Source organism: Adiantum capillus-veneris, chromosome 19 (assembly GCF_014529385.1).
Source record: "Adiantum capillus-veneris isolate H3 chromosome 19, ASM1452938v2, whole genome shotgun sequence".
Classification (NCBI taxonomy): domain Eukaryota; kingdom Viridiplantae; phylum Streptophyta; class Polypodiopsida; order Polypodiales; family Pteridaceae; genus Adiantum; species Adiantum capillus-veneris.
This window is the reverse complement of record NC_140949.1, coordinates 9,954,572-10,026,420: the sequence shown is the minus strand read 5'-3', so window position 1 is coordinate 10,026,420 and position 71,849 is coordinate 9,954,572. Positions and strand designations below refer to the sequence as shown.

At 43.5% G+C, this 71,849-nt stretch overlaps 2 protein-coding genes and 3 pseudogenes across 3 annotated transcripts; 2 read left to right on the top strand and 3 right to left on the bottom strand.

The window, feature by feature from the left end:
- Window positions 1-27,765: 27,765 nt before the first annotated feature.
- LOC147433549 (uncharacterized) lies at window positions 27,766-30,363 on the bottom strand. Of its 2 annotated transcripts, XM_086490225.1 has the most exons (3): window positions 30,033-30,213; window positions 29,183-29,439; window positions 28,225-28,361 (listed from the first exon to the last, which is right to left on the bottom strand). In XM_086490225.1, the coding sequence occupies exons 1-3, from the start codon at window positions 30,211-30,213 to the stop codon at window positions 28,293-28,295; spliced, it is 507 nt and encodes a 168-aa protein (XP_086346351.1). In that variant the 3' UTR covers window positions 28,225-28,292. The 2 variants fall into 2 exon arrangements, with proteins under 2 accessions (XP_086346352.1, XP_086346351.1); XM_086490226.1 differs by lacking the exon at window positions 29,183-29,439 and having other exon boundaries at window positions 27,766-28,361; window positions 30,033-30,363.
- Window positions 30,364-30,369: 6 nt separating this feature from the next.
- LOC147433548 (uncharacterized) lies at window positions 30,370-34,810 on the bottom strand. The gene is made up of 11 exons (XM_086490227.1): window positions 34,151-34,810; window positions 33,701-33,784; window positions 33,588-33,635; window positions 32,691-32,729; window positions 32,568-32,643; window positions 32,382-32,484; window positions 32,117-32,284; window positions 31,310-31,341; window positions 31,089-31,165; window positions 30,882-30,981; window positions 30,370-30,689 (listed from the first exon to the last, which is right to left on the bottom strand). Exons 1-11 carry the CDS (start codon window positions 34,235-34,237, stop codon window positions 30,376-30,378), a joined length of 1,128 nt encoding a protein of 375 aa, XP_086346353.1. The 5' UTR covers window positions 34,238-34,810; the 3' UTR covers window positions 30,370-30,375.
- A 474-nt stretch (window positions 34,811-35,284) lies between these two features.
- Window positions 35,285-36,959, bottom strand: LOC147433547 (uncharacterized; annotated as a pseudogene).
- A 17,033-nt stretch (window positions 36,960-53,992) lies between these two features.
- On the top strand, window positions 53,993-69,196 carry LOC147433545 (uncharacterized; annotated as a pseudogene).
- On the top strand, window positions 55,383-56,180 carry LOC147433546 (uncharacterized; annotated as a pseudogene).
- Window positions 69,197-71,849: the final 2,653 nt, after the last annotated feature.

Sequence of the window (71,849 nt, the reverse complement as noted above, 5' to 3'; positions counted from 1 at the left end):
GGTACTTAGAGAGCCAGAGCTTTTACAACACGGAGCAAAATTGTTCAAATACAATATTTGTGGCTTTAAGAGATCTCTCTCTCATCCTCGCATAACTCAGCATAACTTCCTATATCTATATAGAGCTCTCCGTTTAAACACATATCCTCTGTTTCATTTTGTAGCTCCTCTGCATGCACCCCATATAGAGTAGTAGCATCTTGATGCTCGTCTGGCACCACCGCAGCGGCTTCTGATTGAGCATCTTCTCTGATCTCCTCCATTGATGTCGTTGTGATTGGCACATGGTAGCCTTCATATGTCCTTGCACTACGAGGGGCTACCTCTATGACGTACCACCAGTTTGATGTAGACTTTGTAGGATGAAATATTACCTGCCAGAGCCTGGGCGGAAGCTGTAAGTACGTCTGTGTACTTAATCAATCGGTCACCCTCAACGGCATTGGATGGGGGAGTTCCAGAAGAGGCATGGACAGGTAAACCGGTGAATTATGCATTTCTCAAAGTGTTTGGGTGTGAGGCTTTCATGCACATAGATAGAAGCCTAAGATCAAAGTTAGATGCAAAGTCCAAAAAGTGTTTCTTCATTGGCTATGGAGAAGGAGACTTTGGGTATCGCCTATGGAATCCTGAAGATGGTAAAATCTTAAGGAGTAGGGATGTAATTTTTAACGAACAAAATATGTACAAAGATTACTTGGAAAGAAAACAAACAAAAGAAACAAGTGATGAGTACATGGAGCTTGAGGACGGTGAAGACTCAAGGACTGCAAACGGTGACAATGTGCAACAACGTCAACCAAATGAGGAGCCTCAACCTATTCCCCGAAGATCTACAAGAGCAAGTAGACCTCCAGAAAGGTTTGTTCCTTCCTTCAACCATCTCTTGATCTCAGATTCTGGAGAGCCGGAATCATATGAAGAAGCTATGCAACATGAATCCAAAGAAGAATGGACGAAGAGCATGCAAGTGGAGATGGACTCACTACATCGCAACCAAACATGGGAGTTGGTTGAGTTGCCTAAAGGTAAGCGGGCACTTCAAAACAAATGGGTGTACAAGCTAAAGGAAGAAGAAGGTGGGAAGAAAAGGTACAAGTCTAGGCTTGTGGTAAAAGGTTTTTCTCAAAAGAAAGGTATTGACTTCAATGAAATATTTTCTCCTGTTGTAAAAATGAACTCAATTAGGCTTGTCTTAAGCCTTGTGGTTGCTCATGATCTAAATCTCGAGCAAATGGATGTAAATACGGCATTCCCTCACGGTGACTTAGAGGAGGAAATCTACATGCTTCAACCAAAGGGGTATGAAGTAAAAGGTAAGGAGAAAATGGTTTGCAGATTAAAGAAGAGCTTGTATGGTTTAAAGCAAGCATCAAGACAATGGTACTTGAATTTTGATCGATGGATGTTGGATCATGGATTCACAAGATGCAACTCGGATCACTGCGTCTACACGGAGAATTTGGGAGATGGGAAATTCATCATCCTAACGTTGTATGTTGATTGCAAGTGCTAACATGCAGGACATCAAAGACCTAAAAGAGGAGCTGTCCAAATCTTTTTCAATGAAAGATTTAGGTGCTGCAAAGAGGATACTTGGTATGAAAATATCAAGGGACAGGACAAAGAAGACAATAAAGCTATCTCAAGAAGATTACATCAAGAAGTTACTAGAAAGGTTTGCAATGCAAAATGCAAAACCAGTTTCTACACCTTTGGCTGGTCATTTTAAACTAACGAAGGATATGTGTCCAAAGACACAAGAGGAGATAGCCTATATGTCTAAAGTTCCATATGCTGCAGCGGTAGGTTCTCTAATGTATGCTATGGTCTGGACAAGGCCAAACATTTCACATGCAGTGGCAGTTGTGAGTAGGTTCATGGACAACCCAGGTAAAGAGCATTGGCAAGCTGTGGAGTGGATACTTAGGTATCTAAAAGGGACAACAACAAATGCTTTGTATTTTGGAGGAACTGATATTTTTCTAGAAGGGTATGCTGATGCAGATATGGTAGGTGACAAAGATACTCGAAGGAGCACTACTGGCTATGTGTTCACGGTTGGAGGCACAGCAGTAAGCTGGGCTTCAAAGCTGCAGAAAGTGGTTTCACTTTCTACCACGGAAGCAGAGTATGTAGCAATGACGGAGGCAAGCAAAGAAATTCTGTGGCTTCACGGATTCTTAGAAGAGCTTGGATTCAAACAAGACAATTGTGTCTTGTACAGTGATAGCCAAAGCGCTATCCATCTTGCGAAGAACTCGGCCTTTCATTCAAGGACAAAGCACATTGAGGTGAGATATCACTTCATACGCACTCTTTTGGAAGAGGGACAACTAAAGCTAGGAAAGGTGCATACAAGTGAAAATCCTGCAGACATGTTTACAAAGGTGGTCAACAAGGAGAAGTTGAGCTTTTGCTCATCTTCAATCGGCATTCAAGGATAAGAAGCCAGAATGGAAAGCAGTCACAGGTTTGGTTTGGAGATCAGTCTCCAAGTGGAAGATTGTTAAGTATGGAGCCTGATTTACCCTTGTAATTTTCTGTGGTAAAAGCGCACATTTGTAAGGCCCCCATTATGATGAGAAGCCATCGTGCGTGAAGGAAAATCACTCACCGGAAACCAAAATTTTTACAGACAACAATCAGGGGCACCTTTAAAGGCCTCGGGGGCGGAGGCCCCCGAGACTTTTTTTCGCCGGAATATTATGGCCGGACGGCGGCCGGAAAGTGGTCGGAAAACAACCAGTCGGTTGGCCGGTGGTCGGAAGTCAATGGCCGGTGGCCGATGGCGGAATTCAATGGACGGTGGCCGAATTCAAAAGCGGACTTGTCTTCTCAAGGGCGGCCACACATGGACGGATTGGAGGGTCCGATTTGGACTTATTCGCACAAGGGTGGCTACACATGGCTGTCTCTCATAAGAGAGGGCAGCCCTTTTGGCCTATAAAAGGAGGCCATTTCTACACACATTTCATAGTGTGAAGTTGATGCAACAAGGTGAGTGTGAGGTGGTGAGAGTGAAGCAAGGCGGGAGTTCCATTAAGGGTATAATCCCTTTGTAAACTACTTCTTGTTTTGAAGTACTAAAGCCATTGAGTGGCTGCTTTCCCGTGGACGTAGCCCACATTGGGTGAACCACGTATATCGTGTGTACTCTTTCTCTCTCTCTCTCTCTCTCTACTCTATAATCTCGTGTATATAAATCTGTCTCTCTCCATTAAGTAATCTACTCAATTATCTATTTAGCTACGTCTTATTTCCTAACAAGGTCTCCCTCTTGCATGTTTTCCATCTATATCTCCTTGTCTCTCCGCTATCTATCTATCTATTTGTTTATGAGTGTTTCTTGTGTGTGTGTGTGTGTGTGTGTGTGTGTGTGTGTGTGTGTGTGTGTGTGTGTGTGTGTGTGTGTGTGAGAGAGAGAGAGAGAGAGAGATTGTGTTACAAAAACACTAAACTAAGGTGAAACTCACAATCTCTCTCTCTCTCCCCCCCCCCCCCCCCCCCCCCCCCCCCCCCCCCTCTCTCTCTCTCTTTCTCATTCTTCATGTATTTCATCTATTTCTCCCTTGTGTGTGTGTGTGTGTGTGTGTGTGAGAGAGAGAGAGAGAGAGATTGTTCATGTATTTCTCATTTCTCTCTCTCTCTCTCTCTCTCTCTCTCTCTCTCTCTCTCTCTCTCCTCTCTCTCTCTCTCTCTCTCTCATTCTTCATGAGGTTTATCTATTTCTCCTTTTCTTGCCTATCTACCAACATGCGCACAAAACACAACAAAGTCCAAATTGTTTCCATGTTGCATGACACCATGGCCTAGTATCAATGGAAATAATCTTGAATTGAAAGTATGCAAAGCAAAATTAATATCGAGAAAGAGAGAGAGAGAGAGAGAGAGAGAGAGAGAGAGAGAGAGAGAGAGAGAAGAAGAAGATTCTTCTTCGTCTTCTCTCTCTCTCTCTCTCTCTCTCTCTCTCTCTCTCTCTCTCTCTCTCTCTCTCTCTCTCTCTCCCTTCACACATGGCTAGTAAAATAACCTCGTGCCCAAGAGAATGTTTAAGCACTTCAACAATCTTTATCTCTTTAGTTCTTTCTTTATCTCTATGTTGGTGGGTAGCAACAACGCTCCAATAGGAGGAGGAGGCGATGAAGCTGGAACTAATGGAGGAGGAGTAGCCCGTTCACCACCGCTTGTTGGAGGGCAAGAGGAATCCCAAAATTCGAGCAAGAATATTTGAGCTATTGGTAAACTGAGCAAGAAGCTTTAATTTAAATTATAGAGTGGCCATACTTGCACTCTATGAACATGATCAAAGTGAATCTAGATGTGTTCCAAGCCTCTGGCCATGCGCAATGCTATAGAGATTTTAATGCACTGCACTTTTATGAGGGTTGAGCTACAGATTTTGGGGATGTTGTAAGTTTATTCACTTAGAGTTGCAGGTTTATGTGTTGCTGCATGTTTATTTGTTTAATCGTTGCAGATTTTGGGCTTGCTTAGAGTTGCGATGCTGTAGGGTGCTACTTGGTAGCTATAGATATCAACAACTGCATGGCATTGTCTCTGAGAAAAACAGCAGCTCGAAACAAATCTTGGATTCCTCTCTTGCAAGTGATCTTAATGGCTTATGCCCTATAAGACATGAGCTGTGAAGACGAGAGCGCACGCGATCCACGATGAAGTAAGGGTGGGAGTGGCTAATAAGTCCGGGTTGGAGAGCGAAGATAACTCAGATAAAATTCCAAAAAGCTCTATCTTCTCTTTTGTAGGACCGGTATGCTTTCAAAAAAGCACACGCCTGATGCTCTGATACCACTGTCACAGGACGGGCACCACCTGCCCATAGAAAAGAATAGACTGAACAGACTTTTAGCACTTCAATAACAACTGAACTGAGAGAGACGACACGTGACACGGAGTGGCAGAATTCCACCCAAGAGAGTATTGGCCCCAAACCTTGGCGCCCCTTTCGGTATTTCTTTATATTGCATCAACTCAGTACAAGCCGGTACTCTAGACTCTGCACCTTCTCCAGAAAGCATGCCAGAGAATGAGCCCTAATCTCATATTTAAAGGCCCTAGGCCCCAAAAGCAATTTACAGTGAAAAGCCTTCAAACTCAAAAGCATCTGGTCCAAAAAGCTACCAGCATAAATCACGAAAATTCGTACAACTGCCACGTCATCAACCAGCGCAAATCGTGGAAATCCGTACAGCTTGCCATCTCATCATGCCAGCGCAATTTTTGGAAATCTGCCACGTCATCAGTTTTTGCGTGTGTGCGGATCATGCTTTATTTTAATCCTTTATGTCACTTGGGGCCCCATCGGACGGGGTCCCCATAAGTTGGGAGGACTTCTTCTGTTACTTGTTCTTCTTAGGGTTTAGGCCCCTCGTCCAGCATCTGCAAGTTGGCTCCATTCTTTAGGGCTTTGACACGTCAGCAGTTTGTTACAGTAAGAGCGCTCTGCGTTAGAGAGTTAGCAAGTTCTCTTCAGAGAAACAAACAAAACCAGGAGGGACGTGGGAATAGTGCCCCACTCCGGTTTGTGTGCTTCTTAAAGGATTTCACCCTACGAATATAGAACTTCCAGGGAATCGCAGAATAATACAACGACTTTCAAAAGTCATCACCTGTAAAATCAAGGTACCACTTGGCGTGGTAGATCATCCTAAGGTCGGAGAGAACAGGAGACCGGCCTTCTCTCATGCACAATGCGCATGCAAGGCCGGGCACAACGACCACACTGGAGAGTAGTCTGGTCTCCTGTTCTCTCGGACCATAGGATGATCTACCACCCTGAGTTTACAGGTGATGACTTTTGGGGGTCGTTGAATTATTCTCGGACCCTCTTCGGACTCTACATCGACGAGATCTTGGACTATATTCTCCGGGATGGTGGGGATGGAGCTGTTCTAGCACATATCATGCTATGTGTTGATGACGTTATCTTGATTTCTGAGTCACAGGAGGGCTTGCAGCGCCACCTTGGTGCCCTAGATGATTTCTGCATACAGAGAGGCTTAACAGTGAACCTTGGAAAGACCAAGGTAATGATCTTCCACACTTCCAGGAGCATCCGGAGAGCCGTAGTTTTCCCATTGGCGGGCGGCTAGGTAGAGGTGGTGGAGTCTTATGTATATTTGGGGGTCACCTTTGCCAGCCCACTAGGGCGCTTCACCATGGCAAAGGCGGCCACAGACTGACTCACATGAGGGTATGCAGCACTAGCCATGCTAGAGAGGAGATGTCACCAGGCACACTTCCAGGAGCCCCGCACCAAAGGGTGGCTCTTTGACACTATGGTCACCCCAGCTTTGATGTATGCAGCAGCAATATGGGCCCCAGGCTTGTCAGCTACTTCATGGACACAGATTGAGAGACCACAAATATGTATGATCTCACGCTTGTTCCGCAGCAAGCCCTCAGTACCACATGATATTATCAGAAAAAAGCTAGCCACCCCACCTATGTTAGTTGAGGAACTTTTCCAGACAATCTGTTTCATACTGTGGATGAGGGATTTATGGCCAGACAAGCTTACATGTAGAGCTTTTGAGGCATCGAGATAGCTCGCTGAGGCAGGAGAGCAAGAATCGTGGTACTCACAGACTACACATTGGTTTTCAGCCGATGGGTTAGATATGGAGAGACTACCACCCTTTCAGTATGATCCAGACTCACCGCACATTCACCTTTCACACAGTGAAAGGAACGGAGTGCTCATGCAGGATCTATGGCAGCTTTATATCAGAGAGACATGGATCACACCCCCACGGCCTCTTCCCCCGAAGATGTTGTATTACAGAGACCATTTCATGACTATACTAGCCGATGGTTTCATACAGAGGCTAGGATACATGGACACGTATATGCCACATAGTCTACAGGTGATGTTTGGCCTGTTCAGAGTATCCTCACACAGACTTGAGATAGAGGTGGGTAGAGCCTCATCTGTTTCTAGAGCAGAGAGGATTTGCCAAGTATGCAGAGAGGAGGTGGAGAGTGAGGAGCACTGTGTTTGCCGATGTAGAGCATATGAGGACATCAGAGACAGATATGGGACTTTATTCATTGGACAGTCTACACTGAGAGACCTCATGGAGTCCAGAGATCATTGCCATTTCGGCTGGTCCCTATCGGAGATCCACCGGCACAAAGAGACACTATTGGACCCTGTGATTACCACAGCAGACGGGGCGAGGCAGTTCTACCTCACATATTTCTTCCAGAGACTCACAGCCCCATCGACACCCACTCCACAGGAGGGGGTTACTCTTCAGCAGGCTGAGCAGATCCGTGCCAAGAGATGACCACGGGCACCAGGATACAGAGCCCCTAGACTTCACTGCAGACAGATCAAGGAGATCCAGACTCGGCATCACCATGCCCTACAGGAGAGGAGGGCCCAGATGCTGGCGGACTTAGCGGCTTTCATACAAGCGGCTCTCCCTAGACCCACCCATGTATCATGTACTACACCCCCATATTAGTACAAGATGGAGCTAGCTAGTCTCATGCATTCTCATACTTGTATCACCTTGAGCATATAGACAGCCCTAGAGATAGAGCTCCATCCCACATCTACCATGTATCATGTACCTTTTGCTACACATGGATTACAGCTTTGTTTCATTTCATTTTCACTTCAGTTTTGTATCTTTGTCCTTTTACTGATGGACGAAGGACACACCCATGTACATCGGATTTGTCTCATAGGCCGATTTCGGCCTCCAGTGGACATTAATATCTCTCTCTCTCTCTCTCTCTCTCTCTCTCTCTCTCTCTCTCTCTCTCTCTCTCTCTCTCTCTCTCTCTCTCTCTCTCTCTCTCTCTCTCTCTCTCTCTCATCATCGCCATCTCTAACAACTTGGAGAGTTAGAGACCAAGATAATATCATCAACATAGAGCATAATGAGGACTGGTGTACCTAAAATGTCAACATTGTCTCCTCCTCTTCGTGCTATGAAGCCCACCACCTCATCAAAGTATAGTCTGAAGAGTGTAGAAGGGAGAGGGCACCCTTGCTTCACCCCAATGGTGCTAACAATGGTCGCTGAGATCCCTTCTGGGAAACGGACGCGGCCGAGGACCTGCTCATATAAGGTATAGATGCCCTATATCATTTATGATGGGATGCTGAGTGACTGGAGGCATTGGAAGGATCACTCTCGTGGTACAATGTCAAAGGCTTTGCGGAAATTCACAAAGCTCTTCCTCACCCTGGTTTGGTTGCCCAATGCTGAGTTAGTTAATGAACTGATCCCTATGTACTTCTTCAAGGGAAGAGGCTCTATAGGTGTGATCCACATCTCCCAGATGTATAGCTGCCATAAATCCCGTCCTCTCACTTTGTGAGAGGTGGATGTAGGGTAAATCCGGTCATACTGGAAAGGTGGTAATCTCTTCATAATCCAATCCATGCGGTGTAAACCAATGTGTGACCTGTGAATACCAGGATCCTTGCTCCCCTAACTGTGAGAGTTGTCTAGATGCCTCAAATGCTCTAATGTGACTCTATCTGGTGGTAACTCCCTCATCCTTTAGATGAAACAGACTGTTTGGAAGAGCAACTCGACTAGCATAGGTGGGATGGCTAACTTTGCTTTGACAATATCATGCGGTACCAATGGTTGCTACGGAGCAAGCAGGAGATCATATATATCTGTGGTCTCTCAATCTGTGTCCAAGAGGAGGCTAAGAGGCCTAGGGTCCACATTGCTGCAACATACATCAAGGCTGAGGTGACCAAAGTGTCAAAGAGCCACCCTTGCTGCGATGCTCCTAAAAGTGTGCTTGGTGACATCTCCGATCTAGCATGGCCAAGGCTGCATATCCTCCGATCTAGCATGGCCAAGGCTGCATATCCTCGTGTCAATCTGTTTGTAGCCGCCTTGTCATGTGCACAGTTGCCCTCTGTGCCACGTGGACATGATGTACCATCACGGGGCTTAGCTAGGGTTAGTCTGAGCCTATGGGAATCGCCTGGCACCTTTGTGAGCCTATTCGTAGGACCTGCATGATCAAACGGTTCCGTTAGTTAGGTTGCATACCCTCTACTGCACACATCTTTGTATAGGGTGGTTTTCAAGTGTTATTACGTGTTTGCGGGCATTTGGAACTCTCATCATGTAGGTCTCTGTGAGGGCAATGAGCTTGCAAGGTTCTGTCCCGATCAGATTAGGCATTCATCAGATAGGTCAGTTTTTAGGGCTCTGTTAAGTCATTTTATTAATATCTCTCGGTTAAATGGGGGGTCAATATGAAGGGGTTAAAATTGGATGGTTTATTAATTGATCCAATCTCTAGACAAACTGGACATTTAAGTCAATATAAAAGAAGTCCTAGGTTATTCCACAGATCATATTGGGCAGCCAAGAGCCAAGAAGACCAACAGAGGGCGTTTTTCTCTCTCTAGGCGTTTTCTGTTGGGAGCTTGGAGTTAGCACATCGCCAGATCATTTTGTGGCAAAGCAAAGTCCATGATCGAAGATGCATTTGAGCAAGAAGTACCTGCGTTTCAAGTTGTGGAGTTCCCGCTACATCAGCTGCGTTTTCAACCACCGTTTCTGTTCCGGTCGGCCATCCTCCGCCTCCGGGAAGCGGACTGAAGTAGCCCATTTGCAGCCAGCCATTCTGGGAACGTTTTCCATCGCGAAGAAAACATTCAGCTTGCTGTCCATTCGTTGTCCCCATCGACTGTTCGCTGTCCAGCCAGCAAAACAGTCCATTTTCAGCCGGTACAGGTCCCGTACCATCATCATATTGCATAGGCAATCTCTTCCCGACAGAGTACACACTTATGTGCAGTTGATAAAGCAAACACCATTCCAATTTCCGGTAACGGAGTGGGGGGTCCTAAGAGGGTTTGGGACCCCATTGAGTCTCGTGTCAATTCTCTTATTCTCCCTCTCTGTTTATCTCTTGTGTGTGTGTGTGTGTGTGTGTGTGTGTGTGTGATTTGAAGCATAGTTCCTGAGCTACGTTCATTATTTCCGCTGCACCTAATATTGGTATCAGAGCTCTGTTTGCTTCGGCTTCACTAACACATAACCTTGGAGAATTTTTCTTTTCTTGGTGTTTGTCTTGTGTACAGAAGAGAGGCGGCTCAGAAAAGAAGAGCTTTGCCCGTAGAGTGGTGATGGCTTCGATCTCTCACTCTCCCTTGACGACGGCACGTCTGATTGGAAGAGGTGGGGAAAAGCAGCTTCAATGTGAGCGCAAGGCCGCCAAGGGGTGCACCGACAGAGGGACGAGTGCCCGAAGGATAGCACTCTCCTTTTGGATACTTGGCGTTCATCCAGTACATGGTCGTTACTCGTAACGGCGTGGATACCACTGTTCCCCCACCTTTGGAATCTACAGCACCTTTGGAATCTACGTATACTGGACCACCGGGCATGGCCTATCCCGAGCCCTATTTTACTGCCCCATCGTCTCCTTGTTCCCTTGGTCCTGCTCCGCCAGCTTCTGTTGACGCGATAGTCCGGACTGATGGAGATGATGTTAAAGCAAGATGCCCAACAGTTGGTCGCTGAGCGCGAGAAGGAAGCCCGTCGTTTGGCCTTTGAGGAGGAGAGGTTAGTAGCTGACAGGGAGGAGCGAAAGCTATGCATGATCTCATCTCCCCTCCTCCTCCTTCTTCTTCTTCTTCTTCTTGCGTAGATTATGACAGGTTGGCTACTACACTCGCGACTGCATCCGTCAAGGCAATCCACAATTGCCATGCTCGAGTCACAGAGAAGCTTCAATTCAGTAAGTATGACGGTAAGATGGATGAGAGTGCGATTTATTCGTGGTTTCATCAATTTAATTCTTATTATCAAACTACTAAGAAGACGGACAATAGTACGGTCCTTACAACAGCCATGTACCTAGCTAGTGATGCCACTAATTGGTACCAAGCGTGGCAAGGAAAGCATGCTAAGGCTTATGCCGAGGCTTATTCAGAGAGCTATCGGCCTGCTAATCCTGTGACTTACAATTGGGAGGATCTTCAGTCCAATCTCCAATCCCGCTTCATGCCTCCGCAGTATATTACCCAGCTTAAGGAGGATTGGCGTGCTCTAAAGAAAAATAACACCCCTGTCATGTCTTTTTCCAATAAGGTTTTGCAGGTTGCCACTCAGCTTCGCAAGCCTGAGGAGGAACGGCTTGACACATTTCTATTTGGCCTTGACGATTACATCAAGTTCAATGTTCAGACTCGATCTCCGGCCGATTTCAATGAAGCTGTGCGTCTCGCACTGCTTCAAGAGATGAAGCATAACAAGAGTAAGCCTAAGACTGCTTCAAAGGATGTTCTCGCTTAGACATCGACTCCATCTGATAAACGTAATGACTCAGGTAATATTGTTCCTAAGTCTACTCCTTTTGCATCCTCTTCTTCGGAAGGGAGGGCAGCGAACCCCAAGGGTCCAAGCAAAGCCTCGGATAAGCCTCGGTTGACTCCGGATCAAAAGGTTGCGCAAGGCATCATTGTTGGTCCATTGACCCGTGCGGAAGTTTATGAGTATTGTAAGGAGCAGCGTTGTTTTAAATGTCATACTAAGGGGCAACGCTTGGTGGTCCTATTTGACTCTGGTAGTGCACACGATGTCATCAGTGACTCTCTTGTTCGCCACGCAAGGTTGAAAACGAATCCAGATATCCCTATCAGGATTTTTGGATTTGCTCCCGGCATGGACTCCGCAATGGACAAGCAATGTCGTGATGCGCGAGTACATGTTCAATCTACAGTATTTCGGCGCAAATTTCTTGTTTCCCCTTTGGTTTGTTGTGATATGATCTTCGGCATTAGGTGGTTTCATGAGTATGACCCCGCTATTGATTGGAGGAATAATTTTCTCACTATCTCACAGGAAGGCAAGCCTCCCGTGATTATCCGCGGCGAGGTAGGCATTCCTCTCATGCCTTTGATTTCTCATGCAAGCAAAGCGAGAGTTACGGAGCGACATTCATGCGGCTATGATCTACTGAAATTCCAAGCAATCCAATTTGGGCATTTTTTAGCAGTATGGTCCTTTATTTTCTAACTACGAGCAGTTGTCTTTTCAGGAGCGTCCGGAAGATCATCGTATCAATCTTCTAGAAGGAGTACAACAGGTAAGTAAGGTTCCCTCCGTGCATGATCAAAATCAGTGCGAAAATTTTTTGCCTTTAGTTTTGATTGTTTTACATGACTCATACTCCGGTGCTATTGGTTGTACACCATATGAGGTTGCTTTTGCTAGGCCGTTTCAGCCGTTGTTGACTAGGTCTATTAGTAAGTTGCCTGATGCTAATGCTATTAGTGAGTCGTATGAGGAGGTTGTTGAGAGTGTTAAGCTTCGGCTTAGCAAGGCTAAAGAATCTTACTCACGGCAAGCTAATAAGCATCGTAAGGAGGTGGACATTAAAGAGGGTGATTGGCTCTATCTTTGGATTATGAAACAGTGTCTGAAACAGGTTGGTAAAAAGTATCCTAAGTTGTCTTTTCGTATGTATCGTCCGTTTTCGGTCGTCCAAAAGGTAAATGATGTTTCCATGCGTTTGCCTTTGCCACCATCTTGGTCTACGCATAACGTTTTCCATGTTTCGAGGTTGAAATTGTTTCAAGGTGATCCTCCTGCGGAGATTCCTGGTGAAGAGCAGCCCGAGATCGTGGATGAAGCGGAGGTGATGGAACTGGAGTAGATCCTTTTGCATCGGTTTCGTCACGGTTCGAAGAAGCAAGACGGCAGTATTTCCTCAAGTTCAAGGATGGAGGGACCCATGAAGCAGTGTGGGTGGATGAGGAGTTCTTCGAGGACTATCCGGTGTTGTTAGCTTCCTACAAAGAAGCGATGCACCTCGGCACGAGTGCCTCACCTTAAAAAGAAGGGGGTGTCATGTGCACAATTGCCCTATGTGCCACATAAACATGTTGTACCATCCCAGGGCTTAGCTAGGGTTAGTGTGAGCCTAGGGGAATCGTCTGGCACCTTTGAGAGCCCGTTCGTAGGACCTGCATGATCAAACGGTTCCGTTAGTTAGATTGCATACCCTCTACTGCACACATCTTTGTTTAGGGCGGTTTTCAGGTGTTATTACGCGTTTACGGGCATCTGGAACAGTCATCATGTAGGTCTCTGTGAGGGCAATGAGCCTACAAGGTTCCGTCCCGATCAGATTAGGCATTCATCAGAAAGGTCAGTTTTTAGGGCCTTGTTAAGTCACTTTATTAATATCTCTCAGTTAAATGGGGGGTCAGTATATGGTCGCAATCTTGGCAGCAAGTCACATTAGTTCGAATCTGCCGGGATGCTCTCAGGTCTACCAAGCAAAAAAAGTGAGATGGGGCACGTGGAGGAGAGAACATAAGAGAGAGGAATGCAGACGTGACGAGCAGGAGGTGGAGTGCGGAGGGAGGGCGGCGCGCAATTTTTTTTTTTGTTCTGTCTAGTATGCCAGTGAGCCATCGCGTGTGTCTGAGAGGCGCACACACACACACACACTGTTCGATGGCGATGACTACACTGCCAGGGATTGTGTGCCGCAGCTGTGTTGGGTGTGCACAGGCCTGCGAGTGATGGTGCGCGCAGTGTCGAGGGCAGAGGGAGTGCCCAATGGTCTTGTGAGATAGAGGGCGAGGCCGCTACAGGACGAGGTACTGTTGTCGAGCGCAAAGAGAGCCCAATGGTCTTGCGAGATCACACACGGAGCATCAGAATCAACGTGGGGACGAGGAGGAGAGGTGGATGGGATGAGCGTCATCAAACGCGACGAAACAGAGTGCACAAGAAGGCGGGTATGGAGGACCGCACGTGTGCATCAGCTGCTATTCTAAAAGTTAACGGCTTGGCGAAATCTTCGCCATAAATTAATTGACGTATGTCAAATTTGACCCAAATATGTACCCAGTAAGTAAATTGGATGGTTTATCAATTGATCCAATCTCTAGACAAACTGGACACTTAAGTCAATATAAAAGAAGGCGTAGGTCATTCATTTTCCACAGATCACATTGGGCAGCCAAGACCCAAGAAGACCAACAGAAGGCGTTTTTCTCTCTCTAGGCGTTTTTCACTTCATGGCTGTGTTTTCAACATCTGTTGGGAGCGTGGAGTTAGCACATCGCCAGATCATTTTGTGGCAAAGCAAAGTCCATGATCGAAGCTGCGTTTTGAGCAAGAAGTACCTGCGTTTCAAGTTGTGGAATTCCCCATTGCTGCCCTGCTACATCAGCTGCGTTTTCAACCACCGTTTCCGTTCCGGTCGGCCATTCTCCGCCTCCGGGAAGCAGCCTGAAGTAGCCCTTTTGCAGCCAGTCATTCTGGGAATGTTTCCATCGCGAAGAAAACATTCAGCTTGCTGTCCATTCGCTGTCCGCATCGACTGTTCGCTGTCCAGCCAGCAAAACAGTCCATTTTCAGCCGTAACAGGTCCCAGCCATTCTGGGAACGTTTCCATTGCGAAGAAACATTCAGCTTGCTGTCCGCATCGACTGTTCGCTGTCCAGCCAGCTAAACAGTCCATTTTCAGCCGCAACAGGTCCCATATCAACATCGGATTGCGTAGGGAATCTCTTCGTGACAGTGTACACACTTTTGTGCAGTTGATAAAGCAAATGCCATTCCGGTAACGGAGTGGGGGGCCCTAAGAGGGTTTGGGACCCCATCGGTGTCTCGTGTCATCTCTCTCATTCTCCCTCTCTGTTTATCTCTTGTGTGTGTGTGTGTGTGTGTGTGTGTGTGAGAGATCTGAAGCATAGTTCCTGAGCTACGTTCATTATTTCCGCTGCACCTAACACGCCTTGCCGTGGTAAAGCCCTGGTGGGCTGGCAAAGGTGACTCCCAAGTATACAAAAGAATCCACCAGCTCAGCTCTACTCCTGCCAATGTAAATATCACGGGTCTCTAAAAGGCCTAAGGGGTGTGGAAGATCATACCCTTGGTCTTCTCAAGGTTCAGTGTCCAGTCTCAGTCCTCTCTGTGTACAAAAATCATCAAACGCACCAAGGGTAATCAAGATAATGTCATCAACATAATAACATGATACGTACTGGAGTACCTGCAAGGTCTGCGCTGTCCCCACCAACACGTAGTATCTAGTCGGGGATCTCATCGATGTAGAGTGCGAAAGGAGTCGGGGAGAATCGGCATCCTTACTTCACATCAATGGTGCTAGCAACAGGGTCTGAGGTACCTCCTGGGTAGCACACCCTTCCTGTCACCCGCTCGTACAGAGCATATATGGCCCAAATCATCTCAGATAGGACCCCCAAACCTATCTGGCCTTGGGCTCTAAGCTCTGCTTAAGAACAGAGATCTGCCTCAAGTACTACTCCATAGAGCTTGGCCATCGTATGAGCCATCATGAAATTCGGCAGTTCCCTGTATCTAGGGTGTCGCGAAACTTGTGGATAGGCAGAATCGTGTCTCTAATCCTCTGGGAAGCCCTCCATTATAGCCCTGTTGAAAGTAAGAGCGATCAAAGGGGCTATAGTGGCAGCTGCGTATATGAGGTGCTCACTCTGTAACCTTGTGTGATCAGTAGAGCTATGGTGCTGCAGGCGACGAATGGCTCTCTCTACCATCTCTTTGGTGAAGAAGGTGGAGCTCGTAGGTTGTGGATCAAGGGGCTTGAAAATCAAAGGCTGTCTAGGGACCTCATACAGCCTCCCTACATAATCATGCCATGAGTGTGGATCCTCAATGGGTGTAGTTGGGCGAGGCTCTCTGAGAGTGCGCCATGCTGTAGCACTATCCATGCTCATGAATAGGTGGTAGAGCTCAAGCTCATTTGCCTCCTCAAAAGCTCGCTGCTTGCGGCGTGTCAGGGTCTTCATCTGTCGAGGGCCTCTCTCGGTGATCTCTCCCAAGGCTTGCAAGGCTTGTTGTGCTCGCAAGCTACAGTAGAGCTCTCTGCACTCATCATCATACCACCGATTCTAGGGGGTCCTTTTGGGGTGGGGTGGGGTGGGGTGGGGTGGGGTGGGGGGGTTTACAGTGTGTGTGGGTAGTGTGTGGGAAGGAGCTGAGGGCAATTGAATGGAGGATAGAAGAGATCTGGGATACGAGTGTAGGCAAGGGTGCAGCTTGGTGGAGTCGGCAAATGTCCTTATGGACCGTGTCCAAGTTATATGGAGGCTAGCTCATGGGTGAAGTGAATGGTGGTGTGGGGTGTGAATGTAGTCGGTGTGTATGAGGGGGACATCGCCCATGAAAGAGAGAGAGGTATGTGCGATCTGCTCCTATGGGTATGGATGGACATTGGAATGGTGAAAGAGCTAAGCAGGTGGGATGCTTCTCGAGGTCCCATGATGTAATCTAGTGTACTCCCTCCCCCCATTAACAATCCATATGGCCGCACACATGTCAGGCTGCTGCCTGAGGCTGGCCACTATGCCATCTTGTATAAATAACGAGACGGTATCGGGAACCTAGTCGGAGTAGGTGGCGTACGTAAGCAGTGTGGGAAGCGGTGTCTACTGAAGTCCGCGTGGTGTCAAATGCCTCTCTAGTGTAGTCCTCAAAGTCATAGGTCTCACACTGATGTCCACATGTCATGGCGTTGAAGCCCCCCATTTGGAAGACTTCCCCCATCTCTCCCTCCTTGTGCTCTATCATAGAAAATCTAGAGCCTGTAGAAGTAAAGTAACATATGGCTATGTAAATGATTTGTGCTTGTGAGAGCTCTAGGTGAAGTTAAATGAAGCGGGCTTCATGATCACATGCTATAATCTTTATCCTGCTTTGTAGCTCTCGTCTGAACAGTATAGCCACTCCTCCTTGGCCATGGGAAGTGTTTTGGTGTGTACACTTCCGATGTATGGACTCCCACTGAAATCCTTGTATCCTCAGTAGGCCTCTCTCTGGGCTCTCGTGTGTCTCTGCAAGTAGTATATATCTTGACCACTCATCACCTCCTTGAGTCTCTTTGGGCGTGTTCAACGTCCATTGCAGTTCCAAACCACAATGTGGATCTCCTCGTGTGTCCCACAGGCCGCGAGTCCCTATGCGCTGTAGGTCGCCTTCTTCCCCTATTTGCAGGCTTGGTGCACTCTAGACATGCATGCACGCCATTGTGCGACTCACATCTGTGTGAGTTCATGGTCGAGGTAGATGAGAGGGTCTTCAAGCCCTCTCAAGATCACCCTCTTACAGATGAAGGTGGATCGTGATTCTTCGAAGGGGAAACGGAGGATGAGGGCTCTCTTCTTGTTCAAGTCTTTGCCACCTCTCCAAGCTTGGCAAAGGGGACCAGCTCTTCCTCTTTGTACCCAAACGTGAGGGGGACTTGGGGAAGTGGTTAGCAGGCAGTATAGTGTCGGCGGACTGGGGAGCAGAAGGTGACAAATGGGGCAAATGGGGCAGCAGGCAGAGGACAGATGGAGGAGGGGTGTCGTATGTATGAGCATGAAGATGCCATGCCCTGATACCACCAAAATCAGTGCTTTGCGAAGATCGATCGTGACACATTACGTGACACAAGCAAAAGTCACCTGTGAAACATTTTAAGGAATGGTGAAGGGACATCATGCTCCTCCTCTGCTCTACTATTGGTAGTAGATACCTAGAAACTATTGGCTTCAAACAAGAATCTGCAATTCGAAGCCACACGTGTGTTGTAGCAAGCATTGGTGTTGAGCCAGCGTGGAGCTGCTTTTTGATGCGTCTTACTGCTTGCTGGTGCTTAGTCGCTATAGAAGACTGGCTGCTGTCACAAGACAATGACATGGCCACCTCCTTTAGAAAGTTTCTGGGATCTTGGCAATAGAAGCGTAAAACGGGCCTTCATCAATTAAGGGCATCTGGGATCTTGGCTTTGGAAGCGTGAAATGGGCCTTCAGTAATAAGGGCAGTCGATTTAACTGTAAACCACAAGATAAGGAGGAAATGTGAAATCAAAAATGCAATAATACAGCAGCTCTGAAATTGATGTAGAGGAAGGGAGGGAGAAGAGGGAAGCTAGAGTGCTTTGGCACATGAGGCTACGAAAGATTGGGCACAACTCCTGGCACCCCTTTGTATTCTTTTATTCTTTACTGCTGAAAATATGTCCTGTACCTAGAGAATGTTGGTGGGTTTATGTGGATTCATGGATTGGAAAGCTTGTTTGATGCACATGGCAAACATGCATGCAATATATTTGAGGCATTATTCAGATTTGTGCTATGGAAATTTCATGGGTTTTTCTTGATTCTTGCATGCCAAGAATGGCAACCTTGTTTAGTGCAGTTGACATATGCATGATATATTAGGCATTGAGACAGGCATATTCAGTTTAATGGATGCACTTTCCCTTCGAATTTGGCACATTTGTTAGGCACAAGGTTCTATTGACTTACACTTTATAGTTTGATTTGGTCGCAATACTTTTTCATTGGTCTCCTAGTGTCTAGATGATAGTTTACAGAGAGTTTGTGAATCTTTGTGGTATAGCTTCATTTTCTAGGCATCGGCTAATCATTTTCAGGTGGACATGCATGATTGTAATATGGAGGCAGTGTACAATGAGCTAGTGAGGGTGCTTGTAGCTGATTATACAAGTTTGGCATTCAATCTTCCAAATGGATCTAAGACATCCTAGAGCAGGACATGAAGGAGGTAAGCTGCAATGGGCCATTTGCAGGTCAGATTGAGATGTTACAGTTCTTGTCGAAGTTCTTTGCAAAGGAATTTGTTGAGGCGATTTCAAGTAATCTCCAAGCATTAGGCAAGTCCAACTTAGGCATTCAGTTTACTCTTCGACGACCTAAAGCAGACTTTGGCAAGGTTGTTATCGACGGTCTCCGAGAGGATGCTTTAGAACGAGGTTCACCTTTGGGAATGTTCTTGGGCCTCACCAGTGTATTGGACGAGCTTAAGGATGTTGATGAAGAGCCTAATGATCCCTATCATGATGGAGAAGCAACACCAACAGCCCATGAGTTTGGGAGATGAGCACAAGAAACAACTGGCAGTAATGCTGGTGGGAATGAGGGAGAATCAAGTAGTGCACGTCAAGGATTGGGTGCTGGTTCGGGAGACAGAGAAGTAGGTGATGGTGAAGATGATCAAACAAACAATTCTCGGCTGAAAGTGATGGATGAAGCGAATATCAGATGGGTTCGGCTACCAGCATACAACACGGCTCCAAGGAACAAGCCACGCAGGAACATGGAATTAAGGGATAGATCCAAGGAGTTCACGAAGGTGGTGGGTCATAGGTCTAGTCTTCTCTACTATCCCTTGCATTCAGCCAGAGGGATTGTGAGCTTGTATCATGGGACCAGATCTTCATTGCTCCAATCCTTTGCAGTATGTGGGATTGATCCAGAGTATAGCGCAAATAAATTCAGCTGGCGGGAAGCCTTCTACTTGACGAATTATGTACAATATGCGTATGAGTTCCCTCTTCATTATCATCCATCCAGGAATGTGGCTGACCATGTGGCTGTCTTGGAGTCCAAGGTTAAGGCGGAGGTTCTTCATGGCGAGCAACCTCCGATTGCTGGCTCATCTTGCTTTGCAATAAAGTGGTTTCGTGGTCCTAATGATATGTGGAAGAAGTTCTGTGTAGCAAACATGCTTCCACGAGATGCAGCAATGCGACTAGGGCTTGATATAAAGCAACATAGCTATGATATTGTTATAGGTCCCATTTACAAGGGAGTCGGCCTGACCGGTGAAGTTGGATTTGTTGGGATTGAACTTCCAAACAATGTTTATTTGACACAATTATGTACTGAGAGGGCGAGGACCTGGCTTGAGCAGAATTTGCGCATTGTGTATCATGAGGAGAGAACAAGAGAAAGGTGAATCTAAGAGTGATGGGAAAGAGGAGATTTGTTTTGCTGCCTAGGAAGATATGGCTACAACTTGTGCATGTACACACACTATGGCTCTTCGTTTCTCTCATGCTCCTTACTTATGTCAATGGCGATTGACTTTCTCGATATTCTCTACTATGGTTTTATGTTTTGTGATGAAGTATTCTCTTCAAATGTGCTATGAAACCGGAAGATTGAAGTCTTTTACATGATTGTATGGTTAAAGTACAGGTTTGAACAGATAAATAGCGTTTGTTTTGACCCATTGTATACTATTATCGAAGGTTGTCTTTTATTCTACCCTCTGATGAATACATATAATAAAAGTAATTCTATTCTAATTCTTGGTGGTTGTTGGTACTCATGGATTATTACACTTTTCAAACAAAGTAATCTCTTATTCTTCCATTGGCAGTCTTAGCTACCTCCTCTTCATCTATGAACAAGGTCGTCTACAATGGACGAAGGCACTACCTTCAATATATATAGAAAGATGTACATAGTAATGTACGTATGCATATAACTAATGTGTATGTATGCATATACATACATACCTCTTTATATATGTGTATACATATATATACACATATATACGTATATGGACATACTGCGTTGCATTTATACGCCCGTATAACAAAAATTATACGTATAAAACGTCATTATACGCCGTATTTCCGAATAATACCCGAATCTCCGTATAAAATAGTTGTCGATCGAGATATTTTCAATCGAAAAATATCTCGATCGAAAACGTCTATATATATACAACTGTCGTCGTATTCGATCAAAAAGCATTCTGGAGCTTTTGGGAGTTAGCAGAGCTTAGAGCTTTTGAGAGATTAGCAGATAGCGACAGCCCCTTCAGTTTACAGCGGTTTTCAAGTGTATTTTTTAATTTTCAGTAAATACTAACTTTTTTTTTGTGCAAGACTTGTGTGGTGCAGTAGTTTCTACTCTCACCACAAAGTTGGCTTGCAGGTCGTAGGCCACTTCGTGGTGTGTAGCCATATGGCTCACTCCAGAAGTGTGTAGAATATAGTCTCCTTTTCCGTGGTGTGTAGTTATATGACTCACACCAGGGAAGTCTTAGGGTAAATTTAGATTCTCACTCGTGTCGTGTAGTAGTATACCTCTCCCCATAGAGATGAGTTAGGATTAGAGGTCGACTCGTGGAGTGTAGTAGGCATGATGTTACACCTCTCACTTCAGAGTGGTCTATAAAATTTGCAATCTTAAATTAAGTCATTGTTGACTATTCTACATAGAAGCACAAAGATTAGCGTTCATCATTTTAAGAGTGCAGAGATGCATACTTTATGCCCTCTTCATCTTAATGTGACTTTCGTTATTTTTGTGCTTCTATTTTTGTAGTAACATCATTGTTCATCAGCACATGACTTGGTGTTACTCTGAACATAGATATATACAACAATTGATTTACATTTGAGATCGTTGAGCTGTTTTTTTATGGTTGTGTTGTGCGTTCCACACACTCCATTAGAAATAGCTTATAAAATTTACAATTTTAGATTAAGTTTTTGTATCATATGTGTTACATAGAAACACAAGCGTTACCACTCGTTATATTAAGAGTGAAGAGATGTATATTTTCATGCCCTCTTCATCTTAATGTGACATACTGGTTACTCGTGTGTTTCATATTCCAAAGGAACATCATTTTTTATCATTAAATGACTTGGTGTTGTTTTGGACGTAAACACATACGATAAGTAACTTACATCTACAATTGTTAATTTATATGCTGATAGTTGTGTTGTGAGTTCCACACACTTTATCAGGGATTAGATTGATAAAAACTATCAATCTATTTTACAACAGCATCCAGGACTTGTGTTAAGAATATCTCACACTAGCTGGGCTGTTCACATGTACGATTTTTCAATCCTTTAGATGTGATTTCTTTCATCATCTCACACTTTTGCACATAGCAGGGTCCAGTTCTTGTGCTGAGAGCATCTCACACTCCTAGCCTCTCTCTCTCTCTCTCTCTCTCTCTCTCTCTCTCTCTCTCTCTCTCTTAATTTTCATGGTCGATTCGCACAATGTGGTTTGTAATCATAAGATTTTCTCTTTAGTTTGCAATAATTTAATATTGTTTAATATATTTGTATCATCATTTATTATATATAGGGTTAACACTCATTATATAATAACTATGGTGTACAATCTTTTCGTATGATTCTTAATTTATAATTTTGTCATACAGATATGGCAAACACGAAGCTAGCAAAACATCAACGAAAGTTCATCTCCGAAGTGATTGTGAGACACTTTCATTACATGTCAAAGGCAGAGATAAGGCGTTGTTTAAACCCTGTCGCTCCGGAGCATTTTTATCAGCTTACAGAGACTCTAACCAATTCTGTGTTTGAGCAGGCAGAGTTTGCACTAGCTATTTTTGACATAGCCCTCCTGACATCAGGTACTTTAGTAAACATGGTCAAACAAACTTGGGCAGATTATGAAAACCTTTCAAGAACTAAAAAAATCCTGCAATTACTTCCTTGCCAAACATAGCTGAGTGCATACATCTTGTGCAATAGCTTTATACAGAGTTCAAGAGCAAGAAAAAGTTAGAAAGAGCAGCAAAGCGTACAAGAGTGGAAGCCATCTCTTCCGAAGCTACTGTTGAACCAGAAATCCTTCTTAGAACAGAGCCTGCAGCGTCATCCGTTGCTGCATTAGACCTCTCTCAGCTACCACCTATTTTACATCTTTTACCCGACACAGTCGTCTTCAATATCCAAGCTCCACAGCTGGGAGAGGGAAGATGGACACATGTGAAGCGTGTGGGTGTCACACATCCCGCTTTCAAAGATCAAGTGTATGCTGCAAAAGTGTTCAAAGTACACTTACATGGACCCACCATGGAGCAACAGGTCAAAGACGAAGGAACAATTTTGGATATTTCACATCGTGGTATTATCTACCCTCTTGCCATGGTGCACCACGTGGAGCGACCTATGCTCATTTCACGATTTTGGAATGGTGGCCATGTGGAGCAATGGATAAAAGAATGCACTGTAGACGGTAGCCAGCCTGTCATTCGCGATTACGTACTCACTGCAGGAACAGCAGAGCTATTCCAAGAGAATATTTTGTAGATCATCAATGCTCTCCTCCAAACTCTGAAGTATATACATACGCATAACTACCTCCACAATGATCTACACTCTCGCAATATGATGCTGCATTTTGGCGAAAACGGTGTTTACGCCGGCATTGTGGATTGGGATTCATGCACCAAAAAAAATACGACAGCCGGTTTTCCTCCTCTACACGATATGCAGATAGAAACTAGAAAACAATATGAGAGAGATTATCCATGGGCAGTCCCTGAATGTATATCTAGTAATCCTCCCTCCTGGACCAAAGCTATGGATATTTATTCCATGTGTCATACATGTAAACGCATTTTGAAGTGCTTACCAGAGCCCCAAGAACAAAGCAAGAGACATTTTTTGAGTAATGTACTTGCCCATCTTGAAAGCGGCAACCGCGTTCACCCCAAAACCCGGCCTAATGCTTTTGATCTCTCCTTATGTTTAAATGGTGCCCATAGAGTGGGTTACAAAATTGTAATGACATATGGCTTACGACCAGTTGATGATTAATGAAAACGCAGTCTCATGATTTCATCATTGTTTTACTTTTGGTGTCAAATTTAATTGTATGTTTAATTGAGCAAAAAAAATTTGATTGTTATTCGATATATTGTCAAATTAATTGAATGGGTATTTAAAAGTAATGACATGTTCACCTGATATGCAGATATGGAAGAAGAACTCAACCACGCTGAAGCTCATGCAACTTTTAAAGAAGAACAAGTTAGATGTGGACAAGCGGACCTTTCTATTATTGCCAACATTAAAAAAGATGAATCTGAGTTGCAGAGCGAACCATTAACCCTTAAAGAGTGCAAAAATCTTTGCCCTAATCACTTTGTACACCATCAACTATTTCAAATAAGTGGCAATGCAAAAGATACAGCTCCGTTAAAGCTCTCTGATTTGCAACGTAAAGGATTGGCACGTGTATTACTGCAAAGGTTTATACGACAAGAGAGATGCCTACCAAACAAAAACCAAGTATCAATTTACTTTATCCAGCAATGCTATGTTCGATATGTTTTGCTGAAGAGAGTGGATTGGTCAGATCGTCCAGGTACCGCTGGAGTTGGACGTGGACACATTGCAGAAAAGGTGGCAGCACGCAATGCAAATAATCCAATGCCTCCTCGCAAGCGTCCTATTGTTTTACTTCCTGAAGAGGCAGAAACACTAATTGAATTAGCCAGCCAAGGAGAAACACCGGACATGCTTCGTGGCCGGATTCTTGAGCTTGAAATAGAGTTAAGTGATGCACAAGCAAAGCTTCAACAATATGAATCATTGTATGGACCTTTGCCAGATGATACTACCACTTCACATAAAGATGTTGTTGAACCATCCCCTGAGCTAGGAATTACAGATTTTACCATAGAGGAACTTATAGCAAACCTATCAAACTCATGAGTCACTCAGAAGCTTTTTGTAATCTCAAATTTATATCAAACTCTTTTCGATTGAGTGATTTTCCACAACCTTGTTGTAATTTCAAACCTACATCAACTTTATGTAATTTTTATTCGACAAGATATTATCGGCAGTTTATTATTTTCAACTGAAGAGACCACATCTCTTAATTGTGTATATACTTGAGTGTGAGTGAATATGTGTGTCTGAGTGAGAGAGAGAGAGAGAGAGAGAGAGAGAGAGAGAGAGAGAGAGATAGAGAGAGAGAGAGAGGTTTTGATGTGAACGGCAATGAGATAACACTTTCTTTCATCATAGTCAAAAATTTGTTGAGTAAGTATTACAATGGTACTCTCACAAATCATCTCCATCTTCAAAAACTACAACCATATCATCTACTTCGTCCATATCTGGGCATTCTGAAACTATCTCCCATTCCATATCATCATCATCATCAACTTCTGCAGAAATAGCTTCATGCGTTTGGAAGACTCAATATTGCTTTTGAGCGGCTCTAGTTGCAATGTTTTGAGGCTTATGAATAAGTCTCATATTGCAAAAAACGTAAACCAAATCAGCAGCACGTTTAGTATGAAGTCTGTTTCGCTTTTTAGTGTGCACAAAGTCGAATGTTGACCAGTTTCGCTCACAACTTCCACTTGATGCAGCTACTGATAAAACTCTAACTGCAATGTGTTGCAACTCCACTTTCTCTCCACCGTCCTCCTTCCACCATAAAGGTGCACTTGTTTTGCCAATGGCATCTATATGCCACGGATCTTGAAACATACCAGTTCTCTTGGCATAATCTACTCGCTGATGAAAAGCTACTTTTCCATCTTCGTGTCCTAAGAGTTGGGAGCACACTGTTTTGAAGTCGGACATAACTTCTTTGTTGGCAGATTGCTGATGCATTTGAAACTTAGGATCCAATACAAAAGCCGCACCATGCAATGGCGTACGCAGCTGCACCCAACGCTTGTTAACAATTGTAATCATGGTAGCTTTATCCTTTGCACCAAAACTGACATTTTCTCTTAGCTTGCGTATAGCCTCTGACATATACCAGTAGACCCAACCAAAAATAAAAGAATCTGTGTCAACTGCTCTCAAAAGATCTACAAATGGCTTTGACACAGTTACTATTCTTTCTACATTACGCCAAAACACTGACGAGTTTACTATTTGCGTACATCGACCAGCTGCTTCCTGATAACTTGGATACTTGCTGAGCCATCCATCCCATCTTCTGTCTGCTAAGGTTTCCATCAATGGAGGCTTCAACTCTTGCAAAGCAGCAAGAACATAGTATGTCGTAGCAAACCTTGTCGCATAAAATATTTGCAAAGCTTTATTTGGTGACTTGGTTCGAAAAAGAGCATACGAAAATTGATGCTCTCTAATGAATTTCACTACATGATTTGCATCCAATAAAGTTTGCTTCACACATCCATTTACCAATATCTTTTAAAAGCAAATTTAAAGTGTGAGTTGCACATGGTACCCAAGAAATCTCCGGATACTTGACTTGAATAGCTCTTCCTGCTCCTTTGTAGTTGGCCGCATTATCTGTGACAATAGCAGTCACATTCTTTGGTCTACCTGCCTTTGCAATTGCACGCTCATACACCTCTGCTAGGTAGGTGATAGTCTTCTCTTTCAATGAGCTGTCAATTGCTTCCACGAACATAGCCCCTCTAGGGTTAATAAGCATTACCTTGATTAAAGGTTTTTTCTGACAGTTAGTCCATCCATCCAATGCTATGGTGCATCCATATGCTGGAACAAACTCTAGCACTGTGCGTTTGAGAATGGCTTCATTACTGTCTTTGACTTTATCAAGATATTCAGTTCGCATCTTGTTATAGTCAGGAAGCACAAATCTTTTTTGGTTGTACTCACCAAAGCATCTTGAAATATTGGATTGCGCATAGCATTGAACAATATGCCACACGCAACAAATGCTTGTGTCCATTTTAAATGCAACTCAAGCAACCATTGTTTACCTAATGCTTCAGGCATTGTCTGTCCATTGGATGACGCTCTGCCGGATTTGCTTGTGCTAGGAACTCCTCCTGATGTAGAAGCATGTCCATGAAGAGGGTTCAATTGAGAACTCTGATCGTTTACTTGAGTGGTACACACCTCTTCTGTTGCCTCATTGCATACAGATGGTTCAATATTCGTATGAATATCTTTAGAAACATTATCTTTATGTTTAGTTGCAAGAATCAACTTTACTTTGCGAGAATACATGGGAAATTTTTCATGAATATCTTTTGGTGGTGCCCCGCACTTTTCAACATTGCCAGGGACTTTAAATAAATGCTCTTTAATTCTGGTTGCATTACCACTGAACTAGTGGCCACAAGATTTACATTTACGTCGAGATGTATTTCTCCCAGCTTTCAACTCATACACATAACTCCACTCTTGTCCTTTCACCATGATGCACAAAAGTAATTTGCTAGTGAAAACAAAGTCAATGATCATTTTCATAATCAAAATCAATCTAAATATTAGATTAATTTAACTAACAATGATTGAACGAAATTAAAATAATTAAAAACAATGATTGAATAAAAATAAAATAATAAAAAACAATACCATTGGATTACATATAATTTGCATCAATTTATCTAAAGTGTAAGCTTGTAGCTTTAACACATTACGATAATCAATAATTACAATTAAATCAAGTATTAAAATGATTATCATTATGAATTGTTATACCTACAAGAGCTATAAGTGACATTTTTAAATGTCAAAACGATAATCACTTAAAATACTTGATAATTATCGTATCTATGTAAAGTGCGAACAAAAAGTTCTTAGTACACTTTACCATAGATTTTTAAGCTATTATCTATGTACAATGCGAGCATGTGTATGCTCTCACACAGTACGATAGATTTTACAGTCCAAATAAAGATAAGAGAATATCAATATTTTTGGACATGTTTTTCCTAAATTTTTACTCTGGTGAAAGCATAGCAGTGTGAATAGCTCTACACAAAACGTAAAAATATAATTTTGTTTCATTATATTCATTTTGAAGTGAGAGAAAATCTCTACACATCAAAATCGAACTTTAAATTACATAAAATTAATTTTTATGTAATTATATTTTAAAACTAATTATCTCATGTGAAAGTACACTCTACACACAACGATAATATTCTAATTTTTTTAATTAGTCACTTTCAAGTGTCAATTAATTGAACACATTGACAAGTGATTCTTATAATTACATTTTGTATCAGGTGAGAGATTAAACTCTTCACAAAATATAACTTTCAACTATTTATTAATTTATTCAAAACAAATTTATAAATTTGAAACACAAAACTTAAAATCCATTGAATTTTAATTTTTATTTAATTCAAATTGTTTTATTTTTTTACATATTACTCTTTTAATTGTTTGGTAAGAATACTCACATGGAAAATGGTCGTATAATTTAAATAAACGAATAATACGTCCATTATTCGCGTATTATCCGTCTCTCGAATAACGAATAATGCAACTTAGTGCACATAGATACATATTTAAGTAATCATACACTCCTATACATTCGTAAGTACATGTTTTTCAATAATGTGGTATGTTATATGGATGTCCACATGTATCCAAGTGTTATTTTAACACATCACATTGTATGCAAGTTCTAAGTTCTCTCTCAATATTTTACAAGAGGATATACATAGCCTTTGAACTTCAATAGAAAACTTTAAGCTTGTGTTGCTTGCCATGTTGAAGTAGAGGAATCTTTCTCAAACTATCCCTTCGTCTTTACTTGAATGGAACTCCATATGTTTCTTTGTAGCTTATAATGTTGACCTAGAGATCATAAGTGTTTTGGGGTTTATCATGTTGAAGTAGAAGATGCTTTATGATATTATCCCTTGATTTGTACTTGAAAAGGAACTCTCTAGATTTCTTTGAAACCTCCTTGAGACGTAGTATCATGTTGAAGTAGAATATACTTACGATTCTATCCCCTGTTTTGTACTTAAAAGGGAACTCTCTAGATTCGTTTGAAGTCTCCTCGAGGCCTACGCATTACAAAACATAAAAGGTATATTAGTGGGGGCTTTAACTTAGAAAATAGTTTGATCTCTGATGGAAATCTTTCAATAACTAATAGTATTTATATGTGTATAGCTATGGACAAAATATACATGATGGAAATCTCTGTATCAAAATTGCAATGTGATAAAAGTAAATTTTTCAACAAGCTTCGATTCTCTTGCTATTGAACTCTTTTGGCCCTTGTATTACACCTATTAGATGATGGAAAGCAAATGTTGAAGTCGATTGGTTTACCTAATAAATGTACAGTTGTTTTGGCAAAGCCCATTCACCTTCTTCACATCTGATATTCACCTTCTTCACATCTGATAGTACTTGCAAATAGGTGTGTAGTTTGAATCACTTAAACAATCACAAATTTTCCATGCAAGTGAAGATACTTGAAAAATAGAGAATAAGGCTTGGTAATGATGTTTAGGTCTTGGATGAGCTTTTAGCAAATGCTATTCTATGAAGGTGAATCTGGGCATGTATGTGTGATTAATTAGACCATTCTAGCCGACAACTCATTGTAGTCTCACGTAATAATTATGTTCATTGTTTTATTTATGTTGTTTCTCTACAGAAGTCCAACAACCATATTTCTCTGTCTCTCTCTCTCTCTCTCTCTCTCTCTCTCTCTCTCACACACACACACACACACACACACACATATTTTTACACACACACAAGCACAAGGTACTTAGCTAGAGATGTCATTTCAAGAAGGTACCATGAATAGTGTTGAAAAAGACAAGAATGTCCAACTCTATGAACAAAGAGTCGAGACAGGAGCCCTTCATACCAGGAAATAGTTGAGTATCAAATTGGAAATAGTTATCAAAGCAGTAATCCATGTCCTCCACCTAGAATGTCCTCCACCTAGCATGACCAAGGTATGTGGACGATTTGTGCATAGCATGACAGGTATTAGGCACCTGGCCAAGTATCGCCAGCTCGTGCATGGGCCATGTGTGATAGGGGCGTAATTGGGTGCGGTCGGGTGCCGGCCCGAGGTGCTGTGTAGCCTCCCAAAAGAAGTGTTTGTGATGGAGCCATCACCTTATACACAGCAATCGTATGCACAATTAGGACACTAGTTGTTTTCTTGATTGAGCAAGGCATGATTTTGGTTCAAAATAGCAAATGCTCAACACGTGACAAAAATGCATGCTACAAGATCTCACAATGGTGGAAAGATAGGAATGTGACTGTAATTTCTATTGCTCTCTAAAGCATCCACTTCATAAGGATAAGCGAGCCTCCCTAGTTTACATGAAGATTGACAACCCATTTTATGCTCTTGGAAACTTTAGTTGACAATGCATTTCGCATACAAAATTAACAATTGTACTCAATTGTTAATTTTGGATGCGAAATGCTCACTTTAAGATAGAATCGTACTCGATTAAAAGTTAAGTTTTGTAACTTTCTTTTGCTCAGCGTTCTATGTGCCTTGTATGTATCAGATATCTTGATGGCTGCTATTGCAGTTGACAATAACTTTTTGCAACTTTGGTTTCAAGCACAACATGCTCCCTAATGTCAAGTGTCATAAAGCAACCCCATTCGATCCCAGCTAAAAATGACAGCCACACTTAAAAGAGGAGAAGTCTACACTACAGTAGTAAAGGTGAAATAGAGAGTTGCCTTACCCAAGCAAACCCCGAGAAACCACAGAAGAGAAGGCTGTTGTATGACTGTTTCAGGCTTTGGCTGCTGGCATATTCTACAAATAGCCATTTCCTCATACAGCTTTCTGTAATCCATCGTCCTACGAGTAGTCTTCCGAAACTCCAAACGAGTATCATCAAGATTCAAGATGAAGGAATCCATGAGACTTAGCTATCTCTACAATCAAAGCACCCTTTCCACCTTTTTTCGACAGTGCATTGAATTAACAGTTAACCCAACTGTTCATCCAAATCTGAAGAGTTAGAACTGTCTTCAGACTCGAGTCTAATATGCAACCAAACTGCCCGTGACTGTTATGCATCTCTATGACATCTTGACCACAAGCTTCAGAATATTCTCTACGTTCCATTCTATACCGAAAAACTTGTGCTTCCTGCTTGTCTCAATCTTGATGTCACTTTTAACCTGATTGTTAAGATGGTGCTCAGACACAATCTCTATGTCCTCTAATGTTGAAAAGCGCGCCATATCCCAGATCGTTGATTTTTGTATCATGTGAAGAACCTGATGATACGGAGCTGTAGGATGCCTACATAACTTCTTGCTGGACCATTGCCATACCCCAGCTCTAATGGTCTCTTCTATCTCCTGTTCTGAGAAACCCACATTGTGAATAGCTGGGACATACGCTCACTGATTCATTTGATGCTTGAAGCTGTTGTTCACATGCTTTATCAGAAGCTTCATCACCACAACATGTCTTTGGTAGTGAAATGCTCGGACTTATGGAGTAAACGTTGTGCATAGAGCTGTTCAAGAAATCCTCATTATTACGTAGCAAGGAAACTTTGACACTCTGGTCCAGTTACAGAGCAATTGTCTTTTCTTGTGCTCGAGGCCAGAACCGTCATGCTTGTATCCTGTGCTTCCACATGAACATCCACCTGAAGGCTTACACGAATGCACTTTCTGGAGCATAAGAGTCCCCCACACAGGATTTAACAAGCTTTCTGTTGAGTGAGGAATCAACCTGCTATCACCTTGCAATAACGCTCTCACAAAAAAAAGTATCTTACCTTGCAAAAGATCTCGTACCCTTGGCTTCGAAACTTGAAAATCTCGCTTCTTGGCTTGGAGCCTACTGTCCAAGTGTCTGCTCCCAGCTTCAAGCTCAATTATCCTTCCCTTCTGCTAGCCTCCAAAACTCCATATAAATGCTTTGCTAGCTCTACTGATGGACTGTCCAATCTAATCTCGGGCGCATGACCTCACGAGAGGAATTGTGACCGTCAAGTACAGATAACCATGAATCCAGCCGGAGTAGGCAACCTAAGAACAGACATTAAGTAAAGAACTATGAAAGTTCTCAAACTTAATCTACCTCTTTCTCACAAGAAATTTTTCCACAGTTCAGTGGCATCTCCGCAATTCCGTTTCAAGATACAAACCCATTTCCATCCTTTCAAGTTCAGCTTCAAGCTCTGCCTCTAGTCTGGCCCTTTCCTGTGGACATTCAAAATCTATTGCCGAGGCTGAAGTAGAGTTCTTCAACAAGGAAATTCTGACTCCTTCGATCGACTTCAGTACTTTTGGTACTAATTTGAGCACAAAATGGCTTTGCTCTGCAAGGACATCTTCCCTTGTGTCCTTGTCACTATCAAATCTGAGTCTCGGCTCCTTTACGTTTTTGAACTTCTTCTTCTAGGGTTTTCAATGCACACAAAGCTTCTTCACACTCCCAAATTGATTGCCGTTTTCCATGCCTACTTGACATAATTGCAGGCATCATGCCAACCCCACTCCCAAATTGAACAGTAGCATTTTCAGATGATTGTTGTCAAATCCTGACCCAAAAACCAAGACCATAGTAGACAAACACTAGTTTTTTGTAAGCATAGATGCTCAAACATTTCTAGTGGTGAAACTACAAGCTCCACCATAAGCATCAATCAAAAAAGTACATGAAACGAAGTTCTGCATATTCATATGATGCTGTCAGAGTCAATAAAAGCAAATTTTGAGCCAAACCCAAGAATTCAAAAAGTCATTCTTCAAGATTTGCAACCAAGCAATGAAGAGGTGAGCTTCTCTCAAGAACACTTACTCTTTCTCAGCCACAGTCGACGATGTCATTAGCTCCAAAAGTGTTGAACTCTCTGCCAAAACCTTCCCCATGTTGATACAAGGGCTGCGACCATAGCTTACTTCTTTCTGACTGTGTTCATTGCCCAATGGAACACAAGCATAGCTCTTTCTGGAGGTCATAATAGGCCTGCAGCATGCGAATTTCAGTCTAGCATTACATTCCAGCTATTTCTAACCTCACAATCGTGCATGATATTTGCATCATTTAAAGCTAGAGAAAATACTTCTTCAAATTAATCCTGATCGCTTGTTCTCCATGTTGTGCTAAATGAAAAGGTTTGCTCTTCCTAAACATAACAATGTCATGCCTGCCCTTCACACACCTACCTGAAAACCATTCAGAAAGTTTACCCATTTTGCATGTGTCTGGATGATCTTTAAAGTACAGATTGTTCATACAATAATGCCACCTTTGACACATTTCCTTCCCAAGGAAGAAAAACAGGCGTACTTCCTTGTTGGAGAGGTGTGGCTAGGTGGACCAGACTGGTCATTGTCATCATCAGTTATATCGCCAAAACCATCCTTGGAACTTTGGAAGCTTTGCCAAAAATAAGCAAGGTCTCCTGATCCTGCTGCAGCTAAGAAAATCCAGATATCCATCTTTACATAATGAGTACTACCTATCAACACAAGCGTTCCCCATACAAAAGCACGCCTCCTAGATAAGGCAGATTTACGACAAAACCATTGATATACACGCTATATCATCTTGAGAAACAACACCAAAATTCGGAGACTAAGTTTTCCATATTCAGTTTGGCCACAAGATAATACCATCATAACCAATGATGCAAAAGACATTCTAGTCAATTATAGACAATTTCCACTGTATTTCCCACATTGTGGATTACAACAGCACCATGAGCCTTTGTGAGGGAGGGACCATTAAACTAGCCAGGTGTAGCCGAGGGCAGGCAACTGCTGGCCCTGGGTGGGGTCCAGAAGTCGCCTGGCCCCCGACCACATCTAGTTAGGTAGGCAGTGCCTTCCAAGTCCCAACCAAAAGCTCTTGCTGTTGCTGAACGAAATAGGGAAATACAATGGACAAGAGCCTCTTTCTCACGGTCGGCAAATGTCAAAGATTTCTTGTAATGAGGTTGTAGCATGCACAACTTAAAGAAGTGGTTGTAATGTGCTTTGCTTGCTGTATGATCCAGCTGGGATTGGTCACGGATGTACATTTCGTTAACTAATAATCACAATGTTTCCTAGGGGACACCCTACACAAGACAATCTCTGGAGTCTAGGATTTTGCGCTTTCCAGTCGGAATGTTCTGGCATTATAGCTCATATTGCATAATCTGAGCTCAATCCTCGTTGAGACAGCAGCCAAGATACATAATGTGGAAACCCTTAATTATTTGGATATTGTGGACATCACAGTTAAATTCCATGCATTTGCAGCATCCCATTTAGAGTACGGATACAGATATTTTCAGTACAATTCTTCCAAGGATAGGATAATTCCAATGCTCCTGGTTTGTTTGCTTAAAACATAGCACTTTAACCAAGAACCAAAAAGGTCAAAAGACAACAACACATGCTCTTGCTGATCTGACGGGGAAGTCCTTCGAATGATCTCTCGCAGGTTATACACTTCATAGATCAACATGAAAACCTTAACCTGCATGCAAACATCAACTCGGCATCATCAAAATGCAAAAACGACGATTGCGAAATCAGCTTTGTTGCTACATTGTTTAATGTCTTTTCTACAATTGAGTGTATGCCTGTGTGTTTTTTGTCTTGTATGTGTACTCAAAAAGCTGCTTTTTAAATGCAGAGTCATGAGGGCCTATGGAACTCCTGTTGGCATCTCTAGTGGCAAGTGAAGCCAGATGCTGCTGAAATTAATGAATGAGCCGTGATTGCCTACTAGAATCCAAAGCTGAAAGCATTCAAATGCTGCTATTGAGGTGGAAGATAAGTGTCCTCGAGAACCATTGGTGTCAGGTTCTGAAAAAAGAGAAAAAGGGTTCTGCCTGCTCACATGCTTAATGATGTGTGGTGGTAGCATTCGATTTGTGTACAAAACATCAAAGCTTCCTGCCCGAAACGTGCTGGAGGATGAGGCCATGAATGCTCAAACATGGGCACTCCTTAGAAAGGTATGGAAGCTTGAAGGACGATCATGTCAGCCACATGGAGAAATCAAACGAGGATAAAAAGAGTGGATGGGAAAGAGTCCCGCATGCGCACAGATAGACGGATGGAGGAGCAGCTTGATGTGAGTGCTGGAAGGTGCCTGAGGGGCAGATTCGAAAGTGGCTAGGCCTCCACAATTATCATAGAATGACTTGAAGCAGGCAAGAGGGAGGAAACAAAATGGTGAAATAGTGGACAACACCAATAGGGAAGCTAGCTGGGCCTAGTTTGTTGAAAGGTCAGATCGAGGGGAAGAGCAAACATCTCCATCACTATCGATAAAATGCAAGCATTAACCAGAAAAGAGCCTTGACCATGTGCCGGAGGAGGAACCAAGGACAACCGCACGAAATGACGATACAAGGGTGCAACAGGCGCGAGCTAGCAGGTCCTGCAGCGCCACGTCGACCTCTCCAGCGTCAAGTCTCATCCACAGGACAACCGCACGAAATGACGATACAAGGGTGCAACAGGCGCGAGCTAGCAGGTCCTGCAGCGCCACGTCGACCTCTCCAGCGTCAAGTCTCTCCAGCGTTTCACAAGGGCAGCTCCCACAACACGCAAAAAGTAGCACGCACTTCCTTTTTGGCTCCGATGCCCCAAAGCCTAAAACTCATCCGGCTTCCTCCAAAAAAAAAAAAACTAGAGTGCTTCGTTCGTTAGCCGCATTTGTATTGGATTGAACTGAGTCCAAGAGTAAGAGAAAGCAAGAACCTAGAAGAGAAGCTTGAGAGTGAGAGAGAGAGAGAGAGAGAGAGAAATGAAATGATATATTTACGTCTACAAAAGGCCAAAATGACCTATGAGACCATCACGGTTACAAAATGGTGTATCTGATACACTGTCTGTAGAATTGAAAAGATGAAAAAACTAGGAAAGAAAAACTAGACTGAAAGCTATAGTGACAAGCTAGGCCGGGGGGGGGGGGGGCAATTGACTAGAGACTCTCTAACCAGTACAACAATCTAATGATACAAACTCATGCAAATGAAGAAGCTGAGGGTGAGGGAGCATCTGCACATGAGGGTCCCAAGATGTCCAGCATCGGCTGCTGGCGAATCTCATCAATGTCCTCCATAGTAAGCACTCTGGCTGGGCGTCTCCCATATCGTGCTAGAATGGTCCTGATCCTCTAATGAATCCTCCGTCGATGCAGTGATGATCCTCACAATCGCGGGCGTCTAGATCTCCCAAGCTCCATGGCCCTATCAATCAGTATACCTCTAGTGCAGGTAGGTCCTAGAGGCTACTCTGGATCCTGCTCCTCTGACTGGCGCGTCTCCACACACGAAAGAAATCAGTGATCTCCCTTTGTGACTATCTCCCTCTATCTGATCTCCTCAAGAGGCTCTCTCTGTGTCTGCGCAGCTCTAGCAAGAATAGCCCAAGGCATCTCTGATCCTTGTACCTCATAACTCGAGATAGTAGCCCAAAACCATCCCTAAAGAAGCAATGAAAACGGCCTCGTATCTCATAGTAAATTGGGCAATGGCATATATAGTGCAGCTCTGTCTCTGGCTCCAAATGGCATAACTGACATATCCTGGCCTCTGCTAGTACTCTGCTAAATCTACCCACCTCAATCTCCAGCTGATGAGAAGATGTGCGTATCTGACCAATGGCACATCGTATGCCATATGACAGGTGTGTGTCCACGTAGCTAGGTCTAGTCACAAAACCGTCCTCTGTGAGCTGGAGAAGATGCTCCCTGTAGAAAGACATCTTCGTGCCTAGCTCGTGGGTCGGCTCTATCCAAGTCCTCCTGGTATCCAGTGAGTCACATCCTGTCTGATGAGTCTGCTAACCTCTGTCCGGGTAAGAGACAAGGAGTGTGCATCCAGCGAATACTGGAAGGGTGGTAGCCTGTCCATGTTAAAACCATGAATCTGGAACCAAGAGGTCATCTGTGCATACCAACATGCCGTATCTCCTTGTGAAGCCAGCTGCCGAGAAGAGTACAGTGCTAAACGTGCATACCTGTCTCTGGGGAGCTCCCAGATGCTATGTAAAAAGGAGACTGTCTAGTGAGTGCCTCTACCACCATCGGGGGAGCAGCCAGCTCTGCACGGATAATCTCATGTGGTACCTGAGGTTTTGGCTCTAATCATCCACGAAATCATGGAAACCAGAGGTCTCTTAATGCATCTCCACCCATCAGTACTACTAGAGCGACTGCTATGAGCCACAGAAGGGCCCCATATCTGTACTCCATATAGCACGGCTGAGGTCATTAAGGTATTGAATCTCCACCCATCAATCATGGAAACCAGAGGTCTCTTCATGCATCTCCACCCATCAGTACTACTAGAGCGACTGCTATGAGCCACAGAAGGGCCCCATATTTGTACTCCATATAGCATGGCTGAGGTCATTAAGGTATTGAACAGCCAAAGCTTTGTACGAGGTTCTTGAAATTGGATCTATGAACACATCCTCTCTAATCTCCCCAAAGCTGCATGTGCTCTTGTCAGTCTCGTCTCTGCTACTCTCCTCAAAGAAAACATTGGGCCGCTGAAGACCACCCCCAGGTATGTGTATGCATCTGTATACTCCACTATCTCATGGCCATAAGTAAATGCAGGAGCTGACCGTCTGACCCATTGTGGTGTAGTGTTAAACACCATAACCTTGGTCTTGCCAAGGTTTACAGACATATCACTATCGTGAGAAAAATTTATGTAAAGCATCCAGATGACGCTACATCCCCTCTGGAGAATGAGAAATCAAGACAATATCATCCGCATACAACAACAGGGAAATCCATGTGCCTATCAACTGTGCTCCACTGCCACCGTCCCTCTCTATGTAGTCTGAAACCTCATTGATGTACATCCCAAAGAGAGTAGGGGAGAGTGGGCATCCCTGTTTCACCCCAATGGTGGAGTGAACTAGACCAAACATACCCTCTAGAGTGCGTACATGTCCCACTATTGTCCTGTACAAGGCCATAATCCCCCAAATCAGCTCTGTGGGCACACCTAGCTCATGTAATCTGTGCATCAACCTGGCTCTAGGGACCGTGTCAAAGGCTTTGCGAAAATCCACAAAGCTACAATAGATCCTCCTACCATGCGCTCTACCCTCCTCAATGATAGCTCTAAGCGTCAGTATATGATCAAGAGTAGAGAGTCCCTTCCTGAAGCCTGCCTGTCCTAAAGCCCATATGCCCTGTCTCTCTACCCATCTACTGAGGTGATGCTCGATAATAGATGCATAAAACCTAGGCAAAGTGTGTCCGATCAAGATGGTACGGTAGTTCCCTGGCTCCATAGGGTCTCCTGCCTTGAAGATAGGCACAATAGTGGATAAGCTCCAAGTGCTAGGAAATCCCTCACACATGGCTCGGTTGAACATCAATGCAATCATCTCTACAAGCATATCTCTAGCATGCATAAAGTGTTCGGCCACCAAACCATCATGGTCATAAGCTCTCCCAGTCTTCATCCTGTCAAGGGCTTTCTTTACCATCTCAGCAGTAAAGAAAGTGCAAGTCTGTGGACAAGGCTCTGGGGGATCAGGTAAGGACTGTTGCCCTGGGATCGAGTAGAGAGAGGTTGCATATGTACCCCAAGTCTCAGTAGATGTAATGGAAAGTGTAGAAGAATACTCGTGAAAACGCCTCCACGCCTCCCATGAGTCCTTGCTCAAGAAAAGCTGATATAACTCTTCCTCAAGCTGAGCAAGATAATCTCTCTTCTTTCGCCGTACTAGGTGTCGAAAGAGAACCTGCGACCGTCTGTGTGTGATAATCCCTAAAAGTACCTCCCTCTAAAGTGTAGCTTGCATCTCTCTGCGCTCATCATCATACCAGCCGCTTCTAGGGCATACTCCCAGTGCGGTGTCTGGACTCAGGTTGGGTGTGAGGGTATGCCTCGACTGCTACAGCATGTAGTGTATCTGTCAAGATCTGAGTGAGCTCGTCTAGAGGGCAGCCTGGCTCCTCTATACATAGGCGCCTGTAGATCCCATCCATATAAACTGAGTCAGTCTCTCGTGTAAAGGTGTAACGGGCATGTGTGGGTGGCCATGCTAGAGATGCTGAACTGAAACGAAATGATATGGTGAGAGTCAAGAGTGCGTGGTCCACCGCTATACCAATAGGTCTCGAGCCGACCGTGAAGTCATGAATAGAAGATATGAAACTGAGCTGGGTCATAACATAGTCCACTATACTGGCGCCATGCCTATGTGGGAAGCAAGTAAACCCCCCCGCCTCTGGAAATCTCTGCAAGCCATTCAAAATGGCAAGACCATGTGAAGTTCCCATTTCTACTAAGAATATCTCGTACTCTGTGTGCTCCAAGTCCTGTGAAGCCCTAGACAAGCCCAAGTTGCTGGTCTCCAACTCCCTCATCATCTCCTCTGAAGTATCATAGAAAGCTGTCTGCATCTGAGTTGTCCTTGCATTGAAGTCACCCAACAAGATAATGTCACCATCTCTAGAGAACTCCCAGATATCATCATCTAAGACCGAGAAGGGGGACGGTCCTCTAGGCGTAGCATAGGCTGAAGTGCTAGGAGGAAAGTAGCATATGGCAATGTAAAGAAATTGGCCAGGCAGTCTCTGCCGTCAGCCTCACCCACATATACCTGGCCTGCTCATCTCTGCGAACAATGTGTATGAGTGGTTGGAGCTCCTCCCTGAACCCGTCCTCTGAGCTCAGATCTAGTTTCTGCTCTGCATGTCGTCTCCCACCTATATCCAGATACATGTGGCATAAGTTGTCCCGGAGCCTGGTGTGTCTTTGAGTAAAAAACAATGTCTCTCCCAAAATAGCTGTCCTGAAATGCCCCCACATCCAACCGAAATGATCCATTGTAGTTCCATGCTGCCTGAAGAGTGGTCCCATAGGTCTCACCGTCATGCGGAGCGGCGCTCTAAAATCACCACTCTCCCATCTCTATAGAAAGCAATCTTCCCCTTATCTCTTGCCGCTTTTATCTCTGGCATGACCTCCTTCATGTGTGCGAGTTGTGCTAGTGTGAGGTCATCTCCAAGGAAGATACCTATCTTCTTGAGAGTGGGTCTCTTCTTCAAAAATTCTTTCTTTGCCTCCATAGTTGGGAAGCGTAAAATTTGTGCTCTTTCCCTTGAATATTCTCCCCCTCCTTCACTTCTTTTTCCCACTCTCCAAGCTCGCGTATGCAAAGGGCTTGTGATTCCCATCATGAGCAAGAGCTCCTTTGTTTCCTCCTCCACCTTGTCTCCATTTCTGAGCCCGGTTACACGGACATGTAGAGCTCTTGTCTTTCTTTTTTGTTCTTCTTCTAATGTCATGTTGATGATGGTGGACAAGGGTGTGAGACTATGTACTCCCCCTTTTCCTTTCTTTGCCACTTCAATCCACTTTTCTGCTTCCTCAGCCTTCTTTTGTGTTCCAGTGAGAATATTAGCCCATGATGAAGCTTCCTTTGTCTTTTGATGCTCTTCTTCTTGGAGGGTTTTAACCTGCTCTTTAATGCTTTTCAGCTCCTCCACCATGCATGGCTGATTTTCTCCCTCATTTGTTGGTTTGCTTTTACAAAATGCGATTTCCTTGCGTAGTTCTTCAATCATTGCATCCTTCTCACCAATTGACTTTTGCATCTCGGTTTTCCATGCTTCCCAAGTGGCTGTTGCTTTATCATGTTTCGCTTGCCAAGAAATCTCTACTGTTTGTACTTCAGCTCTCACAAAGTGTTGCATTTCAGCTTTGAAAAGCATTGGACAAATCGACCTTGTGTGCTTTGATTTCCACAAATTTGTCCTTAGTTTTTAGATTGTATTTATTTTTTAATTCAATCTCGCCCTATTGTATGCATTGTTGTCATTTGTGTAAGTGTGGTTGTGTAACATGAAGATTCAACAAGAGAATATGTCCTTGAAGAAGAAAATGGAAGAAAGAAAGAGCTTGTTACCTTTCATCAAAGCATGTTTCCTTGTTTTTTGATTGATACCTTCCTTAATACAATACGAAAGCCCCAATTTTGGTCAATGTACCTCGCAAAAGAACCATGCAAATGCTATAATTTTTATAAATAGATTATATGAGTCATTTAAAATATGTTCACGTTTAGATGTTGTCCACTTTTTATGTTTGGGAAAAAAGGAAAACATGCAAGTCTCCTTGCATGGGGAAGTTTGCACAATCCTCCCCAATTTTTATAATACGAGGAAACGTGCCATTCCCACGGCAGCCTGAAATTTTCGATGCGTTCATTTCACAGCGTTCTTAGTAATGAGTAAAGAATAGAGTATTTTACGTACCTTCTGTTTTGACATTTATTTGTCGACTGTTCTAACCAACACGATGATATTGGCTAAAGCTTTGTGAATGAGCTTGCGCATATGCTTTTTGCATGCTCACATTGGTATATCTTACAATCTCACTGTGGATTCTCATCTGTGTGAAGGTTTTGTGTAAGACCACAAGCTTTCAAAGAGCTGACCAAACTGAAGGATGATCAGGTGATGACATCAAGGTTGCATTTAGAGAAAGGCCTTCCCTTCACATTTAGTAAAAACAACCTAGAGCTTCCTTTCCATAGCCACGTTGGACATATCTTGAAATCAGCACGCTCCGGGAGACGGTATCACGGAGATTCCCATCATGAAATTTTTGCGCTTTTGTGAGGGAACCGCATTTGGCATACATAGCGAGCAAAAATTCAACAAGAATGACATCCTTCTCCATCAATGTGTTCCAATGGAACAGTCGGAGGATAGGAAGTCCTTCAAGCAATGCGCCCTCTGTTTCAATGGCACCAATGCACCCTACCTTAAACTACAATTTTCATACAGATGTGAGTCCTTAAAGAGTAGTGGATCCCACCATTCATCTCACAAAGAGTCTGCATGTCTTTGTGTTGTCATAAATTCTCTCCCACATGTGAGTGTCTTGCATTAGACCATAGGCCTTCATGGTGCAAGCATAGGTGATTGAATTAGGAGAAAAGTCTTCCCTTTACATTTTGTTAAAACCACTTAGAGCTTCCTCGCCATAGCCATGTTGGACATATCATGTGGTCAATACATTCCAAGTGATAAAATTCTAGAGAGAATAAACCAAAGTGTCACCAAGCATGTCATTTTTCATATGGAAATAGGCCTTCCCTTCGCATCCGGTGTGCGTCTTTTCCACAACTGTGTTGGGCATATAAACCATGAAATTCAAGAAGCCCATCGAGAACGAACTTGTGCTTTCGTGAGGGTACCATATTTGGCATACATACTCACTAATGTGCTTCTTAAATCTATGTCTTTTTTAAGTAACCCCTTGTTGAGGAGCTCATTGTTTATCCTCCTGACTTGGTACAAATCCTTCCTCTGAACACTTTCATGTACTACAATGATCAATCAATACTCTCCAAGAAATGACTCAATAAACAATGTTGATGAGCTGACCTTGTGTTACATCAAAGAAAGAGTTCACATCTTTCTTAATAAGATTGAGTTGGGTATCAAACTTCTATAAGAGTACTCCAAGAGCTTTCGCCTAGCGAGAAACATCAAGATGAAAGTATAGGTGACTAAATTTGGAGAGATATACTTGCTTTGCATCCGCTAAAAACAACCTAGAGCTTTTTATCGGTGCTCTTGTCCCGCATATCCCCCAATCAGTGCATTCCAAGAGGGGACATTCCGGACGGGAGCTCCTCTAGCATTTTTTGTGCTTTCTCAAGTACCCCACATTCGGCATACATATCGACAAAGGTGTTGCCAAGCACGACAGCTTTTTTTAACAACAGCCCATGACTAACATTATTAGCCTGAATTTTTGTGCCCGTATCAACATCTTGTGTAGAGCCAAATGCCGTCAAGATGCATGCATAGGTGATTATATCTGCTAAACATAGACTAGAGCTTTCTGTTGTGGAAAATCGTGCAGACATTGCATTCCACACTTCGGATAGGAAGCTGAAATCAACCTAGAGCTTTCTGGCCCTGCTCCTGATGTGTGTATCCTACAACCCGTACATTTCGATGTGTGTATCCACTGAAAACAGCCTAGAGCTTTCTAGCCCTGATCTTGTTGTGCAGATCCCGCAATCATTGCATTCCAAGAGGTGACATTCGGGACAGGAAGCTCCTCAAGCACTTTTTGTGCTTTCTCAAGTGCACCACCTTTGGATTACATATTGACCAAGGCATTGCCAAGCATGAAACCCTTTTTCACCGACAGCCCCTGACTAACAATATCAGGCTGAATTTTTATTGCTATATGAGCATCTTGCATAGAGCCACATGCCTTCAAGATTTGGACAGACTAGAGCTTCTCCTATGGCAAATCTTGCAATGGGTGCATTCCACAAGTCCACACTCTGAAGAGGAAGCTGAAAATAGCATAGAGCTTTTTGGCCCTGCTCCTATTGTGTGTATCTTTCTACCAGTGCACTTCGATGCTTTGCATCCACTGAAAACAGCCTAGATTTTCTAGCCCTGCTCTTGTTGAGCATATCCTGCAAGAAGTGCATTCCAAGAGGCAACATTCCCGACAGACCTTCTTGTGAAACGTGCACTACATCTGGCATACATATTGACCAAGGCATTGCCAAACACAACATCCTTTTTCATCAATAGCCCATAATAACAATATCAAGCTCAATTTTGTGCCCATACAAGCATCTTGTGTTGCGATTGAAATGATGCATGCTTTCCTGGCCAGCCGATGGAAGTGGTGGAGAGTCGTTTCCACTCCTTGACCCTGATAATAGCTTGGATCACCCAAGGCTCCTTTAATGAGCTTCAGAGTTAGCTTTAGAGCTGTAGAGATGAACATAATCACTTAGCTAAAGAAGCACTTCAGAAGTTCATATCACAAAATGATCTCGCAACTGATTCGCATGCATGTGTCCTTTGCGAATCTTGTGCAATCTAATCAATTTTTTAAAATTTAAAGAAACCTCCTAATTCCACCCGAGATGCCATTATTTTGGCCCAGGCCCGACAATTAGAGAGAGGCCTTTCTTCACATATGGTAAAAACAGCCCAAAGATTTCTTGCCACAGCCAGGTTGGGTATATCTTGCAATGAGTCCGGTCAGAAAAGAAAAACCAGTTCCTTCTAACTCCTCATCATGCTCTGCTTGTCTATTTTTCAACAGCCTCTGACCAACAATATAATTGTGAATTTTTGTGCCCATATCATCATCTCGCATATAGTCACAAGATGCATGCGTAGGTGATTGCATAGAGAGAGGCTCTTGCTTCGCATCTACCGGAAACAGACTAGAGCTTTCTAGCCCTGCCCCGTGTCACGTGGGGAAACTCTTGCAATCAGTGCATTCCAAGAGTCCACACTTCGGACAGAAAGCTCCTCAAGCACTTGTATAGAGCCACGTGCCTAAAAGATGTAAGCATAGACTTCAAGACGAGAGTGTAGGTGACTGAATTTGCATTTGCTGAAAATAGCCTAGATCTTTTTGGCCCTGCTCTTGCTGCGCATATCCAGCAATCAGTGCATTCCAAGAGGCAATATTCTGAACAAGAAGCACCTCAAGCACTTTTTGTGCTTTCTCAAACGCACCACATTTGGCATACATGTCGACCAAGACAGTGCTAAGCATGACATCTCACCCACTGAAAATAGGTGAGAGCTTTCTGGCCCTGCTATTGTTGCTCTCATCCCGCAATCAGTGCATTCCAAGAGGCGACATTTCAAACAGGAAGCACCTCAAGAACTTTTTGTGATTTCTCAAGCGCATCATATGTGGCATACATATCGACCAAGACAGTGCCAAGCACGATATCTCACCCACTGAAAATATCCTAGAGCTTTCTGGCCATGCTCTTGTTGCACATCCTGCAATCAGTGCATTCCAAGAGGCGACATTCTGGACAGGAAGCACTTGTGCTTTCTCAAGCATACCACCTTTGGCATACATGTCGACCAACACAATGCCAAACAGGGGGGCAAATTCTTGCAATCAGTGCATTCCAAGAGTCCACACTCTGGACAGGAAGCTCCTCGAGCACTTGCATAGAGCCACATGGCTTCAAGATGTAAGCATAGCCTTCAAGGTGAAAGTGTAGGTGACTGAATTTGGAGAAATACACTTGCTTGGCACCCGCTGAAAACAACCTAGAGCTTTCTGGCCCTACTCTTGTTGCACACATCCCGCAATTAGTGCATTCCAAGAGGCAACATTCCAGACAGGAAGCTCCTCAAGCACTTTTTGTGCTTATTCCGGACAAGAAGCACCTCAAGCACTTTTGCCAAGCACGACATCTCGTCTGCTGAAAATAGCCTAGAGCTTCCCCACTCTTGTTGTGCACATCGTGCAATCAATGCATTCCAAGAGGTGACATTCTGGACAGGAAGGATCTCAAGCATTTTTCGTGTTTTCTCAAGCGCACTATTCATATCGGCCAAGAAGTGCCAAGTACAACATCTCACCCGTCAAAAAAAGCGTAGAGCTCTCTGGCCCTGCTCTTGTTGTGCACATCCTGAAATCAATGCATTCCAAGAGGCAACATTCCGCTTGTGCTTTCTCAAGCACACCACATTTGGCATACATATCGACCAAGACAATGCCAAGCTCTACATCTTTTTCCAGTAGCCTCTGACTAACAATATAATTGTGAATTTTGGTGCCCATATCAGCATCTTGCATCCACTTGAAGCTTTGCCAAAGGCCACATGGAGAAAGGTCCTCCCTTCATATCAGGGTGAAATAGCTTCCTTAATGCCAAAGCCATGTTGGGCATATCCTACAATCAACGCGTTCAAAACGACAACCTTCTAGAGAGGATGCCCATTAGAATTTTTGTGACACACCACATTTGGCATACATATCAAACCAAGCATCATCAAGCACATTTTTCTGCAACGACGGCCCCTAAGTAGAAATATGATAGTGAATTATCTTACACATATAAATATCTTGTGTATGCCCACATGCCTGGAGGTGGAAACATAAATGATTTTATTTTGAGAGAGGCCGCCCTCCTTTCGGTATTGGTGAAAAAAACCTAGAGCCTCCTTGCCACATCCATGGTGGGACATATCCTACAATCAATGTTGTCCAAATAATGAGATCCTGAATAGAATGTGCATGGAGACCATTCGTTCTTTCGCGAGGCACTTGCATTTGAAATACATATCAACCAATGCATTGTTACACACGACATCTTCATTTAGCAAACCCTGACTGGCAATCTCATTCTAAATAGTCTCACCCATGTGAAGGTTTTGCCACATCTTTAAGTTGAACAACCATAGCTTCATTTTTCCTAGCCATGTTGGGCATTTCTTGCATTTGACTGCATTAGTATCGACCAAAGCATCGCCATTAGGACATCTTCCTTCAATAACCCTTGACTACAAATCTCATCATGAAATCTCTTGCCCATATGAAGAAGGCCCGCAAGGAAAAGAGATCGCATCTAGAGGGAGGCCTTGCCTTTGGAGTTGGTTGAAATTCCCAGAGCTTCCTTGCCACAACTATATTGGGCATATCCTGAAATCAATGCGACCTAAGTGACGACATTTTGAAGAGGATACCTTTCATCCTTTTGCAATGGCACCACATTTGGCATACATATAGACCAAAGCATTGCAACAATGCATGCTCTTCCTATCTATGCTTGACTTGTGTAGTGAATATTGCTACTTCTCCGTAGTGGAATCACTGTGGATACAAAACTCATGATTCTTTTCAATGGAACACAGAGGCCTACACTAGAGTGCTTTCTTGCCACTGCCATGCATTCCGGCAATCATTGCATAGAAAAATTCAACATCCCGGATAAGAAGCCTATCAAAAACTTCTCAACATTGTGCTCTTTCAATATGCGTATATACTATTGTGAAGCTCAGTGACCAGTTCTTCTAGCTCATGTCCTGTTTGGGGGGGGGAGACACACGGAGAGAGAGAGAGAGAGAGAGAGAGAGAGAGAGAGAGAGAGAGAGAGAGAGAGAGAGAGAGAGAGAGAGAGAGAGAGAGAGAGAGAGAGAGAGAGAAGTGAAATGAAATGTTATATTAACGTCTTCAAAAGGCCAAAGTGACCTATGAGACCAGAAAGTTATAATGTGGTGGATCTGATACAAAGTCAGAGTAGCAAGATGACAAAAATGAAATGACAAATGTCACAATAAAATACTATGGAATCCTAAACTACTAGGTGTGAACTAAGCAGCTAGCTGGGATAGCTAGATCACAAGAGATCTAGCATTGGTCACTAGCGGATCTCGTCAATCTCCTCCGTGGTCAGTAGTATGACTGGGCGTCGTGCATGTCGAGCCAAAGTGATCTGAATCCTCTGATGCAGCCTCCGTCGATGCTGTGTAGTCCTCCGCAGTCGTGGGCGTCTGGATCTCCCCAGCTCAATCGCTTGGTCAATCAGTGTGCCTCTGGTGTGAGACGACGAGCTCTGCTGTGGTAGTAACTCCTCCGGGTGTCCAGTGGCAGCTCTAAAGAAATGTGTGATCTGTCTCTAAGACTGGCTAGCCTCTCCTCTCATCAGGCTCTCTCTGTGTCTACGTAGCTTGAGCAAAAACAAACCCAAGCATCATTGATCCTCGTACTGCATGACTCTGGAGAATGGTCCAGAGCCCTCTCTGAACAAGCAATGGAAGCGGCCTCGTATCTCGTAGTAGACGGGGCAGTGGTATGTGTAGTGCAACTCTGTCTCAGGCTCAATGTCACACAGGGGGCATGTCCTAGCCTCTGCTGGTACTCCTTTGTATCTCCCAGTCTTCATCTGCAGCTGGTGTGAAGATGTGCGTATCTGGCCGATAGCACATCATATCCCATGAGACAAGTGGCTATCCATGTATCTGGGCCTCGTCACAAAACCATCAACCGTAAGCTGGAGGAGATGCTCTCTTTAGAAAGCCATCTTCGTGCCGAGCTCCTGTGCTGGTTGTATCCATGTCCTCCTGGTGTCTAGTTGAATCAAGTCCTGGCGGATGAGCTTGGTGATCTTGGACTTTGTAAGAGTCAGAGAGGGTGCATCCAGTGAGTACTGGAAGGGAGGCAATCTGTCTTTGCTAAACCCATGCGCCTGAAACCATGATGTCATCTCCCCATACCATCATGTTGTATCTCCTTGCATGGCTAACTGTCGAGAGGACTCCAGTGCAAGGCAGGCATATCTGTCTCTGGGAAGTTCCCACATGCGGTGTATGAAGGAGACAGATCTGGTGAGCACCTCAACCACTAGTGGGGGGGCCGCTAGCGCTGCTCGAACAATAGCACGTGGTACTGAGGCCTTGGCTCTAATGAGCCGCAAGATCATAGAGACCAGAGGCTTCTCCATGTCCCCGCATCCATCACTGCAGCCTGTCCTCTCGTGATGATCCAATGAAGATCCCCAAATCTCAGCTCCATAAAGCAATGCAAAAGCCACCAGAGTGTCAAAGAGCCAGAGCTTCGTCCGAGGCTCCTGAAACTGAACCTGTGAACACATCCTTTCCAATCTACCCAATGTTGCATGGGCTCTGGTCAATCTAGTCTCTGCTGCCCTCCTCAATGAAAATGATGCCGCACTAAAAACCACTCCGAGGTAAGTGTACGCATCTGTATACTCCACAATCTCCTGGCCGTATGTGAATGTTGGGGTTGACCTCCTGATCCACTGTGAGGTGGTATTAAATACCACGACCTTGGTTTTACCAAGGTTGACGGACAAACCACTTTCTTGGGCAAACCTATTCAAAGCATCCAAGTGACGTAGTCGGAGATCAACACAATATCATCAACATATAACAATAATGGAATCCATGTCCCTGCCAGCTGTGCACCTCTAACACCATCTCTCTCAATGTAGTCAGAAACCTCATCCACATACATACCAAATAGAGTAGGAGAGAGCGGGCATCCCTGCTTCACCCCAATAGTGGAGTGAATTGGTGTGGATAGACCCTCTGAGGTGCATACCTGCCCCACTACTGACCTGTATAATGCCATGACCCCCCAAATGAGCTCTGTGGGTACTCCCATCTGCTGTAATCTGCACATCAATCTAGCTCTAGGCACTGTGTCAAATGCTTTGCGGAAATCCACAAAGCTAAAATAGATCCGTCTCCCACACGATCTACCCTCCTCAATGATGGCTCTGAGTGTCAAGATATGGTCAAGAGTAGAAAAACCCCTCCTGAACCCTGCCTGCCCGGCTGCATGTATCCCCTTTCTCTCTACCCATCTACTCAGTGGTGCTCAAGAATAGATGCGTACAACCGTGCCAATGTGTGTCCAATCATGATAGTGCGATAATTCCCAGGCTCCATAGGGTCTCCCGACTTGAAGATAGGTACAATAGTAGATAGGCTCAAAGTATCATGCAAGCCCTCACACATGGCACGGTTAAACATCACTGCTAGAAGCTCTGCTAGTAGATCTCTGGCATGCGTGAAATGCTCAGCCACTAAACCATCATGATCGTATGCTCTCCCAATCCTCATCCTGTCAATGGCCTTCCTCACCATCTCCGCGGTTAAAAAATCACATGTGTGTGGGCATGGATCGGGAGGGTCGAGAAGGGGGGACTGCTCAGGAACTGTGTACAGAGATGATGCATACTAGCCCTAGTCCTCTATAGAAGTGATGGCGGGGGGGGGAGAGCGCTCCTGAAAGAGCCGCCATGCCTCACGTGAGTCTTGACTCAAGAATAGCTGATATAGATCGTGCTCTAGCCGAGCCAAAAATGCCCTCTTCTTCCACCGCACTAGGCGTCAGAAGTCAATCTGTGACTGTCTGTGAGTGATGTCCCCCAAAAGCACCTCCCTCTGAAGTCTAGCTCTAGTGTCCCGGCATTCCTCATCATACCAACTATTCTGGGGCATGAGAGAGAGACAGACCAAGCAGTGCATGCATTTTTATTTTTTAGGACATAGAGAGAGAGAGAGAGATAAAAAACAAGAACGCCAAAGACAAACCTGTAGACAAAGCTCGGAGCTGCTTCTGGCAACCTGCGAACTGCTTGTGGCTGCAACTTGCGAACTGCTTGTGGGGCTGCTTATGGGAACCTGCTTCTTGATAGGCTTCCCCGATAAGAATCCTATCAAGAACTTCTCAATATTGTGCTCTTTGAATATGCGTCTATACTATTGTGAAGCTCAGTGACTAGTTCTTCTAGCTCATGTCCTGTTTTGGGAGGGGGAGAGAGAGAGAGAGAGAGAGAGAGAGAGAGAGAGAGAGAGAGAGAGAGAGAGAGAGAGAGAGAGAGAGAGACCAAGCAGTGCATGCGTTCTTTTTAAAAAGGCATAGCGAGAGGGGGAAAAAAACAAGAACCCCACGGACAAACCTGTAGACAAAGCTCGGAGCTGCTTCTGGCAAGCTACGAACTGCTTGTGGTTGCAACTTGCGAACTGCTTGTGGCTACTTCTGGGAACCTGCGAACTACTTGTGGAGAAGATCAAATTGCTGCTGAGAGCAACGCAGAATGCTTTTTTTTTACTATTCACTTGGTAGCTTTTGATAGCGTAGTTTTTTTTAGAGCTTTTCGTCGTTGTTTTTTTTTTTAAATAAGAGGAGCCACGTGGGTTAACGAGAGGCCAGGGATAGGAATGCTTTTTTTATTTTATTCACTTGGTAGCTTTTGACAGCGTAGTTTTTTTAAGAGCTTTTCATCGCTGGGTTTTTTTAAAAGTAAGAGGAGCCACGTGGGTTAACGAGAGGCCAGGGATAGGAATGCTTTTTTTATTTTATTCACTTGGTAGCTTTTGACAGCGTAGTTTTTTTTAGAGCTTTTCATCGTTGTGTTTTTATAAAAATAAGAGGAGCCACGTGGGTTAACGAGAGGCCAGGAATAGGAATGCTTCTTTTATTTTATTCACTTGGTAGCTTTTGACAGCGTAGTTTTTTTTGGAGCTTTTCATCGCTGGGTTTTTTTAAAAATAAGAGGAGCCACGTGGGTTAACGAGAGGCCAAGGATAGGAAAATGCTTGTGGAGAAGATTGAATTGCTTGTGGTTGGAACTTGCAAACTGCTTGTGACTGCTTTTGGGAACCTGCGAACTGCTTGTGGAGAAGATGGAATTGCTGCTGAGAGCAACGCAGAATGCTTTTTTTATTTTATTCACTTGGTAGCTTTTGACAGCGTAGTTTTTTTTAGAGCTTTTCATCGCTTTTTTTTTTAAATAACAGGAGCCACGTGGGTTAACGAGAGGCTAGGGATAGGAATGCTTTTTTTATTTTATTCACTTGGTAGCTTTTGACAGAGTAGTTTTTTTAAGAGCTTTTCATCGCTGGGTTTTTTTAAAAATAAGAGGAGCCAGGTGGGTTAACGAGAGGCCAGGGATAAGAATGCTTTTTCTATTTTATTCACTTGGTAGCTTTTGTCAGCGTATTTTTTTTTATAGCTTTTCATCGTTGAGTTTTATTAAAAATAAGAGGAGCCACGTGGGTTAACAAGAAGCCAAGAATAGGAATGCTTCTTTTATTTTATTCACTTGGGAGCTTTTGACAACGTAGTTTTTTTTGGAGCTTTTCATCGCTGGTTTTTTTTTTAAATAAGAGGAGCCACGTGGGTTAACGAGAGGCCAGGGATAGGAAAATACCATGTCCTGTTTTGGGGGGAGAGGGAGAGAGAGAGAGAGAGAGAGAGAGAGAGAGACCAAGTAGTGCATGCAATTATTTTTTAGGGCATAGCGAGAGAAAAAAAAAACAAGAACGCCAGAGACAAACCTGTAGACAAAGCTCGGAGCTGCTTCTGGCAACCTGCGAACTGCTTGTGGGGTTGCTTCTGGGAACCTGCTTCTTGATAGGCTTCCCGGATAAGAAGCCTATCAATAACTTCTCAACATTGTGCTCTTTGAATATGCGTCTATACTATTGTGAAGCTCAGTGACTAGTTCTTCTAGCTCATGTCTTGTTTGGGGGGGAGACACACACACACATAGAGAGAGAGAGAGAGAGAGAGAGAGAGAGAGAGAGAGAGAGAGAGAGAGAGAGAGAGAGAGAGAGAGAGACCAAGCAGTGCATGCGCTTTTTTTTAAAAGGCACAACGAGAGAAAAACAAAAAGAACTCCAGAGACAAACCTGTAGACAAAGCTCAGAGCTGCTTCTAGCAACCTACGAACTGCTTGTGGTTGCAACTTGCGAACTGCTTGTGGTTGCTTCTGGGAACCTGCGAACTGCTTGTGGAGAAGATCGAATTGCTGCTGAGAGCAACGCAGAATGCTTTTTTTTTACTATTCACTTGGTAGCTTTTGATCGCGTAGTTTTTTTTAGAGCTTTTCATCCTTGTTTTTTTTTTTAAATAAGAGGAGCCAAGTGGGTTAACGAGAGGCCAGGGATAGGAATGATTTTTTTATTTTATTCACTTGGTAACTTTTGAGAGAGTAGTTTTTTTAAGAGCTTTTCATCGCTGGGTTTTTTAAAAAATAAGAGGAGCGAGGTGGGTTAACGAGAGGCCAGGGATATGAATGCTTTTTTTAATTTATTCACTTGGTAGCTTTTGACAGCGTATTTCTTTTTAGAGCTTTTCATCGTTGAGTTCTTTAAAAAATAAGAGGAGCCACATGGGTTAACGAGAGGCCAGGAGTAGGAATGCTTCTTTTATTTTATTCACTTGGTAGCTTTTGACAGCGTAGTTTTTTTTGGAGCTTTTTGTCGCTGGGTTTTTTTTTAAATAAGAGGAGCCACGTGGGTTAACAAGAGGCCAGGGATAGGAAAATGCTTGTGGAGAAGATCGAATTGCTTGTGATTTGCAACTTGCGAACTGCTTGTGGCTGCTTCTGGGAACCTGCGAACTGCTTGTGGCTGCTTCTGGGAACCTGCGAACTGCTTGTGGAGAAGATCGAACTGCTACCGAGAGCAACGCAGAATGCTTTTTTTATTTTATTCACTTGGTAGCTTTTGACAGCGTAGTTTTTTTTACAGCTTTTCATCGCTGGTTTTTTTTTTCAATAAGAGAAGCCACGTGGATTAACGAGAGGCCAGGGATAGGAATGCTTTTTTTATTTTATTCACTTGGTAGCTTTTGACAGCGTAGTTTTTTTAAGAGCTTTTCATCGCTGGGTTTTTTAAAAAAATGAGAGGAGCCACGTGGGTTAACGAGAGGCGAGGGATAGGAATGCTTTTTTTATTTTATTCACTTGGTAGCTTTTGACAGCGTAGCTTTTTTTAGAGCTTTTCATCGTTGAGGTTTTGTAAAAATAAGAGGAGCCACGTGGGTTAACGAGAGGCCAGGAATAGGAATGCTTCTTTTATTTTATTCATTTGGTAGCTTTTGACAGCGTAGTTTTTTTTGGAGCTTTTCATCGCTCGCTGGGTTTTTTTTTAAATAAGAGGAGCCACATGGGTTAATGAGAGGCCAGGGATAGGAAAATGCCTCCTACGCTAACGAAGTAAAAAAGCCCAACTATGGAATCTCCCTAGATGCTCTCCAATATGTTTATTATGGTGCTTAATAGACTGTGTGGAGAAGAGAGAGAGAGAGAGAGAGAGAGAGAGAGAGAGAGAGAGAGAGAGAGAGAGAGAGCTCTTAGATTAGGGAGAGGGTGCCTGCAACAATGAAACTAATTTCAAATTTGAAAAAGAGGCGCTCTGGACAGATTTGAAATTAACTCTCTCAAAATTTGAACTTTAAAATCCAGTGCTTGTAACAAGGCTCCTGAGAGAGAGACATATCTTAGAATTACATCTCCTGCTGCTCTCACATTTGTACGGCTAGTGGTTCCCGGGCCACCAACTCATTTGTAATTAATGGTCTTATTTTCTTGTTTTTGTCCGGCAGCCTAGATCTAGTATGGGCGCCCATTTTGTTACATATCCCCCATTTATGGAGTCGTGGGACTTTATTGGGGGATCGTGGGTCCTCGTCTATATCTCACGTGGGCGGTTGCAGATGGGATCGACGTAGCATGTTGATGGAGCCATTTGGACCGTTCGATGCCATGGCGACCTTGCCTGCAAAAGCGAATGACAAAAAGGCTGAAGCGTATTAAATGCAGCGCCACTAACATCCCATTTTCCAGCGCGCAGTTCTCTCCAGCTCAGCAAAAGTTACACCTTTGCCCGAGTTTACCGTCCTTTAGAGGCTTGCATCCCTCAAACTCTCTTCTGAGAACTTTTCGGCCATGACAACCTTGCCTTCCACTTCGACGCCTGCTCTCAACCTCAACGTTGTTTATATATTTTAAACTAAGCCAACATTCTATGGCAAGGGCACTTGTGCCCGATTCCTATGCATGAGCTACAAATACTGCCTACAACTGCTTTCGGCCATGCTGCTCGATGCTTAACTCTGTGGAAAAAAGCTTGAAGATTAAGCTTCAACAGCCTCTTTCCTTAGCTCTGATGATGTGCAAGCATTATAGCTTTAACAATACTAAATTATAGTGTGAATTCTAGCATCCGGTTCTCCGAGTGAGCAATCAACACAATCGTCAAATTGGGTGAAAGAATCAATTTTGGAGGTGGAGTTTGGGCAAAGCAGCAAAATCAACACAAGGTTCCAAGTGGGCAAAGTGTTACTCTAAATGGAGGTTGGTACTTTATCGTGAGCTTTTTCGCATCATTGAAGGTTTTGAATCCGTTTTATTTTGTTTGTGATTAAAGTGAAGTAATATTGTGGAGTGTAAGATGCATTAACACATTGCAAAATCAAGTAAATAATCAATTACATTTAAACTTTTGTGTCTTTAGAATGGGGCTTCTTACATTGAAAAGACTAGAGAACGTGACAACACGACAGTGCGATATTGTCACGCATCGGAAGATTGTCCCAATAAGAATAGAGCTTTTCAAAAAAGGATCGATATGATGCGCCATTTAGAAAGTTGTCATCAAATTTTCATCACCATTCCAAAGCTACCATGTGGTCGACCTAAGGAGGGAGAGATTATTCAAAATCCCACATCTTCTAGAGCAATCCGGCAAGCCAAGAAGCGCTTCACTAACTTAGAGTTCAAGATTAAGAATGCTAGAAACAAGCATCTACTAGATATAAAGAAGAGGGCACTGATCATATGGGACCGTCGACAACATCGAGCACGTAAAAAGAAAACCGATGAAACATATGATGAATGGTTAGATTCATATAAGACATATTTAGGAATTTTAAGAATTATTCAAGTCCCAATTTTTATAATATTTCTACAAAAATTAGTATTTTTGTGTAGTTTCAACTATCATCTATTTGCGGGCACACTAAATTTAATCCCTTTTTTGTTTAGATAGTCCCTATATTTTGACATACCTTACCTATTTGAATGGGCCCATTACTTAATAAAATTCTCTAGACAATATAATGTACTCTGTTCTATTCATAACACAATAAGGACTTCAGGGTGCTTGGAGGTCAGTTAGAAGAAGCTCGATGCTTGTTAATGAGTTTAATTTAGGGAAATAAGAGGTCTTTTGGAAGGAGTTTGATGTTTGTTACATATTAAAAAGACTCCTCTTTAAATAAGTTGTTCGGATATTAAGCTGAAATTTGTTAAAATTAGGGCTTTTTGGTTTTTTAAAAACATATATTTGATTCTAGTTGTGAAAAAATGAATCTATAAATAGAAACCAGTTTCCCTAGCATGAAAATTTTAGATATGGCAAGAGAATCAAGCCTCTATCATGGCATGTACAAAAAGATGTGGAGGCTTGAACTTAAATTTGAACCTCCACACTTGGCTCGAACTTAAGTCTGAGCCTCTACCCTATTCGGTACAAAACTCGTACAAAATTAGAAGAGGGTAAACCCCTACTAGGTAGGAGAACGTGTAGAGGCTCGAACTCTATCCTTGGTAAACACAAATTAGAGGGAAATATGAAATAGATGAGAGAGAGAGAGAGATAGACAGAGACAGAGAGAGAGAGAGAGAGAGAGAGAGAGAGTCATAACATAATAAGGACTTTAGGGCGCTTAGAGTCGGTTAGAAGGAGCTCAATGTTTGTTAATGACTTCAATTTAGGGCACAAAGAGGTTTTTTGGAAGGAGTTTGATGTTTGTTACTTATAAAAAAGACTCCTCACTAAATAAATTTTGTGCATACAAAGTTGCAAATTTGTTTAAATTAGTGGGCCTTTGGTGGAAAAAAGCATATATTTGATTCTAATTAATTGTGAAAAATTGAATTTATACATAGAATTAAGATCCCTAGCATGGAAAGTTTAGATATGACAAGCACTTTTTAAAGAGCCAAGCCTCTATCATGGCATGTACAAAAAGGTGTGCAGGCTCGAACTTAAGTTCGAACCTCCACACTTGGCTCGAACTTAAGTCTTAAGTTTGAGCTTCTATCCTACCAGTTACAAAACTTGTACAAAATTGGAAGAGGGTAAACCCCTAGTAGGTGGAAAAATGTGTGGAGGCTGGAACTTGAGTTTGAGCATCTACCCTTGGTAGACACAAATTAGAGGGAAATGTGAAATAGATGAGGATGAGAGAGAGAGAGAGAGAGAGAGAGAGAGAGAGAGAGAGAGAGAGAGAGAGAGAGGCCAACCTAATTGTGTCAACCTTCCAAGGGTGTATGTGATGCTAGATCAGTGCTAGGCTCAAGCACTTGAAGGAGCTATGACATTGAGTGCATGAGGTTTGCATTGCAAACAAGTTCTATTCCCAGGATCATGTGCGCAAGGTACTAGCTTCTCTTGCCTGCCCGCAACAAGCTTGAAGAAGGTGAGGACAGAAAGGCCTACCCGGCTATGAAATCATAAATTGATCCAGTTGCATTCTCTAATGTGGACCTTTGCGTGGGGCTTATATCAGGTGCAAAACCAGAGCTCGACCCTGAAATGAGTGCAAAGCGAGGAAAACCTACCGATAGCCAACGACACCTAGAATTGGCTGTTGATATTGGATGTGAGAGCAGAAACGTGGTCTTAGAATGCAAGTATGCCATGGATGTTGAAGATGTAGTAGGGAAGAAATTGCACGTGCTTCAAAGTTATGCTACCTGGGCTTGGCCGCCTCCCACCAGGCTCTCAAGTAGCGAAAGCTGCATTTCCAAAGTAACTTCACGAGGATGGTGTGAGAAAAACCTTCATTCTTGTTGCCGTCTAGATGTAAGAACAAAGTTGATAGATCCCTAAGGTTTCTAGGTTGAGATGAGCTTGATGACATGAAGTGGCTAGATATTAGCTTGAATGGCTGCATGGCCACTGGAATGCAAATGCATTATCTCATGCTGATCGATTGGACAATCAATAGCTAGAGAATCTCTGGAAGTGCATTCAAGAAAAATTTAGCTTGCAGCAGACATGATAACGTACTGTTCTGCTACCAGAATCCAGCATTACAACTTGAGGGTTGTGAGAAACAAGCTACTATTTATGTAGTAGGGGCTTGCTGCGACTCGGTTTTGCGCTCCACCACCTGAACCAAGGCCGAGGTCTATTGATGGTGGCCAGCCTTCTAGGGCGTCAGCAGACAACAATGAAGCTATACTATTGAGCACCTGATCTTTTTCACTTTTGATAGGGCTCACCGCTCCAGATTGTAGCACGACAGGCTTCTGTGGACAAGAGCTTAGCACAGCTCAATTGCACCATACCACTAACAGAGTTCCCCACTCCCTACCGTCATATTTGACGGCCACCATGTTTGAAATTCAAATTAAAGTGAAGCAACTCGCAATCAATAAACTAAAGTGAACTTGGAAGCATGCCTTGGATCGGTTTGAAGTTTGAATGAGCAAGAGCTTTAAGTTCGAACAAGAAAGAGCTTTAAGTTCGAACAAGAAAGCCTTGGCTCGGCCTCAAGTTCAAATGAGCAAGCCTCTCAAGCATCCTAAAAGGCATTGAACCCTAAGGAAGCAAGCCTTGGATCGACCTCAAGTTCAAATGAGCAATCCTTGCATCAGCCTCAAAATTCGAATGAGAAAGGGCCTCAAGTTCGAATGAGTCTCCCTTCGATCGGCATCAAGTTCAAATAAGCAAGCCTTGGAATCAAGCGTTGGATTGGCCTCAACTTTGAATGAGAAAGCCTTGGATCGGCCTCAAGTTCGGGCCTCAAGTTCGAATGAGAAAGCCTCACAAGCATGCTAAACCCTAAAGCCTTGCAAGCAATCCTTGGATTGGCCTCAACTTTGAATGACCAAGCTTTGCAAGCATGCTAAAAGGCATCGAACCCTAAGGCCTTGGAAGCAAACCTTGGATCGGCCTCAAGTTCAAATGAACAATCCTTGCAAGCATGCTAAAAGGGATCAACGTCAAGTTCAAATGATTAACCCCTAGAAGCATTTACTTGCCTTTGGATTCTGAGAGTATCTTATGGCTATCGGTAGAATTTGGGAGCATTCTCTAGCCTAGGAAGCATGCTTTGGCATTTGGAATTTGGGAGTATCCTGTGGACTTTGGTAGAATTTGGGAGCATGCTCAGGCCTTTGGACTGTCCTCTCCAGAGCCAAATTTTTGTGACATTTCCTTGTCACAACAATTTGGTTCTGAATAACATGAGGATTGAAATTTTTCTCATCAATGCATTATTACATGTCTACGTACGGTGTGTAGAAGATAATCCTCAAGGCTATGTATTGTGACGCCATCATCAGAACAAGGATAGCCACATGGTTGAATACCATGTACGTTTGATAAGGCTCAACCTAGATCAGTTTGGGCTTGAAGTTCTCATTAGGAGAAATTTGGACTCACTTTTGGGCCCTGTAAGAAGTGCCACGTGGGCTTAGAGAGAGAAAATGAAAATGTTAAATTGTGCATTTTATGTGATACTTTTTTGCACAACAAAAAGCCAAAAAATGACATTCTTTGGTAGATAGCCGCCGTCTTTATCATTCTTATCCTTGGTTCTCTTGTCAGGAATCCAACTAACCCTATGACTAATGATTTGGAATGCCAACTTACAAGCGTTTCCTCCTGAAACATAAGCCACACAAACTCTATCAACTCTAAACTTGAGAATATGGTCTTCTCTCCCAAAACCTAAGATATTTCATGAGTTTCAAGTCTCCGTCTTTTTCTCTATCAACTCTAGGAATGGAGAACGCTTCTTTTACTGATGAAAACACTAATTTGAACTTGCAATCCTCAGCCCCTTCATTTTTAACACTTACCCAAAGAAAGAACACACATCATCTTCATGTTGATGTATTGCAAGAGTACGCACCATTGCAGAAACATAGGAGGGAGTCTTTCTTATCTCAATCGGAGAAGAACTTAGAAGGACAAACAAGGAACATCATTTGGATTTGTGGACCGATGGGTCTATTTATCCAAAGGATCCTACGACAAATGCGCCACCTCCCTTTGCTGATATTACTAACCTCTTACATTTCACAGGCGATGGCAAGGATGGGCTATTGGGATACACCGAACATTTGGAAATGAGAGGATTGAATGCGGAAAGGTAAAGAAACTTCCTAGCGATGGAGAACATGCAGCTGAAGAAACTTAATGAAGCATGCTCTCAAAAGATTTCATCAAACAAAGAGACAATCCAAGGCCTTGAGAAGAAGATCACAAGTTTGCGAGAGAAAGACACCATGCAAATCTGTGCAACATTGAGAACATGAAGATTGGTAGTGGTGGCCTGAAAAAACAAATACGAGCTTTAAGGTAACTCGAAGTTTGTTTCTGCTTTTGTATCTTCAATGTGCTTCACTAAGAAATGGATACACTTTCCTATACATGATCATAATGCATGGTGCTTTTTTGGCAGGTCTTTACTGCATCCAAACTCGCACGGTGCAGGCTTCAATGCCGGAGTGCATTACAGTCGTCTAGTTCTAGAAGAAGTAATTGAAGAGATGATAACTCAGAAAAAATTTCATAAGTTGAAAGGGAGGCTCCTTACCTCCTTCATGAACGAGAATCAGTTGGAACCAATGGAAGTGCAAGCAATACTTGATGAGAGTGACATCTCGCAGATGGGATATAGGGCACTCTTCAAAGCATTAGCTAAAAAGTCTCAAAATAAACTATAGAGAGGATCATTGCTGCCAAAGCCATCACATGTAAAGGCTGCTCTCGCCGGCACGTAAATGATGAGGTGTTTGAGAAACTTGGGTCACCATTCCATATTGAAGCAACGTTCTTAGGCGAGGGCGGCAGAGAGGTACAGTTTAACGAGCACAACAACCTCTTCGTTGATCTTGAAGCATTGCAAAAATATGCAGTTCACTTCTTTAACATCATTCAAGAGGAGTGTGGTGGGGTTCTCAAGTTTGTTTTGAAGCTCGACGAGTGCGAGGTCCTGAAGAACAAGAAGCTGGAGAGAGTCACCATTACCCTCATGAACAGAGCTCTGGATCCATCAATAACGAAAGAGGATCTACGGCACTTCAGCGTGCAATCCAAAAACAACATTCTAACTCTAGGATCATTTCAGGTATACTTCGTTCACTCTATGATAACAAAAATATTGATTATTTGGTTATTGATTTTGTGTTTTCGTTTTTCACCGCAGGTTGATAAGGATTTTGAAATCCTCGATTGGGTTTTTAGTCAAACCCAAATTCCTTCTATCATCAGTGAACAAAGAAACGAAGCCGTTCTTTCAGTGGAAGGATTTGGTGACTATACAGTGGAATGGCACATGGCAGGTGACTTAAAGACTCTTATGTGTATGTACAACATAACACATGGAGCAGCTGTGGCAAATCCATGCTTATATTGCATGGCTGATGCACAATCTCTTGAGAGTGTGCAATGGAATAGAGCTCCCAACAGACATCTTCAAGATAAAACTTTTAGACCAGTGCTTGATATTCCTCTGAGTAGAGTTCACGTCTGTACACTTCGTGCACTCTGTCGAATAATTGCAAAGGTGGTTCATTTGTACATATGTTTTGCATGGACATTAAAGCCAGAGAGTGAGACAAAAAGAGTGATCAAATCATTAGAGGGAGTTCTCTCAGACGTTGGTTTGCATGGAGGCAATGTCAAAATCGAAGAGGACCCTAAGATGTCTCAAGGTTGGTACAAGGTACCTAGGAAAGCATCGATAGGTGGCGTGAAGGCAAGAAGGTTTCTTGGGTTTAGCCTCAAGATTCAGATAGAGAAGAAAGGAGAAACCTGTTCAACAAATGGAAATAGTTACATAAAGTGGTTAAAGACAATGCTGGTGGTGGGCAATCCAGAATCACAAGGCGAACGTGTGGAAATCACTAGATAAAATTTTCCACTACGTTGAGTAGCATTCTTGGGACCAAAGTAAGCTCACATCATTTCAAGCAGCCTTGCTGGATTGGAAAAAGGCTTACCTTACAGGGTGGGGTGGGCAACATATCACACATTACATGGTGGGTTAGCATTCTACGTATACAAAACAAAATTTTAAATTGTACTCTACTGACCATTTTGTTTTATTTCAATGCAGCACATACTATTCAACCATGGTCCATATTTTGCCAAGACATACGGCTCACTATCAATATGGTCCACACAAGGCATGGAAAAAACCCACTACATGGCAAGAACAGGTTATTTTAAGCACACTGGACATGGGGGAGGAAAGGATAAGGCCAATATCCTATTAGACTTACACCAATGGACTTATAGACGACTAATTCATAGAGCAAGGTAGAAGTAACTTCTTAAGAGTTCAAAATTACATGTCTTTACAACACATCCACAAAGAGAAGAAACAGATGGCTTGGGGAGCTTCAAATGCGGGGGAGCGCCATGAGAGGTGGCGACAGTCACGAGTCACGAGCAGGAGAAGATGGACCTGATCCTGTCGTTTTTATCCTCTTCGATGCACCTCCTTCTTCCTCACTTTGTACCTCTTCGATGTGCAAGCTCTGTAGATGTGCTCGTTCCTTTGTTGATGGCAGCATCCCCACGGGCATCTGGCGTCTTCTTTCCCTCAGAAACAACCGCTTGTTGTATGGATCTAAGCTCTCCGGATCTTCAACCCCTACAGCCAGAGCCTGAGTTGTGTAGGACATGAAATAGGGGGCTCTGAGTGCTTGGCACCCATACCCAATGCCAAATACGCATAGAGCAAATTGTTTCTCATTCAGAATTAGTCTTTCTGCGTGTAGTGGGAGGGGATGCCCACCACACAATCTTGTAATAATTTTCATTGCAAACAGTGGGAACTTTGCATTGTCCTCAGAGTATTCCTTGTGGTATATTATGGTCTACATAAAAATTGTAATGAATTTATGGGCCGCAAGTGAGATGAGTACAATTGCCAAGTACTTGAATTGTTTCTACAAACCCTTTTGTGGTTGAAATGCCCGATGTAGTGAGACAACGCCGCATCCTTGCCTTGGACTCCAGTGACAAGCCCTTGTCATGAGCCTCCCGCTCTTCTAAGGAAACTATCATCATACACTAGCACTTGTCAAAAAAAATGATCATGATAGTTTATCACTGGGCCATCTCCAATACCATCTGAATGCACGACAAAAGTTACCCATTTCCAGCTTCGACCTCCCCCAAAAGTGAATAGACTGACTATTCATTACCTGATCTCTGGGTGTCACGGGCCTACCCATATTTTTCAAGCCGAGTTGTTTTGTTGTCAATTCAAACTGCTCATCTGTTGGAAAATTGGCCTCTCCGGACTTCGCTTCATTGAATGTATCTTTGATCAGTTGCCACCCTGAAGTGAACTGTGAGTCGCGGACAGCTGTGTCAGCAATAAGATGTTGGTCCACTCCATCATCATCCACAAACCCCATGTCTGCCTCACAAAAATTCACAATTACAGCTAGGCAGTAGTCCTCCCGTATATTGAGCTCATGCATGATATTTGTGAGCAGAACATAGTGGGTGTCGCCCGCCATAGCAAAGTTGGAAGCGCAATTCAGAGGCAAAGTCTCTTTCTTACTTGGGCTTTCTTGCTTGCACCCTATTGCGGCATCCGCAAGAGAAGTAAGAGTGAGTTAAGCCCGCATCAAATGTTTCCTTCAATACCTCTACCCGCTCTTCTTCTGGGTCGAACTGCACCTCCACATCCTCTACCTCTTCCTCCGGCGCCAATGGACAACTACCGAAAGTTGTTGACTGGGAAGTCTCTGACTCACCATCCATTTGCAAGTATAAGTAACAGACAAACCCGTGGTAGAATTCCACTAAGCGAAACTTTTTGAAGTGCTTCATATACCTGTCTTGTACAAGCAGTGCATTGAAGGGACACTTTTCTAGACAGCGATTCAATCTCCTTGAAGCACTCTTGTCAAGGTCAAGGTCGGCTGGGTGCACATATCTCATGCCATCAACTGTCATGGAATTGTCACAAGTGACTACCTCATACTATTGCAAATGGGTTTGTAGGTACTCAAGTGAGCAATCTATAATCCTCTGTATAGAAAACTCCGCATTAAACATTCCTGATAGTTCTGGTGCACGGTGATGAGCACGGGCGTTGTATAAGAACGTGAATAGTTTTTCTTCACATGTATCCTCGCTCACAATGTCTGTCTCCAAGACTATGATTCCCATGACTGAAAGAAAAAGCAAGCCAAAACTATTTGGTGTCATAACCAAGCGAATATTGAGCCTCGAGTACCCCTCAAGGTCTCTATTCCCTTGGTTCTGTCCCGTGCGCTAATGTCATAAAAGGTGACGTCACCTGAGTCAGAACCAAGCGAATAGGGGTCCCAAAAATCTCCGAAGGGCCCTATTCGTTGGTTTTGACCCAAGCATTCGAAACAGGTGGATAAGAACAGAGCATTAAATGTTATCAGTGATAGATATATAGGCCTACTCACTCTCTATGCCCAAACTCAGGCACAGTCACATAAGGAGTAGTTATTCCAACCATGCGGTGCGAGACTTCTAATCTTACCCTAACGCAGTGGCTTCGGTGCGCACAAAGTTAACAGCACATAGGAAGGGGAGAGAGGCAGGGAGAAAGAACCTGTCTCTGCAATATCCAATGGTGCCGAGTTGGATGGTGATGTCGCAGGCCGTCGACAGCAAGAACCAGAAGGTGGTGATGGCGATGGCGACGTGGCAGCAAAGGACTCAACCCAGTGGAGGTCGCTCCACGCAGGATCACGAGAGGTGGCCAAGGGGAAGAGCGCAGAAAAGGCAAAGGCAGTGGCGATCTATTTTTTCTACTTGGAGATAGAGATGGCGATTGCAAGGGCGATCGGCATCTAACTCTAAACGTAGGATCACGAGAGCTAGCCAAGGGGAAGAGTGCAGAAAAGGCAAAGGCAATGGCGATCTGTTTGTTCCACTTGGAGATGAAGATGGCGACTGCAAGGGCGATTGGCGTCTGTCTAACTCTAAACGGTCACTCAAAAAAGGCACGTGGGCTATGCTCACAAGGACAACCAATAATAAATGGTCTCAGATTCCCATGCAATATGATTTACCAACCACAATCTCGGGTGTAATCATGCACATAAGTGAAGTTGTCACCCTGGCCGAGGTAAGCATTCTAAGTTTAGAGACAGTACCCCCGCCAAACATTTCAACTATACCCTCGCCCCAGATGAGCACTCTTCTGCCTCTTTTCGTGTCCTCTACTGCCCATCATTTTAATTAACTCTACCCCCATCGATGCTACGCGGTAAGCAAACCATCCCAACTCTTTTTGCGCATCTCCTCTTACTCTCGTGCATCCTTCTCTTACTCCTGTTCTATAGTGCTTTAGTGACGCAGAACTCTACACACAGTGAAGAGGTATGCTACTACACTTTTGTGCACTTGTATTTTTTGTAGTTAGTACCAAGTGGATAAGGGAAGGTAAACCCTGTTTGCTGCACGTGTTCGCTTGGTACTGACCATCGTCTTTATTAAGGATGTTTGCTATTACACTTTTCTAAGGTCGGTACGAAGCGAATAAGGGAAGGCCACTTTGTTCGATGCACCTGTTCGCTTGGTACTGACCTCGGAAAATATAAGTGATGTCTGCTAGTACAGAGGTCAATACTAGGCAAATAAGGGGAAGGTAAACCCTGTTTGTTGTGGGTTTAGGGTTTCTTTTACCAAATACGCGTTTTGAATTTATAAGGGAGAAGCAAAATTATAACTTAACACCCATGTAGGGGGTTTTGAGTTAGAAAATATTAGGGACATGTGCAAATTCCAAGTTTCAGACTTTACAAAAAGTGGCCTACTAATTTCCAGGGGTTTAGGGTTCGCAATAACCAGTTAGAAGTTAATCCTTTTCCTTCACAGCCAGACTATCTCTTTCTGAAGCTTGTTGGCAAAGTTCAGGGCTTCCTCATATTTACTGGCTAGCTCAAGCACTTCATCCTTCATCTCCTGTAGCCAATTATAGATAGCATCTAAAGAGCCATTCTCGGCGAGCAATCGCTGCAGGTCTTCAGGCCTTCTTGCTTCCAAAGAGTCTTTGAGGATTAAGACTGTGTGCCTGTAGATCCTCATTTGTTCCAGCTTGAGGCTAGCATCCTGCACAGAGCATTTAGCAAATAAGATCTTCAAACTAGGAGCTTGGAAATTGGGAACAAAAAGGAAAGAATTACCAGCGGCTTACCTCGAGGATTGACTCCCGTGTTGACAGCATCCACTCCCGGGCTGTGTCGATCGAGAACGCTAAGGGTACCATCGAGGGAGGGCCAAGGGGGGACCTCATGAGGAGGGCCCGGATGCGGTCCTGCTGGCACTACGGGAGTGTCCCTTGGAAAGGCATCACCACTATCCTAAGCTTCATGTAGTTGCTCTACGAAACCTTGAGGGAGGTTCTGAAAAAACTGTTGGTTAAATAGACTAGATGAACATGCTTGAAAAGCAGGGCCTAGGTTCTGGCTGATGAGTGGTCTGTGAGGGGTGGTACCGCCATGCGTATTCATGAGATAGACGTGGGAGGGAGAAGCAATGGTACCACCCCCCCTAGATTAGGGGAGGTGATGGGAGGGAACGACATGACAGTTAGGACCGCATGGACTTAAACGTCTCCTTCATATTGGTATTTTGTTGCAAGGGATGCAAACCTATTCTCTTGCTATTACACTTTTCTGAGGTCACTACCAAGCGAATAAGGGAAGGCAAACTCTTTCCAATGCACCTGTTTGCTTGGTACTGACCTCAGCGAATATATGTGAAGTCTGCTATTACACTTTTCTAAGGTGAGTACCAAGCGAATAAGGGAAGGCAAACTCTTTTTGATGCACTTGTTCGCTTGGTACTGACCTCAAAAAATATAAGTGATGTCTGTTATTACTATTTTCTGAGGTCACTACCAAGCGAATAAGGGAAGGCAAACTCTTTTCGATGCACCTGTTCGCTTGGTACTGACCTCAAAAAATATAAGTGATGTCTGCTATTACTATTTTATGAGGTCACTACCAAGCGAATAAGGGAAGGAAAACTCTTTCCGATGCACCTGTTTGCTTGGTACCGACCTCAGAAAATATAGGTGATTTCTACTATTACACTTTTCTGAGGTCAATACCAAGCGAATAAGGGAAGGCAAACTCTTTCCGATGCACTTGTTCGCTTGGTACTGACCTCAAAAATATAAGTGATGTCTGCTATTACTATTTTATGAGGTCAGTACCAAGCGAATAAGGGAAGGCAAACTCTTTCTGATGCACCTATTCGCTTGGCACTGACCTCAGAAAATATAAGTGATGTCTGCTATTACACTTTTTTGAGGTCCGTACCAAGCGAATAAGGGAAGGCAAACTCTATCCGATGCACCTGTTCGCTTGGTACTGACCTTTTCTGAAATCTTAAGTCCCTTGTGCTGACAAATGAAATGTTGTTTTGTGTTATGCTATTTGTAGAGATGCCTCGTGCAAAGGCCACGCCTAGGAGGGCAACATGTGAATCTTTGAATGCTCAAGCAAGAAGATGTCAATATGAGGCGCACAGAGGTGTACTGCAAGAGCTGCACAGGATAGAACGACACATTCAATCTGCTATTCCATGTCTCCCTTTTCAGCGAGTAGTGAGAGAGATTTGCAAGCAGTGGAGAGTCGACATGCGATGGGCCAGCAGTGCACTACTCTACCTTCAAGAAATTGCAAAAGACTACCTTGTTGAATTCTTCAGCGATGGATATATCCTGGCTGCCCATGCACACCGTGTTACTATCATGCCATGGGATTTTGATACTCTTTGCAGGCTGCATTTCCGCTACAATGGGCTGCTTCAGCCAGTGCCTATCCGGGATAGTAGAACCATGGATATTCTCAACATCCCCCCTCTCCTCCTTGTGCACGACAAACAGAGCCATTTAGGGCTGAAACAAACAACAGAAGAACACGATCACGGGTTGAGAGAAACGACATAGATGGGCAAGCTGAGATAGCCACAAAGGGGCGTGAGCACAAGGTATGTGACCTAGCTTCGGTGGAAGCAATTAAGTGAAGTGTATTTGTGAGTGACTCCTTACACAATGTTGTTTTCTCCTTGTGTCTTGGGATCTGAAAAGAAAAAAAAAGATTATGTCTTAATGTATTAAAGACAATCAAAATTCATCCATTTAGTAAGCACCTTTCTATTGTTGAGACTGAATGTATACAATTTTGGCAAAAGTGGAAGTTCTTCACATGTAAGATCTACCCTGAGCTGTGCAAGAGTTGTGCTTGACATTGTCTCCATCACAGTAACTAAGTTGTCTCGAAAGTAGAGCTCCACTGATAAAGGTTTGTTCTCGAGGCTATTCTCTGTATCTTGGTCGAGTGGAATAAGCTACCCACTAAGAAGATGATATCTAATATAGTAAAACGACACTAAGAAATTTTGAGAGCTTATAATGAACTTGCAAATTATGGACTTCTTTTGCAAAATACAGATTTTTCTCTGTGATTGTTTCCTATCCCAATTATCATCTAAAAAGTCCAAACAGCTCTGAGACTTGCAAATGAACATTGTTGCGGTAGTTCTTATTTGCTCATCGAAGAAAAAATCTACAAACACTTAAAGAAGCACAAATAGTGCGAGCCGAACTATTTTTGTGGCAATTGAATACTTGAGGGACTTTTGTATATCCTGAAACAACTTATTCCTAAAGCTTTTACTAGTTTGCGAAGCTGGCAAGGACGAATCCTTGCTGTCAAAGGATGGAAGTGACAAAGGAACTATACGACCCCAACCAATGGAAGTTCTCGGTTCCACATATGACATATCATAAAGAAAATTCCATTATCTGCAAGTTCCTTGTGTTGTCTTCCTCGGTACATTTGCTCACCAATAAATGCATGAAAGCATCCAAATCCCAATTATGCTCTCAACTGATTGCCAATATGTCCTATTCGATGGATAAATATCTGAAACATACCAAAGATGATATCCACCACTTAACCTTGGAATACAATCATGCACTAAGTGAGATGCTCAAAATAACTTACAGTTGGGTTGATGCCTTGGAAAACTTGGAGGAGATGTTTGCAACCTTAAGTCTGCATGCTGGAAAGCATGTTGTATGAGGACCTCTTTTACCCACTTTCTCTTGTGCACACACTTTAAACTCTTTAACTTGTCCCTTGAAAGCCTCCACGAAATCATTGCGTTGCCTCCTCTTCCTCCTCCTAGTTTGCAGTAGAACCCAACTTCCAATAGTTATTCTAGATGGTATCCATGCTTGATCATCTGTAGTATAACTGTTAGAAATGCTAACAGAGTCAATGGTAGTGCTAGGCCTTCGAGAAGTAGTCATGGTGTGCAGTACAATACGCAAGGTTAGGGCAAATATGAAAAAGGAAAGAAGTTTTGAGAGGGAAGTAGAGCTACTCAAAGTCATATTTGGGCGGGAACAAAGATACTAGATAGAGTCTTCAATGAAAGTTCTGAAATTCCTCGGTATAGAGTTAGTACGACTTACAACATTTATGCCTTGAAAGCGTGAAAATTGTGCAATTTGATGAACAAAAATAATATTTCCTCCCTTTTTTTTTAAGAGCTTGACTCCAAAATGTCGTTTTTCAACGTAACGTTAGCCTCTTCCTCATTGGTCGAGTGCCACTCTCTCTCTCTAGAACTGAAAGGCCCAAAATTGAGTCCAACTTTCTCCTAATGGTTTTGACACAATGCTTATTCCTAGAGAATCATGCTTGAGGATGAAGGTTCAAAAGAATTCATTTCCACCCAAGTTTGTAGTGTCAAGACTCAATCATAGGTGATTTCACAAGTCCATGCAAACCACTAAAAACTTCCTCTCAAGAAACTGAGAACAAGAAGAATTGTCCCATTTTTATGCATATTTCCCATAATTCCTAAATATGTCTTATATGTGAAAGAAAAGATGGAGCAATGGGAGAATGTGATGCCACATCGTGTGCAGATGATTGATCGACATATCAAAATCGGCTACGATGACGTGGTATGTAGCTACTAAATTCATTTGTTTTTTTAATACATAGTGTAAGCCAATCATTGAGTGAAACATAACTATTAAATCTTTTGACTATATATCAACAATAGAAAAGGAAAAAAAAATGTAAGAAGGAGATGGAGGAGCAAGCTAATGAGAGTGATGAGAAGGCACAAGAGGATAATGTCCTCGAGCAAAACCATGGGGAGCCCACTTCTGTAAGCCACTCACCTCATCCAACTCCAAATATCCACATTGTATTGTTGTCCAATACCATGTATTAAAACATTTAGTGCTAATTTTATTGATATAGATGTCACTTGGAGTTGAGAATACACAATCGCCCATGGCTCCACGAAAGTCTTATAGAAGATCAATTTCAAACTCACTTTCTTTGATTGCTGGTACATGACATGTAGGGCTTTATATCGAAGTAAGATGAAAAATTGATTTTCATTAGTTCTTTCACTTATGGTTCTAATTTTCTTATGTTCTCCATATTCTTCCTCGTAGACAAATTTGTATGCTAAACCAAAAACTCCAACTACACCTATAGAGATAAACTCCCCTATGGGGAGTAGTGGGACTAGAGATATCTATGGCACCATTTCTCAAGGTGTTTTTGATTGGAAAAGTCCACCTACATCATCTAAAGCTTCCAAGTTGGAAAGGTGACTCCTCTCTCCTTGACCTTTAGCTTTGTTTTCTGTTGCATGCACAATTAGTGATTGGAATGATCTATTTTGCTATGGGATTGTGGTCTTTATAGTGACATGGTCTTCCATTTGAGATCCTCACGTTATGGCATAGCACTGGATTGCGATTGTTAACCCTCACGGCTCACGGACACCCCATCACCTACGACGGACGTGTATTATGTATTTGGTAGAGTCAGGTACCGGGCTTGTCGGGCCAATAGAAAAAGGGTAAGAGTGATCACCGATGAGAGGCGCACTCTAACTGGGGCATTCAAGGGATTAGTTGGCTAAGCATGGGCGCCCAAGTGTGAATGGGGTGAGCTCATATAAAAGCCAACTAAACCTAAAATTCACTTATTCTCTCATTTGTGCAATAGAAGAGTGCTCTTGCTCCATCTCCATCTCCATCTTCTTCTTCTTCACCTCCTTGTGTGTGTGTGTGTATGTGAGAGAGAGAGAAGGGGGGAGTGTGTGTGCGATCCAGCATTACGATGGCACGACGGCGGCGAAGCGGTTGAGCGCAGCACGACAACAGCTTCTTCTTCATCGCGGCGAGGAATCCACCACGAAGGCGAGTGTAGAGCGGTGAGTGACACACCATCGCTTTCTTTGAGCTTACTAGTTAAGCTAGTTGTGTGCTTGGAGCCGTCTGTGGCTCACACACAGTGTTAGGCAAGTCCCTTGCTTTGACAGTGCGGCAAGGAGCGCACATTTTTGGCGCCGCTGCCGGGGAAATGCCCTACACTAAGCTCGGTTAAGCACCTTACGCTTTCTTGTGATGCAATTTCAATTGAAGGATTTGTGAAGAAGGAAGGTGTTTGGTTGTGTGGAGAAGATTTTTGGTATACTGTACTGTCTTTTTTGTTTTCTGTAAAGAAGGAGTTACAATTTTTTTGCAATGTACTGTTAGAATTAAGGTATTAGCTATGGAATGTTAGTTCTGTAAGGTTCAATGTTAGTTCTGTAAGGTTAGTTTTGTAGATCTGTTAGCTACTGTAATACTGTGTAAACAGTGTTAGAGTGTGTGTGGCAGTATCTCTATTAGCTGTAAGTAGATAAGTTAGGTGTAGGTAAAGTGTGTGTGTGCGCGTGTGCGCGGCGCGGCCGCGGTGACTTTTTTTTTTTAATCTTTTTATAAAAAAAATATTTTAAAAAGAAGGATCGGGCTGGCCCAAGCTCAAGCCCAAACCCAGACCTCAGTCCTCAGTTTTAAAATATAGTTTATACACCTTTTTATATTTAAAAACTATTTTTAGGATTTCGAGGACTATAAAGACTATTTTTAGGATTTCGAGGGCTTCACGTAGCCGAATAGGGAGTTGTAAAGCACGGCACGTTCCTTTAGCCAAAACACTCGTCTTGAGATATTACACGCCATATTTTGTGGCTTGGTTACAAAAAATAACCAAGAATAACGAAAAACTTGGGTTATAAACACCTTTTTTTTTAAAAAAAACTAAGTGAGCGGCCTTCACGGGCACTTACCAACACGCTTAGAGTGTGGAGGTCACATGTACCTACGCTCTGGACGAGTGTTAGAGCACGAGCATATTGGTAGTGCCTCCATTTACGCGGGCACCCATTATTCCTCCACCCTAGGTTCTGGACCTTCGGCCAGGACTCAAGGTAGCGCGAACCAAGATCCTCATATCGCGTCTAGTGATTCTTCCTCTGACTACGAAGTCATGGAGGGGTATCCTACACCAAACCCTGATAGTTCAAGTCAAGACATGCATGCCATGGGCCCACGGCCCAGGTCCAGCGTGTTTAGCCGCTTAAAAGAGACCCTTAGTAGAGCTACTCGCTCCGAACATGCGGTTAATGAAATAAATGAAGGGAGTGGGGAAGTAAATTCTTCATTCATGCCTAAAATAGACCCTATGCTTCTTGAGAGTGTGCATGTGAATGTTCCATCCACTGCACCTCCTGATCCTTTAGGACTATCTCCCTCTGAGGTTCTACTACCCGATGGTAGGAGTCTTGCTGAAGTGCAAGAGATCGAACGCTATATGCAAGCAACAAGGGAGAGGGAAATTGAGAACCTACGAAGGCTAGAACAAAGTCGAGCCCTGAAAGCAAAGGCTCCTATGACAACAATCATGCCAGCCGAGCAACCGAGTGCTCCCAAGGTAGCAGTCACGAAGGGGCAAGCGATGGGGAGCAATAATGCTTCCACCTTGAGGGAAACCTCCAGCACGCCAGGCCTAGATGGGATATTCCTAAACAAAAATTGGGAGTATGACCTACAAGAGGAATCTTTAACTGATCGGTACACAGGACACACCTATCATGTGGGTTGGTTAGATGTTCTACAATCCACATCGGGTGCTACTAGCATAGATGAGCAACAACAGAAAGTCTGTGATGTCCTCCATAGGATTGTCGAGTTAGAAAGACAGAACACAGGGATCAACATGCCTTCAACAGGCCTAATGAGATTCTTGGATACGAGAAATGCCAACCAACCAACCCTATCACAAATGGAGACTCCCTCAGTGAGCCCCATTGATCCTCCATATATTGTTTCGCCAGGAGCCTCAGTACAATCTGAGCCCACAAGTGGCAACTTTACCTTCCCAGATCTAGCTCATCTTTCTCTTAATGACACTACGGCTACCATGCATATCCCAGTGGTGAGCATGACAAGAAGTACACCATGGAGTTCATTTGTTAACACTGCGCCAAAGCCTAGTAGCACAGTGCCCCCAACTATACCTACATGTATGTATCAATCATGTGCACCTGTCGTACCTCAGCCTCATGTAGCTCCTACACCTCCGATTAT

Coding starts and splice junctions, on each gene's coding strand:
- LOC147433549 (XM_086490225.1), bottom strand. CDS start 30,213: ATGGATTCCTTCATCTTGAATCTTGATGATACTCGTTTGGAGTTTCGG. Junction 29,440..30,032: donor GTTTCTCGGGGTTTGCTTGG/GTAAGGCAACTC, acceptor GCTGTGTATAAG/GTGATGGCTCCATCACAAAC. Junction 28,362..29,182: donor TGATACTCAACTATTTCCTG/GTATGAAGGGCT, acceptor TGTAATGCGTAG/GCCTCGAGGAGACTTCAAAC.
- LOC147433548 (XM_086490227.1), bottom strand. CDS start 34,237: ATGGCCTCATCCTCCAGCACGTTTCGGGCAGGAAGCTTTGATGTTTTG. Junction 32,730..33,587: donor GAATTGTACTGAAAATATCT/GTATCCGTACTC, acceptor TAGCTGCAGCAG/GATCAGGAGACCTTGCTTAT. Junction 31,166..31,309: donor GGCTGGATTCATGGTTATCT/GTACTTGACGGT, acceptor AGCTGGGAGCAG/ACACTTGGACAGTAGGCTCC.